The sequence below is a fragment of the Myripristis murdjan genome, chromosome 16, assembly GCF_902150065.1.
Source record: "Myripristis murdjan chromosome 16, fMyrMur1.1, whole genome shotgun sequence".
Taxonomy (NCBI): Eukaryota; Metazoa; Chordata; class Actinopteri; order Holocentriformes; family Holocentridae; genus Myripristis; species Myripristis murdjan.
In genome coordinates this window covers 13,559,914-13,632,002 of record NC_043995.1, presented here as the reverse complement: position 1 = coordinate 13,632,002, position 72,089 = coordinate 13,559,914, and the positions used below count along the sequence as shown (strand labels likewise).

The following is a 72,089-nucleotide window of genomic DNA, read 5'->3' as shown; positions in this document are numbered from 1 at the left end:
TGTTTAAGATAAGGCCACCAGAGGAAGGTCTTGTGATGCCGACTAATAATTTTGATATGTCGCTGGATGAGAACGCTTTGAGTGGGAAACGGCAAAAACCTGCAGGCATTTGTAAAGATTTTTATTTTGAGATACCTCTGTCGACAAAATCACACAATTACAAACCTACAGTTACATGCTGACACATACACATACACATACACATACACATACCGTGCAGCACAGCCTGAAAAGCCTGAGTTTGCAAGAGCATATCAATATTTCATGCAATGCTTTTAGGTGCATCGCAGGGAATTTGTGAGAGCATGCATATGTCTGTCTTTCAATATTTGAAATCTCTGTGCAGCTCCGCACGGACACGAACGCTGCCAAGCTCCTTTCTGTCCTACTTTGTTGTGCTTTCTCCAGAGGGGCCGGTGGCTAGCTTGAAGGTTGCATTCAAAGGATGGATGATTTTAAGAGGTTACTCGACGCCTTCTCCACGTTGCCAAGTGAAAGTGGGGGTGGAGGTGGGGGAGGGGACGAGCTTTGACGGAGGATAATCAGATGGATGTGGTGTGTTCCCATGTGGCCACCCATAGGCAGCATGCATTCTCTTCTCATATGTCTGCACACTCACACTCACATCTTGAGTTCTTTCTTCAGTTTTTTTGTGCTCTCAGTCTAGATGTCGAGCGTGTATGGGCATAAATCAGAATCACGTTATTTGTAAAGAGCAGGGAATGCACAGGGATTTGTTTTGGCGTCAAAGGTGCAGGAACACGTCAACAGCTCACAAAGCAATACGAGTACAAAGTGGCACACATGGCACAGTGACAACAGGACCTCACACTGAGTGCAAGGGGGCAGCACAGGACATACAATACACAATAGACAATGGACAATGTGGGTCACAGCGCACATACGATCAGAGACTTTGGTAGCCATTTCCTTCACAGACTGATACATTACCGTGTTTTAGTGGCTTGATTAAACATACAGTATCATTAAAGTAGTAAGACATAAATAAAGACAAAGATAATATAGATGTAATAAAGAAAGAGAACCAATGTGCAAAATGTCTTATGCTTTTTTAATAAAAGGTAATTAAATTTTGTTTTTCTCTACCATGAAATACAGCTCTTGACATATACATTAAAAGCATTGCTGCTGAGCAACAGCAAAGTACGGTGTTGAGGTCAAATCCATGGGTTTTACACCTCTGAACACAACACAGCCAGTAACAAGTAAGTTGCTGTTATCCATTTCAGAAAATAACTTTGAAAGTTTAGCAAAGGATTGGATTAATTCCCTGAGCTGTACAATAGGCATGTGTGTGTGTGTGTACATGTGCGCATGTGTGTGAGTACACACATTCGTATGCTTTATGGCTGCATTTGTGAACAATGGTAGATGGAGCTTGGTTGAGGGCTTTATCAGTGTTTCACTGGTCATCTGAAACATCAAGTTGATTTATTATACTGTTGTTCCATCCGCCACTCAGCAGTCCTCCAGTTCCTGCTAAATTATGTTTTAACCTCAATGGAGAGCAAAAAAAGCTGCTGCTTCACAACCTGACTCAGCCAAAATGATACTATAACAGCTCACATCTTGAAAGCCTATTGGAAATGCATCACTGTCCATTACTTTTTGCATTGACTCAGATGTTTTCCTCTCTGATTTGCATATAGAATGTGAGTTTTAAATTGGACACGTGTTAGCCTATTATTTCCAATGCTCTTTGTTTTTTCACTGCATTTACTATCTGTGCTTCAGTGGGCTGTCTCTCATAAAAAGTATGCTGGTAAAGATGTGAGCAGTATACAGAATTATCCTGCTGTTTGCATTTTTATGTCAGGATTGCAGTGCATCATTATTGGCTGTACTGCCTTAGGATTGTGTTGTTGTTGTTTAACAGCCTGCAGTGCTGTTATCTGCTGTAGTTGCAAGATACAACTGTACATATAATGTAATTTGCTCAAGACAAACAGATTCTGTAGAGCCTCTAGCAGCTTTTTGGTCCAAGCCAGAATGTCTAGGAAGAGAATAAGTGGTGCATGCATTCAGCTTAACTTCAAAAATTAGCCCCCTCCCAGCGCAGGTCTCTGTTCTGCGCTTTTATATAAAGATGCAGGATTGTTTGTGTTCCCTGCATGGGAGCAAGAGTGATTTTCTGTCTACTCTCTCACAATGTGGGTGTCAGAATGTTTACTTCTCTCTGTGGAAAGCAGGGGGAAGGAGGGATGGCAGCAGAACGGGAAGGTTACCTCTCCTTCTCAAGACTGCAGAATTGTTGACACACTATTATTTTGTACTATGGGACTTTCTTACAACACACTAGCAGCACTCTACCCTACAATTCCTTTCAGCATTTGCACCCTATAATGGCTTCTATGTATGTGCCCTGATGGTGTCCCAGACATACGCTTTGCTACTCCGTGCCATATTCTTCTCTTTCATTAAGACTGAGGAAATGAGCAGTGCAGGAAATACAAGTGAATGGCCTTTAATAGGCAAAAAAAATGGCTAATCTACGCCTTGTAATGTAGTGAAAGAAAAAGATGGAGAGGATTTTTAGAAGATGTGGTGTTGTACAGTTTCAGTAAAGTCCAGTTTCCTGTGCCATTGTGCGCAACCCTGGATATACAACTAGCCCAGTTCTTCTTTTGGCCTACTTTTCTATGGCTGACCCACAAAGAAGCTTCATGTTAATAAGTTCATCTATATAACTAACTGTGTAATGACATCTGTATACCTGATCACAAGTAATAATATTTCAAATCTACTTCCATCCTTGTTAATTTCAAAACTCTGTGCCTGTCCCATGAGAAATGTTCACGATGCAGTGCATTTTATCACGTGTGCCACATAACTGTTAGCATGATGAGTATATGTATATAGCAGATCCGGCAATGCATCGACTGCCCCCCTCCTTTCCCCGCACTCCCCTCCCAGATACAATAGATTCTGACGTAGATTGGGCCTCCAAAGTCCCCAGACTGAGCCTGTTGTATGTGGTAAAATAGCTGAACTTTGAGCTTTCAGCCGAGGTAATTCATCTTGTGCGTTGAGCTTATCTCAGCAGCTCCTCTGCTAGCTGAGGCTGCTAATTAATCTCCTAGGGGGCCGGACCAGACATGCTGCTCTCAGGATGATGCATGAGAAGGAACACAGCAGCCCAGGTACAACCAAAGCTGAGCGACACCCGCACCCCATCGCTTTCTCCCTCCCTCTCTCTTTCCCCCTTACTTACTCTCTACTTCCCTCCTAGCTTACTTTTTTATCTCCTTATTGCCGTTTCTTTCTCTCTCTCTTTTCTGGCCTCACTCTTTCTTTTCACCCGTCCCCTCACTGCACTCCTTCACCTTTTCCTGCCAACTCGACAGCATCTCTCAGTCTCCCAAACGCCTCCCTGTTTATTTTCTCTCACATACCATACACCTGACATGGTAAAACATATCATCAGGTTAGGATTATTAACACGACATATCTAGGCTACATTTTGTGTTTATCTGGACTAATTTGCATCTTTTGTCTGATAGGTTGGATGAAGGTTGAAACAGGCAAGAATGAAAGGATGATCTTTGTCATGACTCTGCTGTTATAACCCCTGAACACAAACATAGCTTGTACCCATTGTCTGTAATTTCGGGACAAGAGAACAGTAGCTATTGTTTTAAATCCAGGGAGATTTGCTTAGCCCAACCCACTCATTTTATACTATCACACTAATTTACAAAGTTCACTGCAGTAAAAAGTAAGAAGTCTGCCCTCACAGTGTCAGCATCAGATGTAAATCTCATGAAAATTGTTTCCACTTCCTTTGAACTTCAGAGCTTCAGAGCTTCAGAGCTCCATCTTCTTTTAAGTGTTTTTAATGAGAAAGTTGTTTTCAAATCAGTGATGGTGTACTATCCTCCAGACTGTGTACTCAGGAGCACTGCTTTAACACCACAGTTTTTCAAGGAAGGCATTGCCTTTCTAGCAAGTGTCCTTTCCAAGAAAATGAACAGTTTTTTTCTTCTTCTCCTTTTTTTTTTCTTTTTTTTTTTTTTTTTTTTGTTTTTTGATCCAGCATACTGCGGGACACCGACACTTGACATGTGAGTCCTTAGTGGAGGAACTGCCCCTTGACACTTGACAATGCTAACTAACCTGCTGTGAATACATTCATAATTTTGTGATGAAAAAGGAAAGAAGTCTACTTCACCAAGTTACTTTTGAGCAGCTTTGAGCAACTTTTAGGACTGTGTCATCTCTGGTTACTTTTCTTACCGTACACTTATCAACTATGGGTGGTACACATGTACTCTACATAGCCATACATCTCTACATACACGGTCTTATATGCACACTGGTATTGGTTTATCAGCACAGAGGCGGATTGAGTGGATGAACTCCATAAACAAAACTCAGTCTTTAAAATTGCTACATGTATTATTTTAACATCAATAAATCATGACCACATTCATTTTAATACATTAGTATATAATTACCATAAACAAATGACAGCATAACTGAGTGGATTTGGAGCCACTACACTGTGTGATGCTGGGTCAGTGTGCCTCATGGCCCAGTACACCGTAAAACCAGGGGCTGTTTTACTGTGCAAGTGGTACATAAATTCTAAATTTATTCCAGCCACACTGTTCTAATTATATATTTTCAACTTCATAATAGTTTACTTTGCTGAAATGCATATGAACTATTGCCAGGTTGTTATTCTTCCAGTTTTCTTGCAATTTTCGTCTAGCTCTTCAAAACGAAAGGTGATACATTTCATCTGAAGAAGTCAGCTTGTTAAACCAACATGTCTCTGTTCAAAGTAGTCGGTTTTGCTTTATGTCAAAATAAAAGATGTAAGAAAGGGTAGGCATTATATAAGCTACGGCTTCTGCCTACACCTTTTCGGTTCCAATTAGCTGTATATTTTCTGTATTGTTTGTATGTGGTAATGGAGGATGAACCGAAATAAAAAAAAAAAAAAATAGCTATCTATCTAAATAGAGGGACAGGCAGCAACATTTTCTTTTGCTACAGGAAACAGCAGGATTTATTGAAAATGTGGTCTTAATTCTGAGAAGAGCAAAATGCTATACACTTGTATACTTTTAAATGTCATTTTTTGGGGGGCGGTTTATTATCATATTCTGTGATTATTCCTTAAGATAGCCCAATCAAGACATGTTAAAATGCCCAAGTTCCACAGAGCAACCCTCAGGTGTCAATGACTGTCACACAAACTTTGAATAATTATGGCTTTATCCGTTGGGTTTTTAGAACAGTGTATATCATCAGTCAGCTGCTCTATGAGCTTGGCTAAAACTGTTGATTCATCTTATAAACGCTGTCATGCTCCACCAGTTGTTTAGTTTTCAGGCTGGAGTGTGACTCGTGCTCTTCAGCCATATATATAGCAATAGAGACTGAGACTTGGACATGGAGGAGGATACTTGCACAGTGCAGAAGGTGGTAGCGTCCATGCATTCTGTCTCCCATGTGAGCTGGACTAAACATGAACTTCCACTCTGCTGTTTGAGAGTTTCAGTCACTGCTAAAAATATGGCGTTCCTCTTCTGACTGCTTTGTTTTCAAATGCTGACAGCTCCTCTCGGTAGCTGTCACCCAGAGGGGAAGGGTGATGTGGCACGCACTTAAAAAGACTCTGTGGTCAGCTGAGTCATGGACTGTGAGCATGATTTTTCTCCTGGTTATAAAAACCCTCTGAGCAGTCGCCTCGATTCCTCTTTCAGCATGAGAAGTAATCATGCTGTGGTGACATGTTTGTGTTGCAGTTCTCACACACAAGCTCAGCCTCTGCATATTCCACTGGTTTGTTTTGACTATAAAATAGAAAAATCAGCTGGTGAAGTGTCAGCTGTGTGCATTAGGATTTTTAATGTACTGTTGAAGGTGCCGCTCGTAATGCAGCTGATACTTTGCAACTCTCCTGTCACGCTGAAGCATAGGCCACATTGGCCACACATCTCTTTCTCTCTCTCTTGCTCTCTTGCTCTCTCTCCATCTGCTCTTTCAGTTTTTGCACCACTGAGTGGAGGGATGCAGGCCAGACACAGCCAGGCACAGAGTGTTCTTCAGTGAACTGTTCAACCTCATGCTTTTTCACATTTCAAATGACACTCTTAACTCACACCCTTTTGGTGAACGTGTGAAGTGAATGGCATACCACAGTGTATGTGTGTATACATGTGTGTGTGCGCATTCCTTTCCCTTTATAACATATATGTAATATAATTGAGCTTGTTTCAACTAAAACAAGTGCTCTTACAGTATATTGTACATGGTTTTACATTTGTGCTCATTTCTACATTTTGATCCGCGACAACGGAACTTGCAAAGTTTAATGTGCTGTAAAACAGCATTTGAAAGAAAACTGTATGCTGTAATCTTATATTGTACGATGTTTTGCAATCACAACTACGTACTGTTTTAGTTCTAGTCATGTCTGAGCCAGAGACAAGAAGGGAAACTACACTTCCAGACTGCAGGGCTGGCCTACATCAAGACAGGCAGCAGGGAATGTAAACGGCGAGAACAGGGAGTGTCTGCTTGACTTTGCATGTGCATCAAGTGTGTGTGCGTGTGTGCGTGTGTGTGTGTGTGTGTGTGTGTGAAGCCATCAGCGCGTGCCTGTGTGTTTCCATGTGAATGGAATTGTACATGTGCGTGTGTGTGTTTTTGCAGACATTCGTGCGTGTGTGTGCCAGGGTTAGGAGCCCTCCATTAAGCTGTGTTTACAGTCTGTACAGCCTGGGTCCCTCTCTGACGCTTGGCCTCACTTCGACTCATCAATCAGAAACACTTCCGAAGGCATCTGCCTATGATCTGTGCCGCCTGCCAGGCAGGCCCTACGTATGACTTCTGGGATATTGCACTCTTTTATTGTTGTTGTAGAATTGGTGGGATTTTTTGGATTCCTACTGTCTGAGGTTTTCATTTCTCAGTCATTCAGTCACTGTTATGTTGGTCATAGTAAAGGGCTTTGTTATAGATGGATTACTGATATGGTTCCCAGTAAAATCTGGGAAACTACCCCATATGATTGTGGAAAGACCCAAAGTACTTTAGACAATACCTTCAATGTAAATCTTTACAGCTCTCCTGTTGTTGTGAGTACCAAACCACCCAAGAGCTCTTAATTAAAATGCACCTACATCTGTTTTAATGGTGCATATTTGTTTAAAGTTAAGCTCATATAAGATTTTAAAATTAGTCAAATGAAATGAGTCAGTTGGCTAATTTTAAAATCAAGCTGTCATTTTGCTGGAGACTAACACCCTCTAAGTGTCCCTCAACCCGTATTTAAACCCACTGGTGTACACAGTATGGTCTCTGTGAAAGGAAGTGACACATTTTCCAGGAACAACTATTTTCTGAAGCAGGAAGAAAGCATTAATGTGTGGAGTACACCAACCACCATTCTTGTGATCTCTTTTGATGTGACTCTAAATACACAGGCTTTATTTGTTAATAATGATCAATATTATCCACCAAATTAGAGCTGCTTTTTAGCTTTTCATGTGTACCATGATCTCAGCTCTATTTTCAGAAGGATGAAATACTCAGCTAATTGTACTGAAAAGATTAGCAATAACTTTAATTAACATTGTTTTTCCTGTCATGTGCATTGTATATTACATTCTACTGTATACAATGAGACTTCTCTCGCCTTCTCTCTCTGTGTAGTGCGTAGATGGGTAGAAATAAACTGCACTAAAGGTGCCAATGTTGAAACAAGCAACACGTGCCAAACGTGTTGCCAGGGTGAATGCCACCTGCTGCTGCCATGTGTCCAATGACACATGTGCCACAATTGTGAAAAAGAGTACATGATTCTTCATAGTGTTCTCTCAGTTTGTGTTGGATCATTATTTTTTTTCTGGGCAGTTTTTCGCCACTTTGTGTCTTCTGTGCATTAACTGAACAAAAGCCATGCCTTTTCTACCCCAAATTAACTCTTCCTCCCAGCAACTGTCAAAATATATGTAATTTTGACAGTTGCTGGGAGCAAGTTAAAACGCCGCTTACTGTATATAGAGTGGTTCATGTGATTAGTTTTGTATCTGTCCACAGTTAATCTCACATACAATTGGGCCTATCAACCATTTTTTTTTTGCACTGTTATGACTGGGCCTTGTGGTTGTGGTGATTCAAAACCTTTGGAAAACCTGTTTATACCACAACTGAGTGCTGACCTCCTCACTCTCACCTTTTAACCACTCATTAGGGGCAACAAGTGATCAACAACTGCTTCACTTTGGAGGAGGCAATCATGTCTTTACAAGTAACAAGTTGTTGCTTCTGTAACATTTCCAGGCATCACTGCTCAGATAACTGTACTTTATAGAGAAACTGTAATTAGATTACAGTGACACCCTGAGCATTCAGGCCTGCGTCTACAGTATGACTTTATTTTGCTGCAGTTTTTACATATGCAAAACTATAGAACTGGCACGATACTCTAGTTCTTGGTGCATTCAAAACACACACATCTTGTTGATGAGTTGGTAACACTTTACAATAAGAGTACAACAATTAACATTAGTTAACGTTAGTTAATGTCGTAATGGTTAATTAACTGTTAGTTAATGATTATTATGGCATTTACTAATGTTAATAATATCTACAATAACCCTTAAATAACATATAAATTAATACCTTAGCATGAACAGCATTAGTACATGATTCTTAGACACATTAGTTAACAGTTAGTTAACTGTTACTTAATGTTTATAACCTGTTACTTAATGTTTATTACGGCATTAAGTAACGTTAATTGTTGTACTCTTATTGTAAAGTGTTACCGATGAGTTTAATTGTTGGGCCTCAGCAGCAGTAGTCCTAATCCTAAGAAACACTCTTAGAGGGCCCATTCAAAATTACCCATTGCTTGTGATGGCTGCTCGTCCAATTTCTCCCTAGTTGCAGATTTGAAGTGTTGTTTTTGCCTGTGCTGACCTAGATGAAAGTCTATGTAGCCTGGAAATGGACACAATGCATTAACAGCCTTCCTCATGGAAGTAGGTTGCAGTGTCTCTTAGAGAGAGTTTTAACCACAGCAATAACACTAGGGAGGGTGCTATATTTATAATAGCGCAGAGGGCAGTAATTGGCCAGTCTTGTGCCTCTGCTGCAAGATACAAATTCTGAGCAGAAGCATTGAAGCTGATTTTCTGTGTGTCAAAGTAGTACACGTTTAAATTAGTTGTTTTCCCAGCTCTTTCTGGCCCTTTCTTAGACACATTTTAATGAGGGGACTAGGGATCTTCAGGGGGAGTTAAAAGGTCAACAGTAGATGCCACATAGATGGTAAACTGAAAGCTGGGAATCTGAAGATTGATTTGAGATGCAGCTCAGGAGACACCATAGAAAAATTCATGGTATGATTTGGTTTCAGAAACTTTTGACATTTGGAGATTACTGTAAGAATTACATTTTTCACAGGTTGAATGGTGAGCATTCTGTTATGGAAATTGCTCAGAAACTCCCCCTTATTGCCAGTATACCTGGAGAACCATAAATCATCTGAATGTCCCAGGTCTCTAGTTTGTGGATATAAAGCTTCAGCAGGCTGTGATTATCCTAGAGGTCACAATGGGTCAGTTTATACAATGATGTCAAGTTTAAAAAAAAAAAAAAAATGATTTCAGCACAATGAAATAGTTACTGTGGGGTTAACATCATCGCACATTAATAAAATTTGGCTCAATGAATCCACCAGTGTCTCAGCTTTCCGGTCATATCCAATTTATGCAAATCTAAGACTGTTTAGGCCCACGTTGTTTTACAATAGGAAAAAATTTATACTGCATGCAAAAACCTGCATAATTCATGCCCTAAACTGCATGGGATTACCATAAGGTGGGTATGTCTGCAAAGGGGATAGAATCCATAGAACCCATTTTCAGTCAGATATCTTGAGGTCAGAGGCCAAAAGACGCTTTTTTCCCCATCACTAAAAATTAGCCAAACTTTAGCCAGCAATATTTAGCCAGCTTCTGAAAGACAGTAAGATGGTGGGGACTACCGGCAGGCCATCAGAACAGTAAAGAGTTAACTAGAGAGCCTGAAGTTTAGTTTAGTGTTCATGACACCAACAGAGCATTTTTAGGTATTTCAAGGAGCAACCTGTGAGTTTAGGAGAAACTTGTCGAGTTAGCTCCTCTGTTGTGTCTATCTGCTCTGGACTGTTTAGAATAAGCTGGCTTCAGTCTCAAAGAGAATGGAGAAAGAGTGAAGAAAGGTTTATGTTTAGATAAATTGAAACTAATTCACACTGAGGTTTTTTCTGATTGTTTGAAAGTGGAGTTCATGGTTGAACGAGCCGTATTGAATTTCTCCTAACACAACAAAGCTGCAACACTGAAGCTGTGGTAGAATGAAGGATGGGAACTCCAGATTGAGCATATGAAATTGTTGCCTATGGACTTGATTTCTCATTCTTGACTACTACAAAAACACCCAATAAATGTGAACTGAATGTCTCCTAACACAACGCAGCTGTGATATGGAATCTGTGAAAAGAGAAGAAGGATGAAGTCGCCGAGTTCGGCACGTGAACTTTGAGTGACCAGCATGTGGCTGAAGCCCTCTATGTGGAACAGCAGTCGAGGAGCAGGGCTCTTGGCAGACCATATGACAGCTTGTTTTCACTGGCCGCTCTGGATCTGCCTGTGGCCGATGGAGTGATAAGACGAGGGGGAAGGGAGGGAGCGATAGTGGGATGGAGGGATGGGGAGACAGGGAAAGAAACTGTGATGAAGGGGTCCAAGGACAGCAAAAGAGCAAGCAAACAGAGTGATAAAAGAGAGAAAGAAAGAAACGATGAAGAGGAAGAGGTGAAAAAAGAGGTAGAAGGGGGGTGGGTTGCTCAGATGTATCTCTGGGTAGAGCTTGTTCACCCAGAGAGCCAGCCGAGGTGCGCCTGAGCAGCCTGGCCCTCTGATTGGTGGAGAGGGATGCAGCTTGCTCCCCTCCCCCTGCAGAAGAAAAGAGGAGCAGCAGAAACGTCAGACAGAGACAGCACTTAGGCTCCACTACTGAAGCAACCTTTTTCTCAAGCTCCCTCTAAGACGCAGTCACCAGAGCATTTAGAGACCGTCTAGATGACAACTTGGACCTGATCTTCCACAGTATAGCAGTGTAGTATGATATAGGACTAAGGCATTTGGCGAGTTAATCAGATTTCAGTTGAATGTCAAACCACTGATTTGACTTGACTTGTAGAAGATTATCCAGAAAAAACAAGCCCGACATTGGGTGCATTCGATTCACCGGGTTGAGAGGGACGACAAGAGGTGACAATGGGCAGGCAGGGGCACGATGCCACTGCTCCGGCTCCTGGGATGCGCATCCAGCGTTCCCAGAGTAAGATGAGCCTGTCGGCATCATTTGAAGCACTGGCTGTCTATTTCCCCTGCATGAACTCCTTCGACGAAGAGGACGGAGGTAAGATGACGACCGGGGAAATGTCACAGCAGAGGCTGCTGGGTAAGGGGTAGCAAGAGAAATGTGCTGTTTTAGGGTGAACTGTGTTGAGGAAGTAGATTTAAGATGAGTGGAAAGATGCACAGTTTTAGACTTGGGGCGGATGAGAGATGCACTGGTCAGGAGGAAGGGAGACTTGAGCAGCATGGACTTGAGTGATGTGATCTGTTGGAAGCTGATGCCTTTGCCAACATCTCAAGCCCAGTCAAATTGTCTTCCTGACCTCCAGTTTGTTGTGAAATATAAGGATTGTTTTAGCTGTTGTTGATGCTAATGCCACTACTAGTGGTTGTGTTGTTGACGTGAGCAGTTAAGGAATATGGTGTGTTTGTTGATCTGATATGATACTCATGCTATTTACGGTCCTTTGCTAACCTAAAGCAGCTGTTTAAGACACTAGATAAGGTTGTCTAAGACTGTCAAAGAAAGGATATATTTTTGCCTTGATGATTTGTAAAATTGGACTCCTTGAATGGCAACCAAGCATTTCTTAATTGGAATGAATCATTGTGTAGTTTCTTGTGGGTGGTAGTGCAAATTTAGCATATCCTGCGACTGTCTCTTCAGATTTCTTTCACAATGGCAGATGCTGAATATGTGTTTATATTTATACCTCCCAAGATGCTCTCATAATTTCCTGCGCCAATATCACTGGACAATGGACATCTCCAATCCAAAAACAATAGGTTGTGGATTTGAGATTCAGCAAGCTGGCTCTATCCTTTCTTTCACAAAGAATAATTGCCTGAGCACACAGTCTCTCTCTCAGCAACACCTTGCTTCACATCCAGTTGTACAAAGTGTTCTACTTTTTTTTTTTTTTGCCACTGAGCTGCTCCACTTGAGTCTGTCATTTACTTTCCCTGTCCAGCCGCCCCAGGATTTGACAGTGACCTTTGATGAGAAGTCAGCATTTCTAACTTCTAGACAACTCATCTTCATCTTAGGCATTCTGGCTAAATCCACAGAGGGCCATCTACATTATTAATGCTAGTGTAAAACTGGTATCCCTGCCAACTGAATGGCAAAAGTACCTGATCCTTATTGCCTCCCTTTAGTCTTGATAAAGCTCATTCAATGCTTTTAAAGCAACTTTTGTTCATGGGCGTGTGCGTGTGTGTGTATGTGTGTGTGCGGATTGTGGAAGCAGGACAGGATTTCAAAGAAGTTACGAAAAAAGGATCTGTCATACATTCAGAACCACTGTTTCACTGATGGTCACATTTTAACTCACGTTTTGTATATAAATAATTGTCATAAATGAGATTCCTGGTGTATTGATAGGGTTGAAGTCATGTTCTGTATATGAATATATGTATCAGGCTAATGCATTTTGAAGAGGAAACTGTTACATTTGATTTATAACCACTTTAAGCACGGTTATTAAATATTTATAAGATCACCTCTGAATTCATGGTGCAGTAATGGTGAGGTCTGCATCTCTCAGACTGATGATTTTCCTCACTTATAACTTCCTCTAACACCAAATTATGGGACATATTTTTGTTATAACTGACTGTTATTAGATTTTTGGGCTTGTTTCTCATATCAACATGAATGTAAACAGGGAATAAATGCATTTTTAATTTCATGATACATGCCAAAAAAAATCTTGCTTGGGAAAGGTATTTTATTTAATGTTCATTGATAACATGTAGACTGTGTGCTGATTGGCGGAGGAGGTCTGTCAGCTGCAGATTGCTACAGACGTCACAATCAACGTCTGCGACTCGGGCTCTATTGTAAAGTGTGAAGAGCAGGAAGAGGAGGCGGAGGACAGCTGAATAACTGAGAATGCCAGGCTCAAAAGCCTCAGGTCTCTTTTTTTTCTCCCTTTGAGATAAGAGACAGACTCATCTCCCTTCCCTCTCCTCAGGGGAGGAGAGGGGATCAGGAGTAAAGACAGCTGGTGCGACAACAGGGCCATATTGATCATGCTGATTAGGAAGGCTGTAGTCTGTGCAGGATTCGTGCAAACAAACTGTGGGAAATTATAAAGGTGGAAATTTCAAAACCTTTATCAATGGGTGGGAGTATTATTTTTCACCCTTGTTAGCCCTGTAGTTGTGGTTGGTACACTGAGGATAACTTATTGGTTTTGCAAAGATTACTATCCAACCTTTGGCAAATACCATGATGCACTCATTTAGTTTATGATAGATCTTTTATGGCATTATATATGAGAAAATGGAGTTTGCATCACATTATAAGTGCAGTATCATTCTGTATTGCTTGGATGGGTCATCTTTTATTAATTACACTTCAGCAATGGCTCTGCAACTAATTTCACATTGACATTTGAGCGGGTCAATAAAGGATCGACACGTCCCTTGTCTTAACACTGAGCAGCAGGAGCTAATGTACACAAGCACTTTCAGATGCCAGCTTACACTAATGGAGCGCTGAGTGGCTACTTATAACATATAAACCTAGGGATGTGCAATAATACATGCTTTATTTGTTGAGTTGAAACAGTTTTTTGTAGGTATTAGTGCAACTTGTTGTATCCTTGACTGCCACAAATGAGCCAAACTCTAGTATGTTTTCTATTATTACAAGCTTTGGATCCTTGGCCACTGAAAGCCATAGTGTGTTACTTGTCAGGGAACCTGTTTGTGCCTCAAGCTAGGAAGCAGTTGCAAACCTTCCTCTCAATGAAATATAGAAAGTAATTAAAAAGAAAGACAGAGGTGACGGTGTCAGTGCTGGTATGTATGTGTGCATGTGCTGGTGCAGGCATGCATTTGATGTGGGAACATATATTTGCGCAGACATATATTTGCATGTGTGTGTGTATGTGTTTTTGTGTGTGTTTGAAGGTGGGGTTTGGGCTCACTGTGACCCAAAAGACCCCCACAGGCAGCCGGTAGCACACAGACGAGGGCTGTACATGTTGTTCCGTTCTTCACTCTTGGGAAATAGACACACACACACACACACACTCACACAAATATGATTCAGTTGAATTAGTGACCTTGTTTCATTTTCATTGTGAAATTGTCATACCGCAATCACTCCCAGAATAGACTATTCATTTCCTGGCGGAAACATGAATTTGATTTCATGTAATAGACAATGAGTTGCCTTGTTATGTTTTTTTGTTTGTTGGTTTGTTTGTTTGTTTGTTTTCATTTCCTGCTGAATGATTTTCTATAAACCCATGGAAACACAGGTATGTCAGTATTAATCCATGTGAATGCAGTTCGCTCAGTGAGTCACAACATGATTCAATGTCATGAATTGATGTCTCCATCACTTTCTCTCTCTTTCTCTCTCTCTCTCTCTTTCTCTCTTTCTCTCTTTCTCTGTCCTGCTCTCTTTCTGTGTCATTATTTCTCCAGAAGCGGGAGGTAAGAAGTTGCGCAGCACTATCCAGAGGAGTACAGAGACAGGCCTGGCGGTGGAGATGAGGAGCAGGATGACTCGACAGGCCAGCCGGGAGTCCACAGACGGCAGCATGAACAGCTACAGCTCTGAGGGAAAGTAAGGAAACGAGGACTCACGCTCTGCCAACAGGCATGAAGTGTGGGCTGTTTAACTTCTACCAGACTAAAAAACGGCTTATCAAAAATCAGACTACTCGGTATTTCTTGGAGGAACAGCTCAGCAGCAGCCAGGACAAATTTTTAAGTGGGAGTGATTTACAGATTCCTTAGTCTGATATTTCAAAGCTACACGCAATCACATACAGGGTCACAGTCTCTCTCTCCCTAATCCTCAGTTTCAGTAGGTTATAGACACTCACCTAAAGCTTTGTCTTGAGTCATCACACCCTTACCTTTCCTATGCAGTAACCATGTCGTCTTTTCTGTTGTTCTTCCAGTCTCATCTTCCCTGGTGTGAGGCTCTCCTCAGACGCTCAGTTTAGTGACTTCCTGGATGGCCTTGGCCCCGCCCAGCTTGTTGGACGACAGACATTGGCTACTCCACCTATGGGTGAGAACGAGACCTTTACTGCTAATGAAACCTCAACAGCAGCTTTTTCCTGTTAGGGCCCGTTACATATTTAGCATCAATTTAAAGCTTTATTTAAATCTGCGTTCTTAGCTTTGATTTTACAATGATTTCTTTTCATGATACAGAGCAGAATGCTGATAGTTTGATGGCTTGTGTGTATAATTCAGGTGACATCCAGATCGGCATGGTGGAGAAGAAAGGAGCACTGGAGGTGGAGGTCATCAGAGCCCGTGGCCTTGTAGGAAAACCAGGTTCCAAGGCACTGCCAGGTAACTTGAGTCCTCAAACCGCCATTACCCACAATCATGTATCAGCGATTCCATTGTCAATATTTGATAAATAACACTGTATTTATTTGGCATAATGATGCTTCCCTCTTCGTTTAACCCAGTGGAGATGTTCAAGCATACGTACAGAAAAGGCTGAATGAGAGCTCATGTAAATCGTAACATTCTCTCTTTCATCTCCTCTCCTCTCCTCACAGCACCGTATGTAAAGGTCTACCTTTTGGAAAATGGAGCCTGCATAGCCAAAAAGAAAACAAAAGTAGCAAGAAAAACCTTGGATCCTCTTTACCAGCAGCAACTGCCGTTTGAGGAGAGTCCGGGAGGGAAGGTTTTACAGGTAAAAAATGCAGTCCTCTAGATACTGAGCAGGCCAAAATCCAATGTCCAATCCACTCATTTTAACACAACTTGAGGATGTATTTTTCCACTCTCTGTTTTTGGTTAATGGGTGTTTTTGTGTTTTTGCCCACAGATTATCGTATGGGGGGACTATGGACGTATGGACCATAAATCATTCATGGGAGCAGTTCAGATACTCTTAGATGAGCTGGACCTGTCAAACATGGTGATTGGCTGGTTCAAGCTCTTTCCTCCTTCCTCACTGGTGGACCCTACTCTGGCCCCGCTGACAAGAAGAGCTTCCCAATCCTCACTGGACAGTTTCTCTCGATCATAGCAGCGTGTGGACTGATAGCGTTGTTGTAGCAGCCAGTGTTGCGATACAGGTCATGCGCCCCAGTTACACTGCATGCTTGATGTTGTGTCTTCTGAGCCTGTTTCTAGGGGTGCAAACGTGATCCTGTGTTTTGAGCAAAAACGTCGCACACATCGTGCACGTGGCGAAGCGTGTGGCGAGCGACTGGCGGCCGGGATTACCGGGTGTTGTTGTTGTTGTTGTCGGAGGAAACTGGAATGAACTCCTTAGCACGAGGAATCCGTCAATTCCAGGTTTTCATCCAATTCGAAGCCATGGGGGTCAGTACTGGGAACCGCTAAACGAGTTCTACAGAAGCCCTTTTCGAATGAAAAATAGATGTTTTGCTTTTAATTTTTTTCTTTTGTTTTCTTTCTTTTTTTTTTTTCTTTTTTTTTTTTTTTTGTTCTTTGATGTCAATGTATTTGTATCCGAAGGGGGTGACAGTGTTCCTACCCAGAGGCTTGGTCACGCCATGCCAACAGACCTAGCTGTGTAGATGGAGATTTGGAGACCATCGCTTTGGGTGAGGTGTGTCCCACCTTGTTTCCGCACTCCCCCAAAACATCAGAGAAATGCCCCATATATTGTAGGTTTATGTGCTGAATCAAACCACGCAGGTAAAAAGACCAGAAAGACTCAAAAGTTAATCAAAGGCAATACTGAAGTGAACACTCCAGACTTTACAGTAACGATCAAAACCCCACGAGAAGATGTACTTAAACGATCTACCATCATTCTTTCTCTGTTGATATATTGTATGAAATTTAAATGAGACATTTTTTTTTCTTTTTAGTTTATTTGCATGGACACCAATTTAGCTGACTTAAAAAAAAATGAGAATTATTTTCTTGAGGCTGCAACTTGCAAAAAAAGATGAAGAAAAACAAATAAAACAGATCAGCCATTTTCAACAATTTATATTATTTTTAAAGATAAATTTCACTAGTGCATGGTTTTCAAGGGGAGTGAATGCAACAGCGTGATTAAAAAAAAAATACACATTGTTTATCATTCTTTAGACCATTCATTAGTCTGTGTTTTGCAGACATGCAGATAAGGGAAACTTAAAGGAAATTTTTTGGAGTTATTTAACAGAGAAAATGTTTATGTGACAAAAAGTGATGATGAAAATAAATGTAAATTATTTATTTCATTGTAAAAGGCACACGCCTTATAAAGATAAACATTATGTGCAAATTGTACATGTTTCTCTTTTTCTCCCTCGTCCCAGGGTACTTATCATTGTACTATTCATTGCTACCATTGTTCAGTCCCCAGATATTGTCCAGATTTTAGGACTGTTGGTTATTTTACAGTTCTGTATTGTTTCAGTATGTATTTCATTTTGGATTTGATTTGTTTAACAAGCATGTTGAAAAGGATTTTCTGCAACATGGCTTGGGCACACCTTACAGTAACTCAGCATGTTTTGATAAAGATGATATTTGGAATTTTTGCAGTTTCTTGTACAGTGCATGTCAACTTCGTTACTTTTCTCCCTCACCTTAAATTGAACTCTACAGCAAATTAGTTGTTGGTCTTTCATGACCAATTATTGAAGTTTTGACAAAACATTCCACCCCCAAAATCATATTTTATTTCAAGTTTTTGAGAAAAAAAAAAAAGAGTGACATGGAAAATATTTTATATTTAATGGAGGTTGACAAAACAGTTGTGATTGCAAGTGTATTTTATTTCAGTATTGTTGACTAACATGCAAAAATAATCTGTATTGGTACAGCAAGAGGTCTATACCCAACAAGAGGCAGCAAACATGTAAGAGATGTATGTTGCTGACGAGTTAAATTTTACAGGCACTGTTTGTGAAGATGAGCTAATCACAAGTTCAAATAACAAGGGATATTGCCACACAAAATGCTTTTTTCTTGTTTAATGAAAATGAAATTAATTTACTATATTTTTGTTAGTTTTATTTAAAAGCCAAGACCAGTTTATTTTTTATTTCTATTTTTAGTAATTATAAATACTTCTCATGTCTGGGAAGTATAATGAATCTTATAGTTGCAGTATGTCTGAATGAAATTGAATTGAGGCATTATTCCTTTTCCATATTAAGATAATGCGTTTTAATGTCCATTAAAAACCTTGTTGCTGTAACAAGCTACAGTATATATTTTCATTTTAATTTTCATTGTACATACCTTTAGATGTCAGAATTTGAATAAACAAGCTAACATGGATAGATTGATAGAGTCCTTTGGAACAGGAAAAATGCCTCACATGGTGACAAAGACATATGTTATTTATCCTTTTGAATGCCTTTTAATTTTCTCTTTTGGTGCAATGTGTTAATGCCAAGGCTATGTCTTGGTAAAGTATGGTTGAGTACAGAGATTTATGTAAGTTATTTTTCAAATTAAAAATAAAAAAATGGATATTACACTGACACTGAGTGTTGGGTTTTGGTAAGAGCCATACACGCATACACATGTACACACAAACACAAATAATGGTGTAGTGGCTCCTAAAGGCACTACAAAAAAATACTCAGTAGTTCAGCTATCATAAATAGGTGCCGCTGTATCTTTGATATGGTAGGCTAACTTGTCTGGGTTAACCTGTCAGAGATTAAAACAATCAGCAGTCTCATTGGCTGAGTTAAACCTGAATGGGTGGAGCCAGAGAGCCACAGCTGATTTGGACTTCTAGTAACATTACATTGAAATCCACTGAAAAAAGTTATGCCGTTTATCAGGCAGTTTTCCATGACATATTCATATTCATGCATATCCATGCTCCCCAGAGGATGAACCCTGTTCATTTTGCTGACCTCATGACCTTTCCTCTAGCGCCTCAGGCCAAAATGTCACATTTGCACACAGATAGACTATCACCAAATGTAATTAGTGGATTTCCATGGCATACATGTTCCATTCAAGCTTGCCAGTTGGCTATCTCTCTCAAAAGCAGGCTCTCTGGCCCCGCCCACTGAGATTCACATCAGCCAATGATATTATTTCTGCCATCAGAGCAGCTGTGGTCAGGGCCAGGGGTCTTCTGATTGTATGTGCTGATCAAAGTGAGGTGGTTTGACAGAGAAAAGTTATTTTTGTCTTTTTAACAAACATTTTTTTTTATCACTTTTGTGTGATCAACATGTCACAAAGTAAAAAAAAGTCCTAAAAAGAAGTGCTCTATATCTGTGCTACTGAGAGCAGATAATATAATTATCTTATATTAAGATAATTATAATAATATAACAGTCTTAATTATCTTAAGACTGTTATATTATTATATAATAATATAACAGTCTTTTATCACTTAATTATGTATCAGAGAAAAATGTTGATACTTCCGACGATCTTGTGTGTTTCCTCTCTCATTTGGTTTTGCATTTCCGGCATTACCTGCAAGCTAGCTAACTCGTTACATCCAGTTGCCCGGCAACAGTAGCTTCATGACTTTACCACATTAATGCCAAGTACATAGTGTTCTCGACTTCCCATGTCACAACCACAAACTCATGACTTCCAGTTGAAGGCAGCATTAAACACAGTAGTTGAGTAGTTTATGCACTTAGGTCTACTGTACCGCTCACAGTTCTGCGGCACTATAGAACAGCACATGGTCGTGTGTTTTCAAAGTTTTTCTGCAGCAGTTGCACTAAACAAGTTATTAATTCTTTCTAGTTACATAAAAAAATAGTTCACAAGTTGTTTCTTTGTCAAAGCTCACATACTGAATCATTTGAGCTTCATATTTGAGTTTCAAGATGAAGCCCCAGACATCCAGACAGAGGAAACCTTTGTACTACCACCATGAAGAGTTTGAACATTATGACCTGATTTGAATTAAGTGAAAACAACTGGTTTGAGTGAATGATTGGTCATTACAATACAGCTTAGCCCAGTAAAACAGCAGCAAACTACAATCTGATTGTTCTCAGCATATTATAGTCTGTGGTGGCTTCTTAATTTGCTGTGAAAGAAGTTTCTTTTTTTATTACCCTGCCAACTTCCTCAACCCTGAAGATCAAGTTTTCTCTTATCAAGTTTTCAAGTTTAGTCTTATCAAGCTTATATCAAGTTTTCTCTAGTTACAGTCTTATATTCTGGATGATCTAACAGTTGTGAATAAAGGATTTTGATTTTATGCGAAGGCATAAATAAATCTCATAATGTAAAACTTTTACATGTACATGCAGTAATATTTGTATATGTAAAAAAAAATATTCTTTGAAACAAAATACAGCAAACTTCATATAAGTCTTGGTTTCCTCATTTTTCTGGTTTTAAGACTGCCTGCAAGGACATGAGTGAGAGATGAGTAATTGCTGTGGTTTGAGTGGACAAGAGGAGTTCTTGTTTTTAGGCATATTTAAGGAGAAACAGCAGAAGAGACATCACATTCTGCAACGCAATATCAGGTTTGTATGTTTCATTTCAATATGGGAAAGCCTAGACAGTACTGTATTTTGACCTAAAAAGAAAAGGTAGCTTCTGGTTTTAATTTGCGCTACAATGTTTAGAAAGAAACACTTCATAGTATCAAACTTTTTGTAAAATTTTGTTTCAAAGCCTATGGATTTTTCTCCTCCAGTGTTTGTTTTCCCGCAGTATCAGAAGCCAGGATTGATGCAGTGATGCGAGTCTCATGCACTTCCCTGAAACAAAGCTTCAGGGATGTTGGCTTTCTTGCAGTGGATGTTTACACAACTAGCAACAGGGATGGCTTGGGCAGAACAATCCTCCTTCTCATCACCTGCAGCCTGTTCAGCCTCTTCCTCAGCTCCTTCCTGCTCCTGTACCTCCTCTTCACGCTGGACTATGAGATTGCAGTTGCTGGTGGGATAGCCGGTTGCTTTGGGGTTCTACTGACTGTCGCTCTGTTTTTATCAAAACAAATACGGTGCACAGGGATTCTATTTGCCATGTCCATTTTCATGAAAAAGAGTCGGAACTTGCTCCTGGCTGCTGGGACCAGCGTCGTGGTTCTCAAAAATATCCGCAACACTTTGGAGAACCTCACAGGCCTGATCAGGAGCATGGTTTGCAACCTGAAGGCAAAGAAAGCATCCATCGTCATCTCACCACTGGAAAACTTTACCAGGATGTTGATGTGGATCGGCAATACACTCAAGGGATTAACAAACTTGGAGGTGATTAAGTTTGACTCTGAGCTCAATGTTTCAACCAAATTCGAAGCAGGTTTATTTACGGAGAAACTCGCTGATGCTGAGCAGAGGCTGAACAAAAGCGCAAAGTATGCGGAGGCCATTGTGAGCACCTTGTTCTCCGTGGCTGACAGAATGTTCCCTGCCATCAGCTTCCTCTTGCTCATGATGTTTATAGCCCTGCACATAAAAAAATACCGCAGTGACATGAAGTTTGAAAACACTTTTGTAACCAGCAAATTTATTCAGTTTGACCAGAAGCAGAAGGAGCAGGGAAAGCCTCATGTCCTCCCTCTCACACCAGAGGAATCAAAGCTGTACGCCTCCGTCCCATCCGCCCGTCCCACCACCCAGGAAGGGAGGGCTATGCTGAAATTTGGCATTCGAATTTTGCCCCATTTTGTTGCTTGGGTCATTTTTATAACTGTGGACGCCTTATTGTACTGCTTCGTCGATATTGTAACAAGAAAGTTGTCAGAGCTGGAACCATTCAGTATTCCCTTGGTGATGAACATCAAAGTAAGTATGTTTGAGGGTGGGTTTAAGACCTAGTGGATAATCACCAATAAGAACAGCATTTATTTCTCATGTCTTTCTTTTGTTAGGGGACTTCGATTGTTATTGGCCTCAAACTTGGGGAGCAAAACTACCAGGAAGACTTTTCCTACTCCGTTACGCTGTTTGAGAAGAGGTGCCTTCCTAAACCCAAGCTGCTGCTCTATAGCTCTGTAGTTCCCTTAGCTGCCATCCTGATTGCCCTGCTCATTATGGCCATGATGGCTGCCAAGCTCACCCAGCTCAGGCTAATGGTCTATGAGCGCTTCTTCTCTGCCTCTGCAGAGGAGAGGGCAGAGTACCTCCACGCCAAAATCCTGAGGAAGAGACTGAAGGGGAGGAAGCAGAGAGACAACGTGGGGAGCCCCACATCATTCTTTTTCAAGGTTTGCATTGCAGTTGCTAAAATATGTTTGTGACTGAATGAATTTTGATCGTAAAATGGTAAAATTCCATTGCAGTCCATTTCATTCAGAGCCATAACTGAACTATTTTGTTTTTCAATCTGTGATTTTGACTGTCTTTTCTCAACAGCCACATTTCTGGTGCCCACTGCTCTTCAGACACAAAGAGGATTTGCAAAATTCTGCATGACGAAATGACTTTTTCTGCTGCATAAATAAAACTATTTTTCTACTGCATATTGCTTCATACTACATAAAATGTTTTTAACAATAAATATGTCTTGCTCAAACGCTGGCCTCCGATACCTGTCCACAATCCTGGTTGTGTACTGTATCATTGTTATAGAGCTTTCCAATTTATTGAATTATATCACATTACATAACAGCCCAGTCTCCCTATTAACAGTAATGGTAACCATGGAAAAACAGCTTACATGGGGAACAGTTCCCCATTCATAATAGCTAACCAATTACAGACCATAAAATCAACAGCTTGTAATGCAATTCAGTCTAGCTCCAATGAGCTGTCACCGAAATGAAATTTAATTTTCATTGTTAAAGGTGTTACACACATATTACATCATGCTTGTTATATAACTGTTTGGAGAGAAATTTCTACCCCAAACCATATGACTAATTCAAGATATAACAGGGCAAAAAGTAATTACCAGGGGCAATACCCAAAAATGTTTGATTTTATTTGTGGAGATGGAAGTAGTGTGTTCCATCATTTGAATACACTTCACCTTGTCTGAGAAATAACCTCCAATAACCAAGGCTATGGAGAGGCAGAGCACTGCCCTGCATGTCTATGTCTGATGCCCCACATTATAGAACACAGATAGTTTTGCTTACATAATCCAAGACAGATGCCCCTACATGTGCAGCGAACAGCACTCATTGCTCTTTCCGCTCTCTCCACCATGCGGTTATGCTCTGTCACTCTCCATTAGAATCACTTACAGGTGTTACTGTCCTACTCCAGCACAGTGATACTAGTTGGCTCTGGCATATCTTTCGTTCTATGCTGAAGGAGAATCTGACAGTGAGGAGATGTGCTACCGAAACATGGTCGCACAATGTAATACTGTGTTGAACAGATGAAAGTGTGCATTTTTTACCTGGTGGTAGTGTTTGATGCATTTGCTGTCAGTGTGATCATTTCTGTTTTCCACTTTTCCACAACATGATTGTGTTGTTTCCTCATCGTTTGCCTCATTTTGAACTTCCCTTTGGAACTTAAAGACGTTGATTGAAATGTGTTTCGTAATCCATTGCACAAAGTAAATCACCATTTTAGGAAATACCCAGCCCTGACTCTACAGTACAATCTTCCCACTGTCAGCACCATCCCTACCCCATCTCCTACACTATCAGAGAAAGAGGAAGGAAGAGTGGTAAAGCTCAAGGATGAGTGGGCCTTGTGTGACTCACATGATGCTGCCACTGACCCGTGTGGCAACCTGATAAACTCACATTATGTCTTAAACGGCCCTGCGGCGCAATACCACGCCAGCATGCCAGCCCAATAGGAAGCTGCCACATGATGCTTGGTGACAGCCCTGCTGGACCTTTTTACCATACTAAGGCATGAATGCAGCCCATACATGGACATAGATCTAGTGAATATGGTAATGTGTGATCCTAATGTTGCATATGCAAATACAGAGTTAATCTGGGTCAGCACAATAAATCTTAACAGCTTCACACATGGTGCTGCGTTTCAATGGAAGTTTAATCAAAAGAGTGTGAAAGATGAATCACGCTGTCACATAGAAAAAAGATTTTTAAAAATGACTGGTCATAAAAAAAAAAAAAAAAAAGAATAACCAGTCACTTTCACATGTGAAGGTAGGGATATCTTTTACTGTCTGGCAACATGAGAAACACAATAGTACAGACAAATACAACAGCATTGAAACATAATTTTTCTTCAGCAGCACATTAACATTTTTGACTGTGAAATAAGACATAAAACCTATCCCAAGTCCTTACAGTGAACTGCATGACTGCATAATGTATGAATTGAGAAAATATACTTTTTGGCAATAGAGTGGGTCCCAGTGACCTGTGTAATAAGCAGAGCTGACCTGGAAACATGACATAATGCCTCACAGAATTGAGCAAATGCAGCAAATGTATTATCTGTCAGGGGAGCACTGACCTGAGTGTTGATCAGAGTTGACCTGCCCCCCACCATCCTTACCACACACACTGATTTAAATCACTGCATAATGTCTGAGCTGGAACAAAGTGAAGCAGTAAAAATCACTCTGACCAGGCGAGTATCTCTAGCACGTTGAGCTTTGGTCTATCATGTTCTGGGTCAGCCGCTCATATAGCTATGACTTTTCCTTCGTAGGGCTTTCTGATCACAGCTGTCGGTTTCCCCACCTGCAGACAAATCAAAAGTATTTAAAAGAAAGCTTGAGTGACCTTTGTTTACCAAATTTTAAACTGAACTTAAATCTGGGTTTCAATCAGTCATCTGACATGGTGCTTTACAGCCTAGGGGTCTTGATTTGCTTTTCCTTGGTGATCTATATGAGAAATATTATGTAACAAACTACTGCTCCCAAATCATTTGAAATGAGAAATATATCGCTGTTGTGAGTGATGAACACACTGAAGGCGACTGACCTGTTCTCTCTGGTTGACCCGCTTATAAACAAAGTCGGAGAAGGGCTGCCTGTGGATGAATCTGCCGTCCCCTGGCCTCACGTTTAGCTGACCATTCTCATACACCACTTTACCTCTGGAGATGGTGACCACAGGGACGCCGTGGCACACCATTCCCTCGAAGATGTTGTAATCCACGGCCTGGTGGTGTGTTTTGGCTGATATCTTCCTGTAGAGGCACACAAACAGACAGAAGTCCAGTAATGGAAACTTGTACAAAGTATTTCACCTTTAGAATCTTAGCCATCTTGACCTGATGTGCCATGTGATTACTGAGTTCAAATGCCTCTTGTTGATTTTATTCAACGTTAATGTGAGATAAAAAGAAAAACCTGCTGCGTTCTGATCTGAAACTTAAAAAAAAAAAAAAAAAAAAAAAAAAGTCACTGGAAGATGTACTCATAAACTGAGCATCAAGTCATTGCAAGTGAGTTACAGCAACAGCCAAAACAGTTTATTTCTACAGCTTTGCTCATGATGCACTCAAGTCTAAAACGCTTACAAAGCACATAGCTTGAACTTCTCTCAGTCAATAAGATGGCGGCTAAACATTTTCAGTGCTGCTTATTGCATTATTGTGGCATCTATCGGAAGAGCGCTGCACAAGCAGGGCAGGATAATGCTGTGGCTCAGCCAGTATCCTGACATAACAAGGCTGTGTACCTGGGGCTGACGTGGTGTGCTGACTATAAGTCAGTTTAAATGACGAGACAAATGACAACAAAAAGAGTTTCCTCATTATTCAAGCAGCCTTTCACAGCTCATCCAAAATGCTTGGTCCAGTTGATGGAGGGAAAACCTTTAAACCTTAAAAGAAAAATCCAATCTAAAATCAGCTATTGGCCATAGACTTTGCATTTTATTATTTGGTGGTATGTTTTTATTACTCCCATAGATGCCTGGCCAAACATAGACAATGTGACATCACATTAAGATTTTTCCAGTGCAGCTACAATGGAGTTGTAGCGGAAAATCTGTCAGCTATCAAAAATCAACTGTAAACATCAGAGCTGCCGTTTTGCACCAGTGTTCACTAATCATACAGGGAGAAATCCATCGTAGAAGAGGCACATATACCAATTTCACCACCAACAGTAGACTCAATAGATCAGAATGCAGTGTAGCTCCAAGACATGTTGAATTTCGAGTAAAGGATGAGAGCTAGAAGGAGTCTCACCATCATTATCACTGTTGCTCTCTCCACTTACATGTTAAACTCACAGCTTCATGTTGACAGCCTTCCTCAGAGGATACTTGAAAGGCATTGTGGGAAATGTAGGAAATCACTAACTGAAGTAGAGGTAGATGAGGCATGTTAATGGTAAGTGGGTACACCAAATGAGCAAAATGAAATGCACTGAACATCACAGACTGATGACATATGTGCAGAATTAAATGAAATCTCTGTGAAGAGTAAATATTACAGCCAGTCTGAAATCCACTTGAGCCCTCTTTTCCCCATTCACACATGCAGATCCTGCTGATTTGTAATGCCAGACACCATGTGGATTTCAGACTGACACAAAAAAAAAAAAAAAAAAGTTTCCTCATTATTCAAGCAGCCCAATTACGAGACAGAAGGTCAGAGACAGCGCTTCCTAGGCTTTCTGGTTATGTAAGTGTTTGTAGCCTGTGGCCCCGGATGTTATGAAGCGACAGTTGTGCTAAGGGCGATTAATTAGGCGGTTTCACAGATGAATTCACGGCTACAGCGATCAAACATGAGGTGCTTTCAAGCTTGAAAGACACTGTAACATCAGTAGACACGCAGCCACAGAACAGACGGAAGAAACACAAACAACACAGAGTCCCAGTGTGGTGAAATCCTTAAAGAGAACTGAATTAACAATGGCAGGCCTGAGAGGGACATGGTAAACTCTTTCACCATTCCACAGCTGTGGTAATAATTCAGAAGGTGTCGGCCCTTGCTCAAGCATCTCCATTGTTGCCCAGGAATTCATTTACAGCAAATTACACCGGGGTGTAATACGTTCCTTCCCCTAGCTCACATCAGCTGCTAGTGACTTGCCTGGAGGGGCTTAGCCCAGATTTTACAGTAAAGAGAGCAGTGCAGTGCCATTCTGGGTTATGTAAGCCTGGGTTTGCTACAGTACACTAGCTACTGGAATGCAAACAATCCTCAGTATTTGGGAATGAATTGAGGATGTGCACCGCTGCCTCAGAACAGAATGTGTGTGTGTGCACGTTGGTATGTGGATTTGGATTCAATGGCCTCTATTTCTGGGATTTCATTGGAATGAGGAAACAAACAAACAAACAAACAAAAACGTATAATCAATACGATAGACAACCTGTTCTTTACTGAAAATAACCACTTCACATTGTGTTCCGTACTAACTCTGCGTGAAATATTCGTCATTCTCGATAACGTCAGCCATGACCCATCCTGCATTGTCCCACTGCAATGCTGTGCACATGATGTCCTAGCTTATGTAAGTATGTTAAAATCCATCCTGCAAAGAAACCATACATGGAAGATTACTCATCTCAGCGCTAATTTGCTACTAATTCACATAACTGTGATTCACATGAAAAATCTGTTATGCTTTAATTTGCAGTTGTAGATACGTGACGACAGACCCTGACTGGCAGTGTCGACATAATCACTGAAGCTGGCTGGCTGGTGTGAGTTGAAAGGCACAGCACATGAAAGGCGAACCATTTCTTCTTGTAGCCAGGTGCATCCTATAGCCTATTTTTTGCACTACTAAACTTATTCAGCCAAATGTTTCACACGCTGATGACATACCATGAAAGTTGGCTCAATGTTTCAGCAGCACCATCTGCAGCTAAAGATGCTTATAGCAGTGGTAGAAATCTCAACAGCTATTTTAAAAACTGAGTCACTGTCTGATGTGTAGGCTACACTATTCAGAATGTGACTCAGAGCCATGAAAATGTATATGCACTGCACTAATGAATACAGCAAACACACACTCACACATCTGAGAGCTCTTTTTTACTTTTGTTTTTTTTATATCTATATCTATATCTATATCTATCTATATCTATATCTATATCTATATATTTCTTTATTCACTGGCATTCTGGTATAGCGCTGAAGTGGCCAGAGTCGGGTCCTCACCTTGTCAACTTGGGGTCCCATATAACCACATCAGCATCAGAGTCCTTGGCGATGCGGCCTTTCTGGGGGTAGAAGTTGAAGATTTTTGCTGCGTTGCTGCTGGTGACAGCTACAAATCGATTTTCGTCCATTTTGCCACTGTGCTGTGGGAGAGGAAAATGCACAAAGCACTGAGTTTCAATACGGGGCCACAGTGAATGACAACGCTATTCAGAATTAGCAGACAAAAGGTCAATGCTTAACTGTGCAGCAAGCAACTCGTTTCTGCCAAAATATCACACAACTTGTGATTTGTAAGCACCATTGCACATTGTAAATCTTTCCGGTGGCCTTGAGGGTGCTGCACTGAAATACCCTGCTCACAACAAAAGGAGGAAAATGCAGTGACTGCACTCTGCAGCAAGATCTGCCATAATTCCCCGGATTCTGAAAATTCCCTAATAGACAATTTATTGCCTTTCCAATCTAAATTGCAGAAACACAGAGATCACAAATGTCCTGTACTTCTAAATCAGCAATAAAGAATGACTAAAAAAGAAACAGTAAATAGGAAGAAAAAAGTATCTGTAGTAATTTTATGCACCTTTTTAGACTGACAAATCTTTGTAACTTAAATTGCAAGCAGTATTGAACTGATATAAGAATGAAAATATGATCTTTCAAGGGTAGTAGCCTAAATCAAATTCATTTTTGTTTATACTGGTGGTTGTTTGCTCTATGATGATGAAAAAAAACTGCATAATAGATACTGCAGTTCATGACTCTTGGCTGGTAATGTATAGAGACATTAACAGGACGTACCACCCCCTTCTCCCAGATGACAGACATCCTGTCCTCCACACCATTCACTCCGTTTGGGATCTTGGTGAAGTCGTCCTTGCCCAGGGCCTTCTGGCACACAGAAAAGGTGCAGTTGTCCGTTCCCGTCACACTGAGATCATTGCTAGTGTAATCAATGATTGAATAAAAGCATGAATGAATAAACGACGCTGAGGATGCTGGAATGAATAGATAGAATCGACAAAACAATGAATATTAGCATCATCGGAGTAAGAACAGAGTAACCCTTGAGACTCAGTCAGCAACAATATATTTGAAAACTCAGCTGCTTTTAAATCTCCCGTTCCTTTTCTATTCCTTCATACGGTCACAAAATTGCTTAAAAACATAAAGGATATGATAAATTACAGTGCACTATTAAAATACAGTGTGGGATAAATGAGGTGAAGTCTTATTTGAGTTTATTTCTTTTTTCACAAGCAATAGTATTGTCTTTCAGAGACCTTTAAGGGACAATTTACATGTAAACGTTTCAAGCAAAAAAGCCAGTTAATGTAAGCTTTTAAATTTGCTGCTCAAAACAGCCAGTGTCTGGTACTAATGATATGCAAAGCAAAACCACGTCAGCTGAGGGGATTGGCTGTTGGATTTGTGATGTAGCAAATCTGGCTGGCCCAGGGTGCATTTGGATTTCAGGTTTTAGGGGTGTGCACAGTCTTCAGCAGAGGATTGTAAAAACACATCTCTAATGACAAACTTTGCACAGTATAGTCAAATCAGTATCACCAAGGTCACACATGTTAGGGGATATAAACATAAGAAAAACACATTTTGGAGCGACACAGTGATGAATGCACTGATTGACTGACAAGCAATCTCAGTCTGGGCAATGAAAAAACACCACAGCAAAAAAAAAAAAAAAAATCAAAAATATAACTTCAACAGTCTGTTCAAGACACTGTTGAAGAAAGGCTTTACAGCAAAATATAATATAACAAAATAGCATAAATTGCTGTCTTTCTATCAGCTCCACATACTTGGCCAGCAGGTCCATGAGGTATCCAGGGGTGCTGGGGTCAGGTCTGAGGGGAGGACCCATGACAAAGCTGGCAGCATGAGCCCAGTCCTTGTCCCAGTAGTGAGTCCCATCAGTGCCCAGTCCAGCTGCAATGGGCTCCCCAAACACCACACGCCCTGTTGAGGATGGAGAAAAACACAACTTAAGCTAAATTACAATCATTTAGGATATAAGTGGAGCGGAATAACAGTTATATATTAGGATTAAGTAAAAAGCTATCTTTAATAAATGCATTTTATTCTTTATAATGCACTGCACTGCTACATCTGTTTGCCAATCAGGTGAATCATCTAATTCAAGGGGGTCAGGCCATACAACTTGCAGTGAAACCTGCCTCACCCTGCCTTTAACAGCTGCTGACCTGAACTAAAAAAGTCCCATGGTGATCTAGACACTGTTTCATAATGAATACATGCAATTTTTGAACTTTTTTGACATCAAAGCATTCACACAAAACATTAAACAAATACACAACATGGTGTGCATCAACATCTTCAGTGCAACAATACTGACACTAATGTTAAGGAATAGTTTCATTACACATAATGATACAAGTAGTTTAACTACATGTTGTTGTAGTTTGCTGGTAGTTCAACTAAATTTATATTCGCATGATGTACTTAAATTACTTATTAAATTACTTTTTCCATTTTATTTATTTATGTATATTTTCTTTAATTATCTACTTAAGCTTCAAACAATTTGGCAAAGAAAGAAAACTTTTTTTAACGCTTCTTCTCAATTCTAATTCAGCCAGCCCATTTTGAGTACTGAAGTTATTTATTTATTCACTCATTTATTTTGTGTATAGAAGCCGGATATTTCAGTGAACAAGTGGGTACTATTGCAGTAAATGTAATGTCTTCATTTGTGTTAAATTTTGCTAGAATTTTCTATTACATTGATATTGGGTTTTTTTTTGTTTGTTTGTTTTTGTTTTTCAAAATAATAGCTTTAGCTTTAGTCAGTCAAGGTATTTCTCCTGAGAGTGGCTTTACAGTAGTTGAACTGTTGTGAAGTAACTGGTAGCTTGCTGAACAATGCTTTCACAGTAGCTTCCCCACACTGAGTGAATCTGGTCGGCCCTTATAAGCTGAACCCACAAACTCATCCTTCCCATCCCTGGCCCGTCCTGACAGCAGGCGGCAGCAGGCCCACTCACCGTCTCTGCGTGCGTTGGCCACCACCTTGGCGGCAGACTTGCTCATGACGTGGACCACATACAGCGGGCAGTTGACAGTGTGGGCGATGGTGATGGCTCGCTGGGTGGCTTCGGCCTCCACCTGCTCTGGCCGACACAGCTCGTGGCCCTCTGGCCCTGTGATGCCCATGGACAGCATCCTCTTAGCCCCCTGTCGAGTCCCAGTAGGGGGAGAAGAGACGAGCGGGGGGTCAGAATAAAGGTTATAGAACAAAGGAGGATAAAACAGTACAACATCTGCCTGAGCAGAGAAGGAACAGTTTTGGAAAGACTCTTGTGCAGCCACCAGTTAAGTTGTACCCTCTTTGAGAATATTCACTGACTTAAAAAATAAAAGCAACAACAGTGACAACATCAGGAATCATTATCCCTTCTCTTGGTCCCTCATTGGGGCAATGCAAAAACATAAGGTGATATGTTAGTGCAGTCCAACCAAGAATACAACGACCAAGTGAGAGCATGGACTCAGAGGGTTAGTAGAAAACATTTTCATAGATCACAGATAGGTTAAGTTAGGTTGAACCCTTTGTGATTGTTCAGTAGTTGCCCTCTGCCACAAGAGTCACATGAATTAAGCTTATTTTTTTAGCATTTGCTACTCCCTAGTGGTGACTTGTCGCTATGACTTTGAAAAAATAAAAAGCAACAGTGGACTGAAGGGAAACTGCAGAGGCACAGTAAGTCAATATGTCCCTCCGATGCAGACTGCTTTTAAGCCCTCAGTGCTGAAAATATGAATTTTCCTTATATAGCCTGTACTTTTCTGTTGCATTTAGCAAAAGCTTTAAAAAGACATAGACACTGAAGTTACAACATAATGACCTAATTCATTCCCATTAATACTGACTGATCAGTATCCCAAGCCTGATGAACCACAAAACTGAAAATAATATATTCTGGCAAATTAAATAAATAAACAATAAACAAGCAAATAAAATTACAATAACAAAAGAGCTTTTTAATGGATCACTTCCTCATACTAGAATGCATTTGATTTTATTACAGCAATACATTCAGCTGGTTGGTTGCTATCAGCAGTCCTCGACGAGCATTCTTCTGTAGGTCAAAATCCACTTATTGAGATAACTTGTTGTTCATGAATAAATTAGCTGGAGCTGGACAGCATGCTGACTTACCTCTGACTGACTGATTTTATGAACTCCTGCATTTGCATTTTTAACTCAACACCTATTTTAAGACTATGTTCAAAAGGGGGAAAAAAGTTCCATTGGGAGGGAGCAATTTTCACTACCAAGGGACTGAAATCAAATGTTGTACAATTGCAGCAGGAAAATGTCCTCAGCCCTTTAAAATAAAAATCCATGGAGGCTATGCTGGCCAGCCTGACATGCTCTGTCTCAGATGCTATTAGGTTTAAACATTGACCCTAATTGATCCTGGACTGTGGTATGTTTACACACAGGCAGATTACATCCACTTTATTTACCTTTCCTAAACTCAACCTGAATCTTCCCTGAGAAAAGACAAAGCATGTGTCTGCATGTGTGATATTACACAATCATCGGCATGATTGACTGACTGATCAATAGAGAATAATTTTTGCAGGTTAGTTTGATGCAAAGAAGAATGGACTCCTGCTTCTACAGGCGAAACTCAAGTTATTTACCAATTAGTCATGGTGAAATAATTTTTAAAAAAGATCAAAAAACCTCCATGTTGGACCAACATAGAACAGCTGACTGTGAAATGGCTTTGCTGGGCTATTATTTGCTCTCTGTGACACTAATATGTTTACACTGTAAGGAAAAGTGCTTATGCAGAAATAATATGCCAGTGGTTTACTCTAATGGTGGAAATCATGGTGCATGTGTCTAACAGAACTGGAGATAAAATGTAAATGTCAACTTTATGTCAAATAAGATCAACACATTCCCAACTATCAGTGTACATTAATTCACACTAGCTGGAAATGAAGGTCAGCTAGTGGTTTTAAAGAGGAAACTTTTAACAAATGGATTAGTGCATTACCAACCTCTGCAATGAGGTCTCCGTTCTCAGCATGCACTTGAGCTATAGCTCCAATCTCCTTACACTGGGAGAAGGCAGCGTATAATTCTGAGTCATGCAGCATGAACACATCCTTATAGGCCATAAACATCTTGAAGGAATTGATCCCTTTCTCTTTGGTCAAGGTCTCCATCTCTCTCTTCACCTGAAAAAGCAGGAAGAGCATAATTACTTGCAAAGTATGGATTATTGGAAGGAAAATCACCTCTTAAATACCTCTTAAAAATGACTTATTTGGTATTTGCTATTTGGTTCTCTTCATATTACATTACATGTGGTGGCCCTCTTGACCCTGTTATATTTGTGACGAACATGAGCCATATTCTCTAACTGTGAATAAACCTACTTATTTCAAATATTTTGACACACTGGTGATATCATGTGAGTTTGCATTAATGATGATCTGCTTGTTCACCTCGTCACTCCACCAGGTGACGGCCATATGCAGCGAGTAGTCGCAGCAAACCTTTGGGTCGGCTGTGCTGCGCCAGCGGTCGTAGGCCTCCAAGAGAGACTTGCCTTTTTGAGGAATGGCAAAGTCCAGGATCATAGTGGTCCCACCTGCCAGAGCAGCCTGGACACACACACACACAAGTGGTCAACTTTGAAAAGCTGCATGCCCAAGTGGTAAAAGAGCTGCAAATAATCATTGAATCAGTTCTAGAAATTACAGATATCTGGAGAATATTCTTTTTACTGCAAATGTACAGAAAAAAATTATATAAGTGCATTATTATTTTATGCTGATGGTGACAACGTACAGGATATATTGCATCCTCTAGTCTAGGCTATAAACATTGAACTAAGTTTTGTATAAAGAATTTTCACGTATGTAATCACATTTTGTCAAAAGACCTGAATTAGTTGATTGACTGATTAGATGATAAACAGAATTAAGTTAAGTAAGTAAGTTAAGTGTCAGCTGACCACAGCTTTATTGAGATGACTAAGAAGCTATGATTTGCTTACTTTTCTCTGGTCATATTTTACTAAGCTATAAAATTAATATGTTTCATTTTTGTTGGTTTCTTCTTCTCCTTCTTCTTCTTCTTCTTCTTCTTCTTCTTCTTCTTCTTCTTCCTCCTATTATTATTATCATTATGTTAGTAGTAGTAGTAGTAGTCGTAGTACTGTTTTCCTTGTGCTTGCATTCAAACCTGTCTTGTGAGATCTGGATTTGCTGTTTTTCACAACACATGGTGTAATAACCTGCTGCTTTTCTGTGCAGCAGTCAGCTTTGTCAGTCAGCTCCTCCGAAATGTAATCTGTGATCTTACTAACAGACTGCAACACAAGCACAGGTCTACAAAAAGAGGACGACTTGCTGGTCTGTTGTGATGACATTTTGTCAGTTTTGTCAGTCACAAAATGACTGAAAATATTTCATTTCAGTCTTACCAGTTTCACCAGTGTCAAGTCTGACAGAATGAAAAATAACACTTCCGGTATCAACCTCCAAAGTAAAAGCCTTTAAAAAAAAAAAAAAATGTCCCAATGACTAAAAAATACATTCTCTTTAACATTATTATTTGACATTCACCACAAAGTGTAGTACATTTATTCATGGGGCAATGTTGTGACAAGTCTAGTTTTTGATCTAGCATGCATGTTAGGCTCATAGACACAGGCTTGACACTTATTTAAATTAAAAGATATATCAAAATGTTGCATGTTGTTCAAACATACAAGGCCTTATTACATGCATCCATCTTGATCTAGGAGCAGGCGAGGTAATTTCTTTAGCTATGTTGTGTTTTTGCTGATATTCTGGTCTAAATGGGACACATTAGCCTACACAAATAATATCCACATGACCTAAAACTGAGCATCAGGATTAAAAAAAAAAAAAATGGTTGGCTAAGATAGTTAAATACAATACTGGTAGTGTGTGCATCAATTTTTTACACCATGATTATGTTTCTCCTGATGCAGCTACATATGATATGCTTTTAAAAGCTACCAGAGTGTGCAGGTGTCATGCTGTCTTCTTCAGCAGGCCTGGAGGAAGTAGCAGCACCTAGAAATAGTAGTTTGTTTTAATTTTCAGAGTTTATACGTCTTTAAATGTTTGCAACCTGTTTTGTAGCTTAAGAAAGTTTGTGTAGTGTCCTGAGGGCTCCATTATGTTTCTAATGAAAAAACATCATTAATTCATTAGCTGTGTTAACTTATGGCCTGTCTCCTCTGCTGGAGGAGCAAAGCCCTGCTCTCGGTGAAACACAGAGAGCAGAGGACAGAAACCAGCACAGCCTAAATGAAAGGCAGTACAGTCTCTCATACTGGGCTGAAATGAAGGAGTGCATATAAATTATGTAAATAACATAAATAAAATATTTTGTTTCTTTTGGGGATGGGTGGGGGAAGGGAGGTGTGGCCTGATGAGTGACAGATCAGTTTCTAGGCTTCCCCTCAGCAGGGGTCTAGCAATTTTGCAGATACAGGACTGATAATGGCCTTTTATAACAACCTTAATCCAGTTCAGTGTCGTCCAACTGCAGGTGAATGTGATGTATTACGACAGGCTACCTATTATTGTTTGATTATTTTATTATTAGACTATCCTGGGCTTTAATGGGGAGTTTTGGTGTCCCATGCTGGTCTAAATGTTGTTGACTTTCCAGCCCTGTCTGGAAAAACATGAAAAAGTCTGAATTCTTGCAAGTTGTTGGAAATGCATTTGCAACAGAATGTTTTTCAAAATTAAAAGGTGCTGAATATCGCTAAACATGAAAGCAGCTTCCGTGAGAGCTTATATTTTGAAGGCTAAATTGCCTGAATTCCGGTGTGACTGTCTGCCTGTTTTTGGCTTAACGCACAGAGCTGTATTATCTCTAAGCAGGATCCTCGTCTGTCACATCTTTTCCATGTGAGTGACATACAATATCCTAATATGATCACCTTTGTACCGATGTGGAAGTCATCCACTGCTTTAGTGCCCATGAATGCCAGCTCCATATGAGTGTGGGTGTCAATGCCGCCCGGTATCACCAGCTTATCCTTGGCATCAATGACGCGCGCTCCTGACGGGACCTGAAGGTTTGGACCGACTTCGATAATTTTCCCATCTTCAATGTAGACGTCGCTGACGGCGGAGCAGTCCTCATTCACAACTTTACCCCCTTTTATCAGGATCCTGCTCGACTTCGCCATTCCTGCTGTGGAGAACTGAGCGTCAGTTTGAAATATAATAAACCTTAACTCAAAGTCGCGGTGTGCGCAAACCGCAGAGGGCAGCCACCTGGTTGGAGAGCAGCCGGTGACTGCGCAGCGGAGCCCTCACAGGAACATCAAGGTCGGCTCCAAAGTTCAGCTCTGACATTCAGGGAGTCTTTATGTGCGTTTGTTCAGAGTCAACAGTGTTGTTAAATATTATCTGGATTAGTGTTGATGCTCAAGCAGTTTTCAAAGATCTCTTAGTCAAATCTGTTATCATTAACATCAGTAAAACTGGCATTAGAGCAACGTTAGCCTCATGCACAACACTGAACATCAACCTACATAATCTTACAATCCCTCAAAATGATAAAGAATAATGTCCACGATGCTCATGTCCTCTGGTACTTTAACAAAAATGAATAATCTGGTATTACATGTTCAATAAAGACTGTAATATCTGAAACTGTGTTTGAAAATGATCTGTAAAAAATTACCCTGAGGGAATATATGGCCCAGGAAGCATAGATCTGCTCACATAGAACTGCACACTTGAACAGGCAAAACACTGATACACACACAGCAAAATAGGAGGTGAAGTTGTTCATGCAACAAAACAGCTGGGCCCTTCCAACCAGTCCTGACATGCCTTGTCCTGACAAGACACACAAGACAAGTTAAGGGGGAGCAGCTGGCTGTAGCCTGAGTGAAATATGTACCCACCGCAAAGAATACACTACTGAAGAAAGAAATTAACTTAGGCAGCATAATAACACTCAAAACAGTAACCTATCCAAAACAAAAGTGACTGAGTGACGCCTGAACTGAGTCCTGCTAATAGCATGTCACCTCTACCTTTTGCAAGCACATAATGCAGATGGTCCAAAGAGACAGGTTACAGCACCTGGCGGACACTGCTTGCAGTTTTGCAGTAGCCCATTCAACAGAACCAGATAGGTAAAAGGAGGATAACTAGATAGATAGATAGCTTTATTACTCCCCAAAGAGGAAACTCATTTGCCACCAAATCAATGCATGCAGACCACACAACAATAGCAGACTGGAATTTTGACAGTGACAACACATACCTTCAAGCAATTTTGCAAAGTATTAAGCTCCTGCACGAAAATGTGTGACCCTCAAAAAATATGGAATCCCATGTGGCACAAGCTCAACAGGAATCCTGACAGCTTTACCTGATTTGGTAAAACTGGTGTAGAAGGTGTGGCCAGCTGTACTCTGCGTGGGTGTTACCCAGCTCGAGAGTTTTTAGCCTGGGCTTAAAATCAGAGTTGGGAAGTTCCAACTCATCTGGACATTTTTCACTCTAGATTATCCACATCATCAAGCCTCTATAAGCTACTGAGTGATTTCTAGACAAGCAGCAGTTTCCCCCCAAATCTAAGAATTGGTGTAATGCAGTGTTTTTAATTCTCATTAAATCTCTAGCTGGTACACAGATGTTAGTGTCTGAGAGATTTTTTGGGGAGACTGTAAAGGTACGGTAAGATGATTATATCAGAATATCCATTTCGTTCTGTTTTCTATTTCCCTACTCTCAGTTTGCTGATATGTGTGGCAAATATTGTCCTTTTATCAATAATCAGATATTGGCCAGTGTCACCCTCCTTCACTGTGATGCACGATCCTTCCAAGAACAAAGAAGAGCAAAACTGTAAGGGAAACACTTTCAGGAAACTCTTAAAAAAAAAATGGGCACAAAGGTGAAATGGTCATATTGGAAGATACTTAATATCTATACATAGTACAGGAGCTGTTAAAAAATATTGCCACTGGCTTTGAAAAAGTCATACCTGTCTTATCCAAGTAACCAGCTGCAACCAGGGTCTCAGATAAAATCATATCTTGAGAAATTGGGTTTCCATAATCTATTGTTTATCGATTTAGGCATCCTTATAAATTGAATCAGTCTTCCTGCAGTTTAAGAAAATAAGGTTTGTGGCTATTAATTAACAACAGACACCAGCAAAACTGAAATAAATATGTGCAGCTTGAAACAAGTAGGGGAGAGTGGGATGAGTCAAGCCACTCTTTAACTTGGAAGATAAATGCCTAATTATATTACACATACACAGTAGGAGTAATTAAAGGAAAATCCATCCTTTTATGAGGTGCAGTGCATTCCCTCGGCTTGGTTCATCCACTGCTTCTTCAGCTTCCTACAATTCCCAACAAGCCCCAGAGAGTATAACTGAACTTGATGAATTCAACTGAGAGTTACATGTGTAGGTCATGGATCCATGTATGGTTTGGCCATGCATTTTTTTTATTCTGCTGCAGGAAAGTGGAAAACAAATGATGACCCAAATGGACTCAAATGGATTTTTATTTGGCTAGCAGCAAAGCTACACAAACCACAGTCTGTCAGATTTTTGCTGGCAACAACCATGGCCGGAGAATCTGTGAACCTTTGCATCAATCGATTTCCTGTTCTGAAATGAAAATCCGAAAATAAGCTGTCTTTCTCCTTCCCTACATGTGTTTGCTCTGTTGACTGTATTTGTCATAGCTGTGTGTTTTACAAATTTGCCAAAAAAAGAAACAAAAAAAAAAACATATCATTTTCACAACAGCAGGTGAGGTGTATGTAAAGTTGCCTTGTTGTTAATGACTGTTCAGTGGCACCAGAGTCTACACTTCCATATCATGCTCTTTTGCATTTCAAGCTGTAGCAATACAACCAAGGAACATACTGGAAAACAATAGGTCCTGAGCTATATTTTTACGTTTTTGCATTCCACCCTTCTCTGAATTGTGATCTGTATGGTGCACCATTCATCAGTGCACAGTATGCCCTCTCACCATGTCTCTGATTCATGCCTCACCTCTAAACAAACAAGTCACAACCCCCGATGGCTCCACCGTCCCAAGCATCAGTAGCCTAATTCCCAGCCTGGACTTTTCCATGCACTATGCAGCAATCGATCACACCATATCCCTCGTCCACGTCGCAGGCCAAGGATCCTGGTTGTCAAAGGTAGACATTGCCAGCACTTTCAAAGTCCCTCCTATCCTCCTATATGGAAGGGTGCATACTTCTTTGCAGTGCCTCTGACCTTGGGGTGCAAGAGCAGCCCAAAAATATTCACTCTTTCGCTCTCTTTAGCTGAAGCATTCTGTTGGATCCTGAGAAACAACTACAAACTCCCCGGATCTCATCCATCTTGTCGTCCTGCCACCATCTACACCCCCATCATACAGTCTCACCACTCTGACTTCGGCATTCCTTGAACTTGGAGTTCCTCTCTCCTCAGAGAAAAAGGATGGCCCCAGCACATCCCTGGAGAATTTCTCAGCATCATCCTTGACTCCATCTCACCCAATGCATCCCTGCCTACTGACAAAATCCTCTGGATTTCTTTACTCATTTCAAATTTACTTCTGGCTCGCAGATGCATCAAAAGACTAATTGTTCAATTTTTGTTTTGCTAAGGGAACTACTCTGCTCCTGCTGCCAGGCCACCTCGACGATGCCATACAAATTATCCCTCAAGGTTGATCCTTATACGTGACTACATAAACTCAAGACAAGCCAGTCAAGCTTCTGCACAAAACTCAGTCAGTTTCAGAGAAGGGTAAAATGGCCACACACTTCTGGTTTCACCATCACATTTGCCAGATCTTATCCAGATCTGGAATATCCCCCAAGCTCCCCCACCTCCACTGCTTTTTTGGCAGGGAATCCCTGACCACATCATTAAAATTCTTGGCCGTTGGTCTTCTTCAGCATACCTTACCTATATCTGCAATGATCAGAATGACATCACAAAATGTCCACACCCATCTTGCCACTTAAAGTCTTTTTGGGGACTCAATCTTATCGGATTGCATGAGGAGACGGCTCCCCCGTTCAGAGTCTCAACTCCCCTGGTTCCCTCCTACCTTCCTGCCACCAGCTGACACCGGTGCATTGATGTACTCCTCCATCCATCTGTCCTCAACCCTGATTTTTTTCCTACATGCCTTCATCTCTCACCATTCACCCCTCTGTCCCTTCATCCCCGACCCACCTTCCTTCCCTCCTACATCATCTCGTCTGTCCTCCATACATATTATCCAACAAACTGTTCCAAATCCATATCTTTATTGGCATCTTTGTTAGAAAATCAGACTTTTTAAATTAGCCAAATCAACATTAAACTCTTCTCAACTTCTGCATTTGTTTATTGTTTGTTTTCTTGGTTTGATTCCTTACCAACTACTGTGTGAATGCAGTGTGCTGTTTGGCAGCCAGTTTGAAAGGCCCAGATGTTGGACCTTCCCACCAGCATTTGAATACACCAGAAGATGTTTATATTTTTTACTTCAGTCCAAGCATTAAACTGAATCACTACACAACCATATATAGAGTTTATTTTCATGCTGTACTGAAATTAATGGAAACGAATGGCTGAGTGGTAGGTAGGAAAAATGCATTCAGACATAATAAATAAGCCAAAAGCTATGTTGTTTCCTTAGATCATCAGAGGGTGAAGTGAACCATCTGCCATGGGAAAATTTGAGCTAACTCGTTTTAAATTTGTGTGTGTGTGTGTGTGTGTGTGTGTGTGTGTGTGTGTGTGTGTGTGTGTGTGTGTGTGTGTGTGTGTGTGTGTGTGTGCATCCTATATCTCCAAATATCAAAAAGGTCATGCAATTTGTGGATCTATCAGAGGTTTTTGATAAACCTTACTCCACTGCAACCTGGCATGATGGCCAAATACTCAGGGACAGAATGAGGTAAACAATACCAAACACAATAAACTTGAATAATTTTTGTTAATTTGAAAAAGTATATTAAAAAACAAGGGTGTTTGAATCCTTTCTTTAAACAGCAGCATACCCAGGAAAAATATAATTTCTATAAATGTCAAATTTCAAGTGTATCATTATGATAGAAACATAGGTATAAAACTGGGGTGCTAAAAATATACAATACTTTGTTTGAATGGATGGTCCAACATGACAAAGACATGCTGCATCATATGTACATGATGGCAAAACTGTTTTGTCTTGGAATTGACATTATTTATTTTATTCTTCTGAAGCATTATTTTATGGAGTGAGATGGACACCTACATATTAATGTTAGACCTTTTATTAAATATGGATATCAGCCAGTCACTGCCAATAAAATGGAGTTCCCTTTCTGACCACAGCTGCTTAAAAATAGTGCGTAGCACCTTACATTAAATTTTCTTTGCATGTTTTAATTAATTAATTTAACTATTTGCTAACTAGTGTTTTTTTTTGTTTGTTTGTTTGTTTGTTTTTGTAAATTAGTTTCTCATCTGAAGGACTCACGTATCCCAGAGTTTTCCTACCATAACCCTGAGACAATTTGATTAGTCTGAGGTTCAATAGAGAATTTGTGTCCCATGAAGGTCTAAATACTGCTTCAGAGGCTTTTCAAACCTGACATGAATAGAATTTTGTGGAGAAACACTGAATCATTGTAGCTGTATACCGTTACTTCAGTACAAATTTATTGGCGTCAGTATTCTAAAATCCATACTGTTCAAAACCTACTATATGTTTGAACGGTGCTGATGTTTATTTGGTCATGTGACCTGAAAATGATGCTTGATCTCTTTATTCTCTGAATGCTAATGGGGTTTTACAGTTATGGAGCACCAAGAAAGTGCATCCTGAGTCTCTTAAGTTTTCCTCCACTAAAACAGTGATTTTTCCTCATAATGTTTTCAGTATGGTGTCATGAAAGGTATTTATGCCATGCACACTGAAACCTTAAACCTTAAGAAACTTTATGACAGTAATCTGTAGCCTGAGAAGGGATGCCACCTCAGTTATGCAACCTTATTATCTTTGGGTCATGACTAACACATTTTGGCACGCTGTCTCCATCAGATTATCATTGTATGCTGCTGTGGCAAGGTATGTTTTTCATACCGTCATGGGAGGCAAATCTTGGACCAATAAATAAAGAGACAATGACTTCAGCCCCCAGTTCAAACAAAACCACTTTATGATCATTATGCAGAAGCAAGAGGATTGATTGGTCAAAAAACAGATTGTGTATGTCAGATTTGTTTAAATATTTTATTAAAAAAAAAAAATTCCAACAAAAAACACCCGACTTCAGATAACGCTGTGATATCCCTGGAGCATGCAACTGCCTCTCTTTCATGAAGAGTTGTTAGCCACTGGGAGAGATTAGCATTTTACTGCAGTGGATTGGTTGTCGGCACCGCATCAGTCCAGACAACTTTTCTCATCCATTAGTGTATTACGAAAACAAGACACATTGGAGAGACAAAGATGCATGCGCTGGTGAGATAAGCGAGCGCACAGGGCTTAGGAACACCTAACCTTCACAGTTGCAATAAACAATAACATGTGACTTAAGAGGATTTACATAAGATGAGAGGAGTAATCAGAGGGAGTGAAAAACCAATGAGGCAGCAATGGCATCTCCTCAACATTCTCTGTGTTGCTGAATGAGGAAAGTTGCCATTCCGCTGGATTTAGAGGAAGGCTGTTGTTATCATTTTTTATTTCCTCTACCAGCACTACAAACCAACAGAGATGTCAGTTTCTTTCCTACTGAAATAAAATCCAGCGTGCACAACTCCAAGTGTCGACATGGTAAAACTCTGGCATTAGAAGGGCATACCATGCACAGAAAGTGGAAAGTGACATAAGATAATGCTCAAGCAGATTATCAGTGCTCAGGCAGAGAGGGGTTTGTTTGTGGTAAACTTCACACATCACACTGCAGCTACAGCAGATGAGGCTTTAATGCTACCAGAGTTAAAAATCTGGAAAAACAGAAAAGGAAGAGGGTAGACCCCTGATTTTGATGCATCTATCATTCTGTCAGTCTTCCACCTCTTTAATTGTTTTCTTTTGCTAAACCAGAACAGATTTTTCCATTTGGAAAATGAAAGTATTTTTTTCCCCTCATTCTCTTTGCCCTCTAATCTAATTTGACATCGTTCAAATCTAATGTTGTCAGCCTTTTCTATTGCTTACTTTGTTTTTGGTCCCACAAAATGCCTTTTACATTTACGCTTTCCTTTTATCTAACTAGATTAAAGGTAGGGGATTTTAACATCACCGTGTTTCTGAAGTATTATTACCTGCCCTAATTACACACGTCTCTTTTCAAACAAATGATGAGGTGATGTACATCACAGTGAGCCTCTTCCTGTGAATCATTTACCTGACAGATTCATCGTTCTTTTCATCTGATGGTGCAGTAAGAGTTAAAAATGAACAGAATATTCATGCAGACCAGCTCATGGTTTAAGATTGCATTTCCACTAATTGTAGCCCAGATGGCAGTGTTCTCCTCAGGTTGAGGAGACAAATGGAAAGGAGACTAGTGCAGTTATGATTGCTAAAATATTTGATTGAATTAAAAAAAAAGTTTGCATGATTTTGGGGTGTGTTATTATCAAAAATATAGATCATAATAAGGCAGAGTTTTTTTTTTTAATTGTCTTTAAAATGCTATCAATATGGCGAAATATTTGTCAGCATTTTTGAAGATTGTTGCAGGTATTGATTTAGGCTTATGATGATTTTTTTTTTTTTTTTTTTTTTTTCATTTCAAAATATTCTACATATTTATGTAATTTTGTGAATACTGTCAGAATGTAACTGGAAAAGCCCAAGCCTGAGGTTAACAGAGAATTAATTCATCAGTAATAAATGCAGTCATAACTATATGGAAATAACTCAATTTTCTATTTAGTAACAATTTGCAGCCTCGAATTCAGAAATAAATATCCATGCAGCAAAGCATCGAATGTGACATGAACTGATGTAAGATTCCCTGGCACTTTAGTTATGAAAAGACACTAGGAAGTCTGCAGCTACTTCAAAACATTTGTCAGTCACATTGTTGCAGCTCAAGCATCACAAGGCAGCTGTTCAGCAGACTCTAAAAATGTTAAGCTTCCAACAATGGGAGGCAGAAAATGTGAAGGGAAACAATTAAATTACGCCTTGCATGAAGTTTGCTTTTCATTTTGTGAGGCAAATTTAGTGCCATGGTTAATCATTATGCTGTTGAACACGATTTGCAAAAATATTCAAGAGCTTTATGTGCCTCAGTGCCCCTTCTGTATTGAAAAATAATGGGCCTCTATCCAATTAAAAACTGCATTAAATCTCTAAAGTATTACATGCACTTTACTGGTATCTCTCTGATTAGGCTTTTCTGCATGTGCAGATGCTGACAGCACATTGAGAAAGGGAGCTTTGACTGACTGCTCCCTTTTTAAATCTAGTTCAGGAGTTCAGGATTTTATGGATGTGGAAGGTACATGCATGCATTTCCACTGAAAAACTGAATATTGTTCAGTAAAGTCTTCAATCTGCGAGAGACTGCTGATATAAGGAAATCAATAAGAAGAGAAAGTGCACTTTAACAAGTCATTTTTATTAAATAGGAAGCTGGCCCATGACATCTGACAGTAAGATGTTAAAATAATAAAGGTATCAGTAGTTTGCAGGGAATAATAATTATTATTTCCAATTGATAACCTTTTTTTTTTTTTTTTTTTTTTTTTACCTTCTGTGGTCCGGTTTTTGGTATAATTGTGGGCTAAAATGTCTGCAAATATGTTGAATGTGCTTACGATCTGATTTGTGGAGGGTCGTAATAATAATAATCTGAAAAGCATTTTGTATTCATAACAGCCCTTATGTTTTGATTCTGGCATTGATATGGAGTGATTCATTGTTCTGCAAGAGGGGCACCAGTCCAACATGTGAATGGATGATTTATGTGACCATCTGTTTTGTTTTGATCATAATTTGATTATCTCTTTTTGTGTGATGACTTTAGATGTCAAGACCCATTTCGTTACACACACACACACACACACACACACACACAGTGCACATGTACCCCCTCCGCCCCCCTCCTGCTGCCCCGCATGCACGTGCACACACTCACACGCAGACAACTTTGAAACAGAATAATTGAGCTGCCTCTCGATCACTGTCTCAAACCCATCGTCCATATTCGCACCCTCATTCTTTTAAACTGACCAAATTATGATGGGAAGTAACAAGCAGGGGTAGCTGCACAGCACACTCACTCCCCACTATCTATTTGTGTTAATTAAAAGATTTGCAACTACATGTGTCTGCAGATAATCAAAATGTCTTCTGCAGCAGCACTCCCAGATGCATCAGCACTCCAGAGCTCATTTGCTGCTGCGATCTCATGTTTGTTTAGAATTAATCAATCTACCCACAATTGAGTTAATTAATTAGTGTTTTAATGCTACTCTTTATAATTGCAGTCAGATGAGTCTTCAGACAAAGCAATCACATTAATGCAAATACAACAGATAATTGTTATCCAAACTTCCTCAGTAGCTAGGGAGAGCTGCTGTCGGTCTTGGCTGATCCCAAGGCGACACTAGATGGCACCATTGAGCAGCATTTCCACCCAGCGTCCTCTGTCACTTCCTGGATGTTGCTTCAATTAACTGTCCTATACTGTCCTCACTGAGTGGGCTTGCATATGCATTGAGGGATGGATGATATGGGAGCCCTATGACACCCTTGCTTGTAGATGAATGTCCATTAAGCGTTACAGTGATGAGCAACCAAAGGGAGGGTGACACCAAAGGTCAGTGTTTTCAACAAGTGCCGAGAGCAATATACATCCTGTTCAGAAAGGAAAGAGTGATATTTACATTTATCTAGTGTAAATCGAAGAGAACATTTTCTGTGAGTCTCCCTGCTCCCCTGATAATGTTTAATTTGGTTTTTCACAAGAGGTATCAACAGCATGACCTTAGAGGCTTCTTTCACTAAATGTCAGGGTCTGTGTTCTTTTCAGGAACATATTCTACAAAGGCTGCACAGTGTTTGGAGCACATTGTAGCCATCCTGCACTGCAGGGCATCGCATCCACCTAAAAATAAATCCTCACATTATTTATTTCATACAAGCAGGTCAGTGTTTGTATCTATGTCTGGCATAAAGCAGTAAAGTCGTTGGTAAATAATGCATGCCTCTGCTCTGAATATCATGCTTAGGAATCCTGCCAAAAAACGAAGTCAGGGTAATTTTCCATTTTTGAAGCAGCTATTTCAGTAACAGGGAAGAAAAGTTAGCAACGCTGCCTTCTTGACACTGTTGGTTCTTAAAACTTTCCTTCATTCATTTTTCATTCACTGGCATCTTCATCATCATTATCATCACCATCATCACCATCATCAATTGCTGCTCATTTTGAATTCCAGGGCTTTGTAGAGTACATTTTTGTTTACCCAGTTCCTGGTGTTTTCAGGAATATGCTTGTATCTCTCCACAGCCTCTCAGCAAGAGCCATTATTCCCTCATCTCTTTAGTTTATCTCCTCTGATGATCCGCTCAGATAGATATGACAGCTGAATAAATATGCAAACGTACTGCGCAGCGCCACACTTCACCCCAGAATCTCTATCATGCACTCAGATTTAGAGAAGAACAGTATATTGAGATAACAATGGGAGTCTTCAGGGATTTGGATGAATGGGTTTTTATTTTTTTTATCAGCTTTTGATAAACTACGGATATCAACTCAAAAAATTGAGCCACTTTTTACTCATTCATTTACACTAATTAAAAATCTCTTCTCACAAATCAGTTGTTGATACTTTCTGAAGAGTTCTTTGAATATCACAGAGCAAAAATGGGATTCATAAAATCACACTTTCACTAACCAAATTACCCAGCATTGTCTTCCTCTTACGCCGTGCCAATTCTCCTGTGTCCTTCAAAATGTAATTCATTTGAAATTACAATCAAGTGATCACATCACAAATGTTTTCATTGCCTTGACCTAATTACCTGAGAGGTTTTAGAATAATTGAAATAAATTGCTCACTCCACTAAACCAATTCATTAATAATGGTAAAAGTTTCATTCATATTAATAGAAAATTCAAAATTCCATTTTCAGTTGTATTATAATCATTTGTGTCTCCATGTAGCAGATGACCTTAAGTGAGCATTTATTTAGTTTTTAATGCTGTCTTTATATATATTTATATATCTTTATATATCTTTATTTCAAAATATATAAAGATGAACATTGTGCATTTGTTTGTCCCAAATCCATTTAGTGTGAATACAAAAGGCAAAGATGGAGGTTTTCAGTACCACAAAAATATAAAAATAAAATGAAATAGAAATTCATTGCATCTCTTACAAAAATGTTTTGATACATGTATATTTTTTTTTAATATATTCAGAATCACAGTTTACATGCACTGATTTGTACACTGTAGGATTTGTGGGCATATGCTGCCTTTTTATAGCATACTGGTGACTATCTAAGCTTTAATACTTTGGGCTTTCGCCTGGCCCCCAATTCCCAGCATGCTTTGAAACATGTAAGTCTCTTTTCAATCAGTTTTTGAGCATGGCATCGATATTGGCTACGTTTGTGGCAGAGGAGGCGCTTTGGCGGCTCGATTTGAGAGAATTGCCATGGGAGGGGTCGGCTTGACCCAGCTTTAATGCACAAATGAAAAGAAGAGGAAACAAAAAGCTACTATATTTAACCAAATCTGCAGCTTACTCGGAAAACACATGATAATGATATCCTCTTAACACTCCTTGCTGTAGAATTACAGCCCTCACGGCAGCAGGGGCCAAGATTCAAGACTAGAGAGAGGACAGCCGCAGTTATTACAATCATTATGTTGTGACTGTATTTCTGGCCTCGTTCACCTTACTTGGTCAAAAGAGCAACAGTACAAAATTAGCAATTAATGAAGCAATGCTACGAGTCTTTCCTTGGAAAAAGGGTGAATTGCCTTCAGATCCTAAATAAGTACTTGTATATGTGATTATTTTCTTGTTGGGTTAGCCGTTTTAGGAGATTATCTTTTTTTTTTCTGTGTCACAGCTGTGCTATAGCCAAAGCAGTAATACATGTATCATCTCCAGTAGTTTCCCTGTATTTGTCACATACACACACACACACACACACACAACACAAGGTTTCTACCCATTCAGCCTCTGAGAGCAGCAGCAACATCACTCCCTCCTGAGGTGGCTTCCGTTTGCTTGTGACTGCCTTGTCCAAAACGCAGCTTCTCTGCACTGCTCCTTCCTCTCTTGAACGCTCTAAAAATAGATACGTCCTCCTCGACAGGTTTCTTGTTGTTTTTTGCTAAATCTTAATTAGCGATTAGTTGGAATAATTCTCAAACTGCTTCCTTTTTTTCTCAGTGGAGGATGGTCTGTTATTTTAATTAAGCAGAGGTCAGATTTATTAACTCAGCAGGAGTGTGTTGAGTGAAGCTGTGGAAATCAGCAACAACGCTACACATTTTGCCACTCATCACACTGATGCACATTTTACCCCCCCACCCCTTGCCAATCTGTGAAACAAGGAAGGAAAGAGTCTTGGGAGGGGAAGGGGGAGTTTTGTTTTATGTTATGTTGCTCACTGATTCCTTTTGATTAGTTATTTGATGCCATCTTCCCTCTTAGTTTCCCCCTCCCAATAGTTGGATGATGATACAGCTCAAACCAGACCCCTGATGAGAGAATCCACTGGGTTTAGGAGGTGGAGGAGAGGGAGGGTGAGGAGGTACAGGAAGAGAAGCTGAGGCAACGAGAAAGAGAGAGAGAGAAAGAAAGCACAAGTGAAAGAAATGAAAAAAAGAAACAAAAAAAAAAAGGGAAGGACGGGGACTGAACGAGAAAGAGATGGGATAATTATAAGAGAGGGTGGGAGGGGGCATCCAGCTCCCACACAGAAGAGAGCTGATCAGACTATAAATCAAAATGTCTCTGTTATATCTTGGTTCAGATCTTTTGACAGTATATTGCTTGTTTTCCTCGTGCAACATGGCAGTTGGCTTCACATCAAGCCGATAGATAAATACAGTAAATAAAGATTCCATTTTCAATCTCCTCTTAGATGCGGGAATCTAAAACAAAACACAAATGTTATCAAGCCAGATGAATTTATTCAAGACTTTGGCCATGGAAACTTCTGGCGCTTTAAAAACCCTTTTGTTCTCACAGATGGCTTCATCCTTGACTTTAAAACCAGACCAGGAAGATGATACTCTACAGATAGCTTATTAAATACAGATACAGCTTATAAACACACGGCACAGTGACTCAGTTAATAGGCAAATACAGAGAGACAAATGTGCAATTCTGAAGAGAAAACTTGCAAGAATTAGTGAGGGACTGTCATCGTCAGGTTTTATTTGTTTGAAATATCTGTATGAGAGAGGCTGCAAAGTGTTGTGCGTTATGTCTGTGGCCAAAAGACAATTATGCCAGAAAGCTTTTCCCTCATTCTGATTGCGTGATGCCTTTCAAATATCATACACATTTCACATCACATGCTGAGCATACCTCAGCTTCAGTTGGAAGCCTCAGAAGAAAATCCTTGCATTCATGCACCTCTAGGCCCCCATATCGGCTTTATTTTGTCGGTGGAGATGATGAAAGACAAGTGGAAAGGGTGCCTCTTCCCCTCTCTGGCCAGTGCTGCAAAAAATATCCTTTTTAACAAGTTATTCAGGCTAGTCTTCACTTTTAAAAACTTGATTTTAATAAAACAGGTGACAAAAACAGCCACTGCGGTGACATAATATGCCCTGTTTCCAGTACAAAATCAACTTGTTTTAATATTTTACTTGAATGAAGTGAATGGAGTGAATTTTTTGCCTCTTGTCAGGTGTCCAGAAACAAGTCTTAGTATCTTGAAATACGGCAGATCGTACCACAAATATAACATTTAACTGAAGAAAAAAAAAGGAAAATTCAATTGTAATCAACTGAAATGACCTCACCTATACGCAGATTCTAATTTATTATAAAGAATATCAGATTTTTAGACCAGATATTGGATTAAGAGACTTGTTAAGGTGGATATTCTTTGCAGCGTGATCACAGAAGCGTTCAGGTTGCACCGGCGTCAGGGGCCTCACCACTGACTGACACCCTGTGAATGATAGTGAAATCTAGCAGGTGCATTTGGCTTGCATACCTCTGATCAGTACACCACTGTGCTTGTCTTCTTAGCTTGCTCTGTAATAAGCTGCTTCAAAGATCAGTATGTATACCCCCTGTCCCCCCCGCCTCTCCGATAAGATCTGGAGTATGTAGTTCTCTCCTTCCCTTTATTCCCAACTCTTTTCGTTTTCTTAAGAAAATGTCAGTTTAATCATATCTTAATGCTTTGATAATGGGGTTCTTTTACACGGGCGTAGAACAGTCACTTCAGTGTCTTAAAAGCCCAGGATGTGGAGGGAAGGAGAGAACGTCTCTAAATTAAATTTGCTCAGGCCCTGCCTCAACACTCTGTGTGTGTGTGTGTGTGTGTGTGTAGTGCTCATATGTGTGCGCCTGTGTGTGTAACAGCGGGAACTGAGGCTCTTTTTCACCCCTCTTGACAATCACACAAAAACATGTAATTGTTTCATGTGCGCAAATGGAGACTAGTAATATTTAAATGTCAACTTGCATCATTTAAATAATTCTAAAGTTTAAGTGGAGAATAAACAGGAATGTCAGTGTAGGCCAAAAACCTGCCTACTTAAATTTATGTATAGTGTGCTTTATCTTTACAGCGGTACTCGGCTACTCCACATAGATTATAATGAGGTGCAGACTAGAGACGATTTACTATTGGAAACACATCATATGGGACGTGATGAGTTTCTTGGTATAATTCTATCTTTGCTGTTTTTGAATATAAACACATAGAAAATATTTCAGGTGAAATAAGCAACAACAAATTGCCAGAAGGAAATGGCAAAACAAGAGTGAGCAAATAAATTATTTGTCAAGCGTCACTGTATGCTAACAAAGAAGGAGGCAATGTGATGGTCCCCAATGTGAGTGAGTGAGTGTGTGTGTGTGTGTGTGTGTGTGTGTCTGTGTGTGTCTGTGTGTGTGTCTGTGTGTGTGCGTGTGTGTATGATTCTGCAGGTGTGAAGCCAGCTGCTGGGCTCTTGAATCCCCCCCTCCCCACTTCCTCTGTCACTCACAATGACAGGCAGGTGAGGCAGCAAGCACACACTCCCTCACATCAACTACAACTGCACAACTGTTAAGGTGTGTGTTACGCACATGCCATAAGGGAACTGCGCACTGAACTTATGCTTCTCCAAGTGTCAGGGAAGAAAAAAAAGTTGCTTGTGTTAGGTAAAGGCACTGCTGCTCAAACAAACCCTAAAAGTGTCATACGTTGTGGAGTACCATAACTTGTAGCAGCGCCACCCACTTTTAGCCATTTAGACAGTGTGAGAGGGAAAAGACCAGAGGGCATATTTAAACAGCCCCGTGGCTCTTCCATGTTGCTGTTAGTCCGCTCTGAGACTAAGATGCTGCTGGCTGCAGCATTGTCTTGACCTAGTTGTGACTCGTTATTGAACTGAATTAGAGGGATAGCTGACAAAAACAGCTCGACAAAGACCGAGGAAGAAAAAAAAAAACACAGCTCAAGAACAAATAGCCATTTCTGGTGCAGTTTTGAGTTCTAATCAGTGAGGCAGAAGCCAGTGGAGAGCAGGGGAGTCTGTGCGCAAAACATTATCTGCGTCTCAAGATGGATCCTTGACTAATCCCGCTGTCTGAGCTCAACGCTCCCAAGATGCTCAGAGAGGAGAGAAGGAATACTGGAGGAGAGGAGGTGGAGAGAGGGGGAGAGGGAGGAGACCACAGGCTCGGTGAAGACCCCAGTTTAGTCTTCCCACAGGCCAAAGTCAGCTCTGGGACCAGACTTTGGCCCTAATTGTACTCTCTCTTCACCAGCAGATTATGATTGGGCATCCCCTGTACACCAAAATCAAGACTGTTAGCTGGTCTAGATCCTTATTAGCGTCAGACTCAATTTTGGCCAAGTGCTTGATATCCCAATGTTACCATTCTACCAAAATGCATCATCAAACTGCTAGGAAGATGTCCTCCTTTCATCTTTTAATTAGTTAGTTTGCATTGGCTGGTACAGTAAGCGGCGGATTTGTTATTTATTTGCTGAAACACAGACTGCCACAGTATTGTGTGGCTCCATGCAGGCTGCTGTCCTCTTTGATTCAGGCTAATGGAGTCCCACCAAGCTACATAATATGTGCTGTATGAAAAGCCTCTAATTCCAAATCATCTTAAAGGAGCGATGCGTACAGCAAGAGAGAATATCCGCACAATGACACAAAAAAGAAAAGAAGGAGAGAAAAGAGAACACAAAAACTCCATGTGATTTTGCCTGGACATGAAACCAATTTGTTCAGAGAATCATTCTACTGCCATTCACAATAAATGATTAAAGGGAAGCTACTTCACATTGATCATCCTCACAAAGCTCAATAACCAACTGTAGCTAAACAAGGAAATGCAAAGATTTTGCATACGCAGTGGGTGAGTTGCATGGCTATTATGTTGCGTATATGCCGGAGGATTTCAGTTCGCTGATGTTAATGTTATTGATGTTAACAATCTGTGGTGAAATCACATCAAAACAGTGACATTGTCTTCTATATAGCTGTGTCCATGCATGCCCATTGTCATGCACTATGAAAACAGCCAAAGCATTGTCTACTAATCTTGAAATAATACTGTAGTCACAATGGAAAGAGAGGACTGAAAAGACAGTACAGCGATACGGTGAACAGTGTTTAAGCTGCTGTGGACTGCGGCTGCTTAACAGGACTCTGTCACTGGCACTCTGTAAAACTGTCAGGGTTACCATTGAGATGGATCTAAAACTGGCCACAGGGTTATTTTTAGAGTTGGCTGCAGGATAAAAAAGTTTCTGAGCCCCATAAGTAGGTCAGCTTGAGTGGTTTTCAGATTGCTGTTATGTACAATTACTGAAAAGTAGCATCTCTGGTCCAGACCAACTTTTAATCCACACTCAACTGAATGAACAACTCAACTATCCCCCCACCAACTTTTAAAATCTCCACTAAGCCAAAACAGTTTGTTCTAGAAGTCGGTTTTATTGTTGTACCTGTGCATTAACATGACTCTCATGTCAAAAACAGCTGCTGTTAATTTGTACAGCTGCTACAGCTCTTGCCGTCTACTAAAAAGACAGATTCCCTCCAGCTGATAGCCTCCCCTTAGGTACACGGCACACCGCTGCCACTATAACCTCAAGCATCTTTACAGTGCTGGAAACACGAATGCAGTACTTGCTTTTTCAACATCACTCCACCAAACGGAGAGTACACCCCATAATGAATATGTTTACCTAGTGCTCTGATTTCCTTTGTTTGTGATCATGACATTATTTGAATTAATGTAACACAGCCATATGCGGGCTTTTTTTGAACTCTGGTAGCATAGTCATATGCAGGGTTGATTTGAATTACAGCAGTACAGTCATGTGCACAGTTTTCCTTTCATGTCTAATGGATCTGCTCTATACTGCCTGGCCTATGGTCATAACCAGCAAATATCACACATTGTGTGGGGCTTTTATCTCGTTAGTTCAAACCTTTTTACACGAGAATCAAGGGCAGCTTTCCATATGGTTAGAGTATACCACAAAAAGAGAGTGAGCACGGTCAAATAAACCCCTACTGTAAAAAGATGCTATATCACAACTGTGTATTCAATTGCATTAATTGAATAACGGGAGGAGAGCAGGTGACAGTGCTGGAGTGAAAATGATGAGCGACTGTTACAGTGGCGTGGCCTCCATTCCAACTTTGACAGGTAAACAATCTAATTGATTTTCCATGGCGTCTTGCCGGACTGTTGAATGCCATATTTCCAGTTTAAACGCCGACCATTCCCACTGTTTGCAGAACAGACAAGCCCGTCAGCTGTAGCACTGAAAACATGTCAAGTTAGAGCGAGTAATTTGTGGTGATGAATGACAAGTGCAGACTCCTGTTCAGTAGTCTGAGCGCTCATTAGAAAACACATTTTCAGATGTCACCCAGCTTCTGTGTTTTTGTACTTTTTGGGAGGAATAAACAAATATTGCTTGAATACTGCAATGTCACAGAAATGAGCAGAAGGAACTTAAACCTCAATTGACATGTCTCACGCAGCCGACTTTTTTGAACGTTGACAGCCATCTGTGTGGATTCCTTTCACTCTCCACTAATGAGCTGTGGGTTGAGGAGACCCAATCTACACAGGCCCGTCCCTGGGGCCCTGTGCAGCTGCCGGGCACACACACTCATGTACATGCACATACACACAGCCACCAGCATCCCACTATGTTTGAAAGTACACTTTGGCTAACGAAGATCTGAAGTTGCACAACTTCACATACTGTGTCTGCTGTTTTCTTGCACCATACACATTCCTATGTGCCAACCACAGAGCGCAAAAGTGCCAACAACAGAGTAGAAAGAAAGCAACAAAATTTATCCAAACAAAAAGCGAATACTGCACATAATGCTTCAGCCGTGCCAGGGGTATAACACAATGTTGACTGTTATCTGCAGAGACGTAGGATAAATTATTTAACGTTGTATGTCCTGCGCATGTGTGCCTTTGTGCATACATGTGTGTATGTGTTTTCATATTTTTGAGCGGTAATGAGTGAATATGTATGAATATGAGAGAGACGGCGAGTCAGACAGAGTGAGAGACTTAATGCACTTAAGCTGTAGGAATGTAGACATTGCAAGAATATGTTATTAAGTCAAAGTTTGCATGGCTATTCACGCACTCCCTTCCTTACATTCCACACCAGCAAATGTTGTGACAATGCGTGGTGCAGAAATCTATTTGATCCCTATCATGCACAAAAGCAGATGAGCTGGAATGCCACTGATACAGTGTGTGAATGGGAAATGACAGGAAGAGCCTAATCAATGTCCTCCAGGACTGGCAACCGCCTCGCCTTTGTTTCTTTTTGTAAATACAAGCCTCTTTAACATCACAATATAAGCCATTATCTCGCCTGGCAAGGTAAATTTTGGGGGGAGCCACACAAAAACATACATTTTCCCTCAGCTTGGAGGAGATCAGTAGGGTGAGATCTAAAGTCATGCAAATGTTACAGCAGAAAAATACTGGCAAAACTCATTCTAATTATTCCATATCAGCACATTTGCATGGAATAGAATTTTTTTTAAGAAGGGAAGAGTTTATGATCAGTGGAGCTTGGGCATGGGGCTGTTTAGGAATTCACTGCATTTTGATCTAATCACAAAATCAAAATATTCATGAAACACAATGATATCTCCCTCAAGCAGGCGGCTGGCCATTAATTTTCAAATTCAGGTAATTTATTAACACTTATCAGAGGCTGAAAAAGCCTTGCTCTGTGTTTGTAAAGTGGGCGAGAGGGAGAGAGCAGTTCGAGAAAACTGATTCCAAATGATTTATAACGGTGTGCTGGGTGCATTTTCAACCAGGTATTCAATTAGAATGTATGTCCAATTTTCTATTCCAGATCTACAGTTAAAAACTCTATTAAAGCACCATTTTTCTTAGCATACATATCTATTATCAGCGTTCACAGCAAATTTGATAACTCTGGCTTTGGCTCTGTTCCTCTGCCGTTTTTATGATCACTAGTCTCTTTCTCTTATTATTAATTGGAAAGTGTTTGACTAGTTGACAACATGCTGTATTTACATATTTTCTTTGCCAGAGAATACTTGCCTATAGTGTTACTTTCTACTGATACAGCCACCATTACCATGATAAAAGCATCATTACAACTGCCATGACTCTCACCACACCAAATGTTATGGTCACGGTTGCTGCTGTAATCGTTATTCGTACAATCATTGTCATTATTCTTCAATCATCATTATATTTAGCCTAATTACAGCAGAAATACTATCATGGGCACAGGACCATCAACAAATCATTTATTTATGCTGCGAAGACTCCAGGTTTTCCAGGCTATGAGTGAAAGATCTATACTATAAGGTGAGCTGTTCACGAACAGCTTTACATGCAACCGTCTGAAAACCCAGGCCATCTGGGTGTATGTGAGTCCATATGGGTGTAAATCTCCAGAGGGAGCGACAAAACCTCTGCGGCATCCTCTGTGTACAACAGTAGTTTACTGTATATCATCATGCTATATATAGTTCCTCTTCAAAATAGTTCAGTGCCGCGCGGTCCACTTGAAGGCCTGAATGCATCTTCTCTCTAACTGGTAGAAAGAATGGCTTTTCATTGAGCACGTTCATTAATATGCTCTCTTACGCCGCATCTATTTGGGGAATACATTAATAAAGACAAACACTTAATTAAGTTTTTGTTTAATGATATCTTACCTAAGGAAAAAAAAAAAACATCTTTACATGTTGAAAAATGAATATGGAGACTCTCATTGCATCACTGGAAAATCATCAAGGGGTTGTGGGGGTGTTTTTTCTTAATCATTCTACTCCAGTGTGCCAAGATTATATCTCACACCTCTGATTGTACAATTTAGTCATCTCATGAAAACAGCTAGAGAGATATCTTTCCCACTGTTCCACAGACAAGCAGAGGGGAAAAAAATGATGATCCAAGGAGAAGGTTAAAAAAAATAATAGGAGTGGATCCCTTTGTCTCCCAGTAATATTGCTGGGTGGATTCAAACGGCCCCTGAAGCTGAGCTGAGCCCAGACCCGAGCTGTGATCGCAGCTTGATAACGACCAGATGGATCAATACATGTGTTGTAAAGGTTAAATGATGTTATGTTGTTCGTTGTTATTGGACATGGCATGTCACGCTGAATGATACTGACACCTTTTTCTAGCCTTCCTGCTTCCCTGCTTCAGGTTGGGTTGAGGTTGAGGCCCTGTGATGATCCCAAGAATAAGGTCAAGTCTTGAACCTTGCACCTAGCCATCCAGTTAACCACCCCACTAGACCAAAGTGATTCCTCCAGGCTGCTGCTTAAAGGCGCTGTAAGGAAGATTTTTACTAAGCCATTGTGCATGACCATGACATATCTGTGAGGGGTTGATAGGTATTTTTGATTAACAGCAATAACCCCACCATTACTTCACCAGAAGCAGATTCCTGCCTTTCAAAACTCACTTCCTGGGCCCTTGTTTTTTTTGGGGGGGGGGGGTGGACAAAAATACCTCCGCCTCAACTGTAACTAGTAAACGTATTTGTCTCAATTTAAAAAAATGTGACTTTATTACTCTTATCCGTTTGAGGCCACTGTAGGCTGTTCCAGCAACACACTTTCATACAATTTCATGTAATGAGCCTAAATTCAGAAATGCAAATTACGTGTTGTGAGAATGAATAATTCAGAGATTATGTTCCTCCGTTATGAAAGATGGAGAAACACACTATTGTCTTGTTTTTTGTTTTTTGTTTTTTGTTTTTTGTTTTCATGTGAAAAGGTTTGTGGGTTAAGTTTAGGCACATGAAGCCATTGTGGTTATGGTTACAGTTTAGGTTAGTGACTTTACTATATAGACTATATGCTCAGTTGGTGCTGAGCTAAGAAAGTTAATAAAAAGAAGAGTTGCAACCCCTAAGGTTCCAGTCCTAAGCCCTAAGCAGCCCTAAGGCCTAAGGTTATTGGTCATGGTGAAAATAGGAAAAAAAAAATGCCTGAAATGAAAACTTCCCTCACCAAACTTCTTGGCATGGGTTAGGAATTGAAACCAGGTTGTTGGGTAAAAGTATGCATCTGTCCACCAACCCCAATCACAACACGCTTACTTCCCACCATGCTCTTTCAGTGTCAGTATGTTAAATGAAGGTTATTTAGTTTTTACAGCTCTTTATCACGGGCATGTCTCAAAGTGCTTTACAGACTCGTCTCATCTTACTACATCATATATTGTACATGTTACACAACATCAAATACATATTATATACTATGCTGCATCACATATACTATATTACATAATTTACATATCATATAGTATGCTGTGTCATACACACACCATACAACACTATACTGCATCATACATATCATATACCATATTACATTAAGCTCACTTAAGCTCTCATTCTCGCCTGTGAGCAATTTGGCGGCTCCAATTCAGCTGACCTGCATATTTTCTGACTGTGGGTGGAAACCAGAGCACCCGAAGGAAACCCACACAAACACGAGGAGAACATGCAAACTCAAACCTCTGAGACACCATTCTGCCCACTTCTCTCACTTTTTTTTATATGAGGAGCATGTATTTGCAGTGGAAGGCATCACTCTCATTTGACAAAATTTGTTGGGACGAGGCTGGCTCCACACAACTCTCAGTGTTATTACAGTTTCTTGCTAATTGGAAAATGAGGCTAGTGAAAATCAGATTAATGCCCCCTTTAAAAGTGGGAGTATTAGCAGGACCTTCACAGTCCTCTGTATTGTTGTCTTCACTAATGGTGCTGCAGCTTTTTCAGCAGACAAGGCATTGGTTGTCTAATTACAAATTACAAATTACATTGCACACATTAGCAATTCAATGCTTTCATCCCCAGCATTGATTACCTGTAACCACAGCAGGTGCTAAAGCATTTCATTCACCAATTGTATCAGGATATTTAACCTCTAATACCATAGAGGACTATAGCTTACATTACCAGCTATATTACCACACCCAGCAATTAGCAGCTTATGCTGTACTTGGCTGCATGTTGACGACTCCGACTCTTGTTTCTAAGGTGCGCAACTTGGCAGTCCTGGAGGATTATCAGTGCTCCAAATTACATAACTGAACTAATGAGATACATACTCACACAGTTTCAACCCCTATTCCCACTGGGTCCCTCACTGGCGGAGTGAAATATTCCACAGCTCCCTGTGGACTCACCACACATCCCTGCCTGTCTGGGGAGAGGAGAGCAGAGGAAAGGAGGAAGCAGAGGAAGAGAATGTAGAGAGGAAATAAATGGAGATGTATTGTCTCCAAAAGGTCTGACTGACAAGTAGCTAATATGCCGTAATTGTTTAGCAAGTGGATTGGAGCCTTTCCTTTACAGCAAACCAAGGTGAAAATGATTTCTTAGGCTAAGTGTTTGTTACAGCGCAGGTTCCTGTCTGCTGCTGATGCCTCATTAAATAAAGGTAAAACAGGCTAAAATTGCTGTTTAGCAGAATTGTTAGGGGTGTGTTTCTATCAACAAACCATATTCTTGGGAAAAATGGGTTTTACAGAAGTTGCCTGTGGATAAGGAACCTGAATATTATTTCTACCAATTCAACACTAAACAGCATGATTGTTGACTCTGTGATAGGAGTGAAACTGAGACCAAACAAGCACTTTGGGATGGAATAGCACTTAAACCATTGGTTTTCTCCACTCTCTCACACAGTGCAGAAAATTGAGGTCATACTGTCATTTGTATTCATGGTAATATGGCACTGCAAATAATGGCCGGGTTTGTTTAAAGTTCCATGCACCAGATGTATGTTGCTTCTCAACCTGACGCCCAGTACATTTTGTGTGAACGGCCACCCCGCCTGTAAATCTCGGCTAAAACCACAACTTATTGATTTATACCAGATAAGATGAACAAAGCTACCAAATTGTTTTGGTGCTATTTCTCCTCGAACAGGCCTCTGATGACATTAGCTCAAACACAAAAGCTGCTAGTCACACCGTTTACTGAAAATATTGGTCACGCTTGTACCTGGCGTCTAAGTTATTACTTGTTATATTTACTCCATGTGACACCGTGATCAAGGGACACTCAAACACCACAACTCCAGATGATTGCTTTCATCAAGGAATGTAGCTTTTTTGAGAGCAACAAAGGCTTAGCAGAATCACATATCTTCACATGCCCAATTTACGTCACAAACACACACAGGTGGTCCACACTGCACCAACTTACAGAGTGCATCAAAATATTAGCCATAAAATCATTAGTACAGTTGCTGTGTAGTGGTACAATGAAATTCAACTATATAGTGTTCAGTCTTTATTGCTCTAATAAGAGAGGCTGCAGTGATTTTCCACTTAGCTCTGCATAATAGTGTATAAAAATATTATTTGGAAGTACGGTGCAACTCAATATTAGCTGGCACAATATAAGAAGGGGCATTACAGTCCACCCTAGTGAAAAGAAACAGAACCTAACTGGAGGGGACAGATTCCCAGCATTATTTATCATGTTACAATGAGCTTATCCCATAATTACCGCATGGTAATTCCCTTATGGATGTCAACTGTTTTTTTTTTTTTCTTCTCTCTCTCCTCATCCAAATTAAAATCTACGCTGGCTTCTTTATCATTCTAACTACTGTATATTACCTCCAGTGCTAATAATGAGGCTTTTAAAAGACACTTACCTCAAAAAGCTAATTGTTTTTGTTTGATTTTGGTGACACTTTATCAAGACTGGCTGTTAATTAATAGCAATTATACATTAACTATTAAAGGAGGCACCTTATTAATTAATGGCCTCAGATGCAATTAAATTACAGATGCACACACCAATTTAGCAACCAACTTTCCTTAATCCTGCGTAATTTCAAAGGGATTTCAGAAAGGGGGAAAGCGATTCTATTATTATGTCTGCAGTAGGTGTTAATTAAGAAGTAACTAGCGGGTGCATCTAATATGGATGGTGTATGTATGTATGTGTGTGTGTGTGTGTGTTCTGGGGGACTGGGGATGCGTGGATTTGGGGTTGGGTGTGAGGTGCTGAGTGTTTACGCAACAGAGGGACAACATGGGAATTCACCCCGCACACCAAGGCCACATTTCTGCTCCAATAGGAAGCTATTTTAACTAGTTCACTGATAGAGCGGTACTTGCTCATGCTGCTTGAGTTGTATGTTTCTATCTGCAGTGTCCTCTCTTGCTTTATTCTGTATGCTCTCTTAAATCTGTATCTTTGAGGTAGACTTTCCATTTGGCTTCAGGCAATAAGAAATAAAGTCCTTACACCACCGACCGAATCCCTTTTTCACAGTTGAACGCTTGTTTTATGTATTTACCTTTGCAATGAAGTGATAGGTAATTTTTTTTTTTTTTTTTTTTTTTTTTGAATATGCAAGGAAACATTGTAAAGCGACTGTTTCCTTTTAAACAAAGAAGTACTGTGTTTGTACTAGCACCGGGTTTCTTTTCAGTTACAAAAACATATGCAAGTATACCTCCACATTCTTTAATTCTTTGGCTCCCAATCAAAAGAACACCTCCACACAACTAAGCAAAATAATATATCCATTTGAAGGATGTGGCCATGCTTGCAATGATGACAACAGCCTTTGTTTTATGCTTTTACACGCACCATTCCTGATCATCAACTCCTATCCAAGATGTTATTATTATTTAAGAGATGGCCACAATTTGAAGCCTGACGCTGACAAAAGTAAGCATGAACAGTAAGGACGCTGCTCCACACAAGGCTCTGCATGTAGAAATTCTCTCTTTTTTCCTCATTGCAAACATGTATGAAAGATACAGCCTCTTGCAATAGTTGAGTGGAAGTTACAGAGACAAAGAGCAGCACGTGGGACCTAAATGTACGTTCAGCAACTCCTATAAGGTTTAGAGGGGCACTGCAGCTCATAGGGGAATATGGAAGTCAACATGCACGCTGTCCGATTATGTTAATAGTAAATCCAATTATGCACTTATAGCATAATGCCTGAGAAGGAAACTAGGCTCGTTGCCCATGGGGTCCTGAAGATGTGGAACCCATGCATGTTTCATTTGCAAAACGGTGAAATCAATAGTTTTTTTTGCATTTTCTTACCCACCTAAATCTCCCTGTTCATTACCAGTGTTGTCAATTCAAAATTAATATCAGTTCCATATTTGCTAATTAAAACAGTAAGAAGGCTAAACCAAGGTTAAAATTCTGTTTCATTTCTCAGTCACAATATTATAGGACAATCTGTAGGACAGTTTGCAGTATACATGAAACCTATATGTTTGATCATCTCACTCAGCTGTAATTGACTTTAAATCCATACCACATTCTGGCTTTACCCAAAATACATCTTTCAATAAATATGTTATACACTTACTATTACAGTCTACAGCATGTAATACTTGGGCTATGTTTTTGTATTGCTGCATTAGAAATATGCATAAGCAGCTCTGGCAGTCCTGATCCATGTGATTTAGACATTTGCTGTTTATGCTGTACATGAAACGCCTTCTAAAACACCCAACTGTCTGTGTCCACACTAATTAATGTTTGCTAAACTTGAAAGCCTGTATAGGCTACACTGGGAACCATAATTACAAATGTGCCTTCAACAACAATTTGTTTCTTGGGTGACAGAGAACATTAAAAGTCTGACTTAAAATGAGCATACAAAGCTAACAAATGCATGTATTTAAACTATTTCAAGCCCATTTTGATCCCTCAAGACATCCTATCAGTAACAAGTCCCTGATCGGAAAAGAAACTGTATAACACAGTCAACCCAGCAATTAGTGCAAATTAACAGACATTTTCAAAAATGTCTTTGCTTAGAAAATGGCTGCTTTGTAGTTCAAAAAAATTCCCACTTTGGCCTTAGAGTGGGAGTTTTTCCAGCAAATGCTTAAATCCTAAAATAAGTACTGCAATCTTCTGGCACAGACACACTGTAATGCTTTAAAAACAATTTAGCAACTGTCATCGCTGTAATTACAGTAACTAATTACCATCCTCAGCAAACAAATAGCTTAACATAATACGCAGGCCCAATCAATTTTGAAGAAATGCAAATTCCGAAAGCAAAAAAGGGACATTTTGGCAAACCTGAAAGAAATACAGGGAAATAATACACTTTGTTTTATCCACACATAATTCCCAGGGAATATCATATCATAAATATTTGCATTCAGTTCTTATCAGGACATTTGCATTTGCCTCTTATCAGTCGGCAAGCCAGGCACTGGCAGATAGGGAGAGCTGCCTCCACGCCATACACACATTTCTAATGAGTCACGTCGCAGGCTGATATCATATTTTGGCTAGAACTTTATCACCAAAACGAGGAGGTCATTTTCTCCTGGAGTTGGCTCATCTTGGAACTGTCTTTGAGTTTTTTTTTCTCTGATGTGATTCAACTGAGATTCATTTTTTAAAGCCCACAAAAAGGATTATTTCCTCTCCTCCCCCAACTGCAACAGCCCCATATCAGTGGCACGTATGCTTGCAATGATTATCACTCTGTCATAAAATATTTCAGTTTTATCAGAGTATTATTTTATTTGCCACAGCATCCCTCGGAACAGAGACTCTGGGGAGGGGGAAAAAAAACGAGCTCATCTGCATGAACAGCAGTGGATGACAGGCAGGAGACACTGCTCCACCATCTCATTTGGTAGACATGTGCAACAGTTTCCAGGGGGAAAAATTAAAGTAATTGTTTGATAACATTTTCAAAAAGGTATTCCACAATAACAATTTCATGGTGCATTGCAGAGTATAATTATAAATCAGCCTTTTTTTCTTGGACAGCCAAGGAACACTGGGGGTCAAGTAAAGTATCCTAGTCAAATTCTCCTCTCATTAGCGCAATCGCTTCTCTCTGCTAATTATTTCCTCTCTCTCTCTCTCTCTCTCTCTCTCTCTCTCTCTCTCTCTCTCTCTCTCTCTCTCTCTCTCTCTCTCTCCCTCTCTCCCTCTCTCTGTCTCTCCCTCTCTCTCTCCCTCTCTCTCTCTGGATTATCCTAGGCAACATGCAGCAATAGAATGAATAATGATTTTATTTTTTATTGAAAATTGTTGTACTTGCAAATACGTCTTGCATTAATTACAATATGATGTGACAAAATGTTAAACACTCTTTTGATGTAATGTAATCATGCATATGACAAAATGCAAAATATGCATGCTTTGCGTTTATGCATTTGGGCAGCTGACAGTTGTTGTTGTCTTTTTTTTATTTTTTCAGTTTTAGTTTTGCATGCAATTAAATGGCAAAAAATGCATTTGCCCGCTCACACTGAGGGAATGTGGAATAATTGAGAAAATCCAGACATACAGTTATCATTAAAATGTTCTGTAAGAAATGGATGTGACATATAAATGATTTGCTCTCCAACTAATTCACATGTAAATCCTAAGCAGAAAAATGCCACGGAAAATGACAGAGACTCGTGATTAACTGTTGATGTAAGACAACAGCAGTGGTTATCCTGTGGGTTTGAAACAAACCAAATAGTCAGGTGTGTGACAAACTAAAACAGGGTCATCTTTCTTCTTTTCATCTCTCCTTCTCTCTGTCTCTCTCTGCTGCTCTCTCTTCCTCTAAGGTTCCCCAGGTCTTTATCGAGAGGGAATAAGCTGGGAGAAAATGTGAGAGTGAATGTATTCATCTGTAGCCCTGCGTTCTGGAGGTGGGTCTCTGTATTTTTTTTCTTCTTTCCCTCAGTCTTCATTATGGCACTGTGCCTGCTGCAGCTTGGAGGAGGGCAGCTGGATCACCTTAAGGATTCTCCTTAAATCTTATCTCAGGCTTTGTTTAAACAGAGGAGGGGAAGACATTCCACTAGGCCTGGCTCTGAAGATCTATCAGGCAGAATTCATATAATCAGCAGGGTCTTTTTCCAAGCAAAGGAAAAATGAAGAAATTCTGAATCTGTCGTGACATGCTATGCATTACATTTCCAGTGTAGTATTGCTGTACTGAATGCATCAAAAATGTGTGCAAGTGCATCATTGTTAGCTTATCTTTGACTGTACATTTGAGACTTATCTTCTGACTTATCATCTGTTAATAGCAGTGCATGTCCTGTCAGTGCAGTACAGTCTGTGTTGCTATTAAAACATCATTAACATCCATCAAATGTAGAAAATATTAGGAACATCTTGAATCCACTTTTACATAATCCACTTCTCAGTTTAATCAAATCTTAAAAATCCCTCTCTAACTCTGCTTTACCTACATCTCCTCCTTTGTGAATGCTTTTGATTTAATGGAGGAAATCAATAGGAGATAATAGCTTTTACCTGGATTCACATCAGTGTACTTCATGAAAAGAGTCCTTAATATTTTGTATACTCGGTGTATTTTATGAAAAATGGCACAAAATGTGGTGTTAACAAAATTACAGTCTCTACTGGAGCTCATGTTTTGGAGGACCCAGCCTTAGGCACACAGCCTGAAGTCTGCCTGGATGGTGGAGGCCTCCAATCCCTCCACCAGGCCTGCCAAATTGAGCCCAGGGTTGTAAACTAGTTGTCTGCCTCAGCTTGTCCAGCCAATGGACTTGAAGGTCTCCTTCTCTTTCTTTATCTCTGTCACTCTTACATTAACCTCTCTTTTCTCTCCATCTGTTTTTCTAATTTCCTTCTCTCGGTTTCTCCTGTAATCACTTCTGTCTCTCTTCTCTTCCCGTCATTTTCTGTCCCATTTAAAAAGGAGGGTTCTTCAGTGTTTTTTTATGGGTGCTGGCTCTATACAGAAGTGTACTGCATAAAAGAATCCTCTGATTTGTTAAGATATAAAAACTGGCAGAGTGGGATATCCTTGTGTGGTTCTGAAGACGTTATTTTAATACTGCTGATGTGGAGCATTTCAGGCATTCTTATAAGAATAGAAGCCCTATATACAACAATTTGAGCATGGTTGCACAATGAATCTTTCCAAAAGGGTTCTTTTTAGCGCCAAAAATGATTCTTCTAATGTATGATACAAGCCAAAAGAACCATTTGCTGGCTCTATATACAACAATTTTGATATGAGTGTACTCTCTCCTTCTTGTCCCAGTGTGTCTATTTATACCTCCCATGATTCACTCTCTGCTGTAGCAAACCGTCAAGCATTCAATGGACGATGACTTGCATAACACAGCCAAGTCAAATATCAACCCAAAGGAGCACAGAATTTTCATCATATAATGTTACGCCACAACAAAAGAGCATATTGAAACGGCTTTGGGAACTGTTTTCAACTGATTCCGGAAAGATATTGAGGTCTTGATTTCTCAAAACAATGCAATTAAGATTTATGGACAACAGCTTTTGTTTTAGCGCTGTATTTATATGGGTTTTCTGTGTTGGTGCAGGCTTTTGTATCTTGTCAACGTCTTGCTGGGAACAAGCAGGGAGAAGCCTCTGTTACTGCCCAGCAGTATTGTGCCTGGTCCTGTAAGCAGGGTAGGGTTTTGCCTGGTACATGTGGGGTCGCCGCATTAATAGCCAAGTTGCCGCCCCGCTCTCAGAGGGGGTCCACTGTCCGCTCCGACTTTTACAACTGGTGAGCTGCCATCAAACCAAAGTGCTGTTAATCACAAACTCATGAGCGGCTAAAGGCCTCGCAAATGAGCGCAGAGATGGTGTTATGGTGTTTGCAGAGCGCGGCAAATGGGTGCCCGTCCAAAGCAAGAAGAGTGTCGGTCCAGTCTTTGTCTGAGGATCTCATTTTGGCCAGCGGTCCGGCCCCAGAAGGGACTGGGATCTAGAGGCTTTGAGTAGGGCTTTGGCAGCTTTTGGAAATAAGCTTGTTGGGGCAACGGCACTGTACAGTACAGCAATGGATCACAGTGAGCGGAAAGGAAGTTTAGTGGCAGCCTCAGCCTTATTCAGAATACAGTATAAACGTAGCGCTTTTATCAGTGTGCGCCACCGCATGTATGACACCTAGATATGGTCAGAGCCATATTTTATACCATACATTGTTTATTCTGTACATGTGATGTATGAAGAGCTCAGTCTGGCCTCAGTCCGGAGCCTTCATATGGAACTCAGGCCTTGTTTGTCTTGGTGTTGATCTTGTCTTGTACATTTTTCTGCCGTGTCTCACTTTTCTGCTCAGGACCAACACAAATAAGCTCAAATCACAAGATGCCCTCTTTACATTATTCATTCTATCAGTATACGTCTGCTCAAACATGACAAAGCATTAGAATAACGATTTCCCCACTTGCTTTTGTCCTGGTCTCGACTCAGGCTCCACTAGCCCAGTTTGTTTTGAAGCAGTCTTAGCTGGAGGCATGCATTTATATACGTGTCTGTCTCAAGCTAAAGTACATTTGTTTCACGTTTCAAACTGGTCATCTTTCAAGCCGAGGTCCACAAGCTGTAGTTGCTGAAGTGGTATTCTTTGGTAATGCAAGGCCACCCTCCACTATGACAGAGCCATCAACCCTTGCTGTAACCTTTTTACTCAGACATGCCACACACACACACAGGCACACATTCACACACACTGAAAATTGACTGTTTAGAGCAGGGGAAATAGCATATGATGGAAGACAGGGACTGTGCTGGGTGGAGTCAGGCTGATTAAGTGATTGTGACCATTCTGTTACTGAAATGCTTTCTTCAATCCTGCAGATAGCATCATCCTTGGGCTTTATCTCTGTTCTTGAACTTATTTTAAACATTCCCCTCTGCTCTCTCTTCATTACATACTGTCCTCTCCTTTTGGCATCCAGTTTCATTACTGGCGACTTATCTCATACATCCTTCCTTTCTGTCACTCTGTTTATTGTGTGGCAGGGATTTTAAGATTAGCTGTTCCCACATACCCCTTAACACTATTGTATAATGAAGCCGTGATGCACCAAACCAGTTCTGGTCTGTGTGCCGTGCTAGGAAGGAACTAAATATTTATTTATAGTTGAAGTAAATTAATTAGACTATCTAGTGAAAGATAGCAGAAAAAGCTTTGCGTTTAATTTGAAATGGCATATCTGCAATGCATTTTTCATTTTATAATCCCACAGCAAATACCCTGTCTGCTCCATATGATATCATACCATTCCGAGCAGATTATTTGCATATAGGATGCAAAGTATGAAAGGATGTCTGATGTTATTTTGATTGATGAAGAAAAGTGTGCATTGAATCAACTGATATGGAGTCGTCCTATTAGAACAGGGGCAGGCTGCCTGCCTGGGATTTAAGGCACATGGTTGAATGTGGCTCCCTATTTACTGCAAAGAAATCAAGGCCTCATCATCCTCATATCTACTGTACACATAAATCATACAGTTGTGTTGAAAGATGAGGATTGCTCCTGAATGCCCCCTTTCTAATACCCTGAATGCTCTCTTAGAGGGAACATCAAAAGTATCACAGAGCATATCCAAGAAGATGGAGGCAAGACGATATCAACTTATATGACAAAATCTAAACAAGTGGAATGTGCTGCTCTTAAATTCGACTTTTTCCTCCTTTTTGATGCGATATAACCATGTGAATTGTGGAGCTGTGGCACCATGTTCTCGGCATATTGAAAGGTTATTCTTTCTGGCCCTTTTTCCTCACTTGTCACACTTTTCCTCTTCTTTTAAAGGTGCACTATGCAAAATTGCTTTCCTTGGTTTTGTTTACATTCACTGTTTCTCACCTGTGTGCATCCTTCAGGCTTAATAAACTGTTCCTACCTCAGAAGACTTTTGCAAAGCCTTATTGGAACAAGTTGCATTGTTTACATCAATATGTAAAATATGGCCTTCCTGTGCTCCTGGCACACTGTTTTGTATTGTTTACTTGTTATGTAAACAATATGGGTAACCAGATTTCTGAATGTGCATGACACTACCTCCAAACTACATTGATACCTTTAAGTGAGGATCCTTTAAACACAACTGACAAAAAACTTGGAATAAGCATGTAATTTGATGGTAAAGTAGTTTGATGGTCTGCATGGTTCTCACTCACTCATATTCCATGTTTTTGTCAGTAGACCCTTAGCAGTTTTGCATAGTGCACCTTCGATATGAGACAGAACAATAAATAGATCGACACATGCAAGGAGTTATTCTAAGTAACCCAGTAATACCAGTTTGTATAGAATAAGCGTGGGACATTTTGGTGATGGTGAGAAATTTCAGCACTAAAAAGTCAAAACAACCTTGAACTGACCACAGCCTGGCCTCTTTAGACATTTAAATTAGTTTGCAAAAACTTTGCAAATGATTGAGAAATAATGATAAACAAATTATAACAGTTTTCATACTGCGATACCAAGGGTGGCTGACTGATAAAGGGACAAGATTAAGTAAGCAAAGCAACTAGCAAGATCTGAGATTTAACAGAACAGATGCAGTGATCTTGCCAAATAGTGAGCCTGCATTAATAAATGAAAACGTATGAACATGTATGAAACTGTTAAATTGTTTATAATTGATTACTAATGATTTATAAAGTGTTTACAGTCTAATTAACAACATAATTATAAACCACTCATAAAGCCTTTTGGGGGGGTGGTCTTATTGTGAAGTGGCACCAAAATAAGAAAGAAATGTGAAATACCTGCAGGATAGTACAGTGTCTATTGTGCCATGTGGAGGTCATGGTTGGTTCAAAATGATCACATACTGCAGTTGTCAAATAATGTTCTTATCTTGAGGACTTAATCACTTAATCTCCACTGAAGATTTTGTGGATCCTATCTTTTTGATTATCAGAGTGTATGTCGATGCTGTATGCAGAATCACTGTCTGTCACTGACACGACTGAAAAACTAAGTTTCATCACATCGACATGATCGGATGATACTATCACTGGCTCTGCGGTGACTGTAAGGGTTGGACTTTAAAACCTTCCAGCTTCCACACAAAGTGATTGGGTGTCTTTTCCATCTACAATGTATCGCCCCTGTCTGCACCGCAACGATGTAATTGCATCACTCAACAAGCAGGTTAAGAGACAGGGTTGGAGAAATTAACATTTTTTTATATTGCAGATTTCCCCAGTTGTTTTAATAACCCATCTCAAACCTGTGATCTAATCTACAGGAACAGTGGAAGTAATTAAAGTTGAAATTAATTACCGTCTGTGCCTGATATTCTAATAACGGCTTTGAGTTTTGTAGCAGGAAGTTGATATTTTGTCATCCGTGTTTTATCTCTCACGGCCGTGCGTGATTGTCTGTTCTTACAGATTATTAATGTAGCCAGGAAGGGAGCAGGAAATGGCAGATAAAGGCGGAGAGACTTTCCTTTCTAGCGCTCCTCCTGACCGTAGTGGCCCCTCTTGACAGCTCCAAGCTCCTCCCCCCCCTCCTCCCCAACCACCCCTCTTCTTTTAACAGTCCCTTTATCATGACAGTATTTAGAGGAGATACCGTAAGACTGAGCAGGCCTTATGACTGCTTTTGATAGAAATTATACAATTGTTCATTAGCGGCTAAGATAATGGCCCCCCACCCTCAGTTCTGCTTTCCCTCTGGGATCTCATTTAAGACCCGCAGCGTTCAGCAGTGCATACTGCCAGGGCTATAGATGTGACACCGCATAGGACCTGCCACAGACAGTGCAGCTGCAAATGTCAAGTTAAGTGAAGGGAACTGTTCAGCCTGCACACTCTGGTAGGCAGGGTACGTACCTCCCTATGGAGAGGGGGTGCAAGTGCGATGCTCTCTCTTCCCGGGTCTGTCACACTTACAGTGGCTATCATGTTTTTAATGGAAAATGGTCAACTAAAATCAAATATTAAGCTTTGATAACCATGTCGCAGGAGCAGTATCTTTTGAAGTAGAAAAAAACCTTCTGAAGTTTCTTTAAACTGTATCATGTAGGAGCCACAAAGAACTCATTGCTGCCAAAATGCTCCAGTTCATTTTAAGGAAAATCCACCCTCAGGTACTCTTCCTCTCTTAGATCTCCTCAATTTTTTTTCTTTTTATGAGTTATTTTGTGATGAAGTGTTGTAATTTACCTTTTTGGTGTACCCATTTTCCCTCATCCTGCCTTGTCTACTTCATCTTCAGTTCTGCTTCAGCGATTTCCTACATTTCCCAGAATGCCGTTCAACATCCCCAGGAGAATATGTCAGAAAACAGCCGAGGGTTTTATGTATGTGTGAAGAGAGCAACAGTACTAGCAAAGGCATATAGTGAGAGTAAGAAAAAATAAAAGTCGCACCCTTTATGCAAAACTCAACATGTCTCGTGGCTGCATTGTAGTCTGATTCTGTGGCCGATGTCGGAGGAGAAATTAGTATCTCTGTCTCATCTACAGCAGATTTGTCCCTGTATGACTGTTGACTGCCAATGGAAAGTGGTGAGTCCAGACAGAAGTTCTTGTTCTTTGATTCTCAGGGACTCACACCAAACACTGACATTTAGCGGTGATGTTTTAGGTGGCTGCAATATTTTCTGCTATCAAACTCAATTTTAGCTGTGCTGGAAATATCTTGATTTGACATTACATCACAGATGTTTGGCCAGTTTACCACACAAATAATGCATATACACCACCAAAAAAAACAATGGAAATGCAAGGTACATCACCAGTGATTGCTCTTAATAGGTGTAAACGTGTTTTTGGATGGATTATTGCTTTTATGATGATAAATAATGTGTTCTAATCATCTACTGTACAGTAGAGCAAACTGTGAAAATGAACGACTAAGCCACTGGTCAGTCAGTCACATTGTAAAGGAAAAAAAATAGCAGAACTTGTCTTCTCTGCCAAGACTGAAGTTGGGTGACAAACAGCCACTTTCCCCCTGTCTCCTGGATCAACTATAAGACGATTTCAATGACATGCAGAAGATCAACTGTTGGGAGAGTGAGGACTGCGAGACAGGGGCTTAGAATCGCGGCCGGATCAGAATGAGATGAACATACAATCAGAGGCAAAGCCACACGGGCTTATCTGCCCTTTCACGATGGCTGTCATCATTTGAGAGTTCCCTCGGCTGCTCCTCCGCCAAGATGAGAAGGCTTTCTGGCAGACCCGGAAAGTTTCTCTTTCTGCTTCAGGAAAAGTTTGGGAGAAAACTTGCAGTGCCCCACAAAGGAACACATGAAA

The 72,089-nt window shown here is 40.2% G+C and overlaps 3 protein-coding genes across 6 annotated transcripts in view; 2 read left to right on the top strand and 1 right to left on the bottom strand.

Moving 5' to 3' along the window:
* rims2a (regulating synaptic membrane exocytosis 2a) overlaps nt 1–17,262 on the top strand; it is a 152,515-nt gene extending 135,253 nt beyond the window's left edge. For 3 of the 4 annotated variants that reach the window (XM_030072005.1, XM_030072004.1, XM_030072003.1), the window contains 5 exons: nt 14,829–14,970; nt 15,311–15,423; nt 15,612–15,713; nt 15,929–16,068; nt 16,204–17,262. In XM_030072005.1, the coding sequence (XP_029927865.1) occupies nt 14,829–14,970; nt 15,311–15,423; nt 15,612–15,713; nt 15,929–16,068; nt 16,204–16,407 (701 nt within the window). In that variant the 3' untranslated portion in view covers nt 16,408–17,262. Of the gene's footprint in view, nt 1–10,959; nt 11,449–14,828; nt 14,971–15,310; nt 15,424–15,611; nt 15,714–15,928; nt 16,069–16,203 lie in introns of those variants that run through there. The other variant, XM_030072006.1, reaches the window with a different exon arrangement.
* A 3,548-nt stretch (nt 17,263–20,810) lies between these two features.
* Nucleotides 20,811–22,719, top strand: dcstamp (dendrocyte expressed seven transmembrane protein). Its single transcript, XM_030072007.1, has 4 exons — nt 20,811–20,815; nt 20,989–22,081; nt 22,168–22,503; nt 22,652–22,719. The coding sequence occupies exons 2-4, from the start codon at nt 21,032–21,034 to the stop codon at nt 22,709–22,711; spliced, it is 1,446 nt and encodes a 481-aa protein (XP_029927867.1). The 5' UTR covers nt 20,811–20,815; nt 20,989–21,031; the 3' UTR covers nt 22,712–22,719.
* Nucleotides 22,720–24,554: 1,835 nt separating this feature from the next.
* dpys (dihydropyrimidinase) lies at nt 24,555–37,705 on the bottom strand. The gene is made up of 10 exons (XM_030072280.1): nt 37,635–37,705; nt 36,292–36,548; nt 33,809–33,967; nt 33,359–33,538; nt 31,327–31,516; nt 30,124–30,280; nt 29,108–29,249; nt 28,307–28,449; nt 25,162–25,369; nt 24,555–24,915 (listed from the first exon to the last, which is right to left on the bottom strand). The coding sequence occupies exons 2-10, from the start codon at nt 36,541–36,543 to the stop codon at nt 24,856–24,858; spliced, it is 1,491 nt and encodes a 496-aa protein (XP_029928140.1). The 5' UTR covers nt 36,544–36,548; nt 37,635–37,705; the 3' UTR covers nt 24,555–24,855.
* Between the last annotated feature and the right edge of the window lie 34,384 nt (nt 37,706–72,089).

Coding starts and splice junctions, on each gene's coding strand:
- dcstamp (XM_030072007.1), top strand. CDS start 21,032: ATGCGAGTCTCATGCACTTCCCTGAAACAAAGCTTCAGGGATGTTGGC. Junction 22,082..22,167: donor CCTTGGTGATGAACATCAAA/GTAAGTATGTTT, acceptor TTCTTTTGTTAG/GGGACTTCGATTGTTATTGG. Junction 22,504..22,651: donor CCACATCATTCTTTTTCAAG/GTTTGCATTGCA, acceptor TTTTCTCAACAG/CCACATTTCTGGTGCCCACT.
- dpys (XM_030072280.1), bottom strand. CDS start 36,543: ATGGCGAAGTCGAGCAGGATCCTGATAAAAGGGGGTAAAGTTGTGAAT. Junction 31,517..33,358: donor ACGGAGACCTCATTGCAGAG/GTTGGTAATGCA, acceptor GGGACTCGACAG/GGGGCTAAGAGGATGCTGTC. Junction 24,916..25,161: donor GGGTCAACCAGAGAGAACAG/GTCAGTCGCCTT, acceptor ATTTGTCTGCAG/GTGGGGAAACCGACAGCTGT.